Here is a 72,089-nt window from a genome sequence, read left to right as displayed (position 1 = left end):
AATGGAAATATTGGGAATTTTGAAATATACTTGTCACATCGCTCATCTAGCGATGTACTGTCAGTGTCAAAACCAAATATTTTACATGCATGTGGCCTAAAGTTGTTACAAAATAATCCAACGCAACCAAACCCGTCTGAGAAGTTCGACCTTAGGAATTTCTCACTCAACAGTGCTATGTACGCATCTTGCATTCCTTATCCAAGTTTGGCATGTCTGAATATAGTTTGGATTTTAAGTAATACAGTTGGGAGTTGAAAGTAGTTGATTAAAAATATAATGATAGTGGAAATATCATTGCACATCGTACATTGGAAGTGCAAAGGAAATGTTTCGGGTGTCATACTAGCACATTAGTTGGCGAATCGGATTTGTGTGCGATAGAACAAGGGTTCATTTCCTAATGCCTAAAACTTGACTTAAATATCTCTTAAAGATAAGGTTTATCTCCTAATTAACTTAGGTTAACAATTTTGTACCAAATAAAAAATGGACGATTTTTACTCGAGTTATCATGGTTATGGCCACATAGTATGATAAAAGTACATGGACATCGAAACAAAAAAGTAAATCGACCCCGGGTCCAGGTCTTATCATGAGACCTACGGTAATAGCTTATCCCGCATTTATAAGAAATTTACCAAAAAGGAACGTAATTCTTCTACATAATATTCTTAATTCCACAATGCATAATTTTATAGCAATTAGGTTATAATAGTAAGTTAAGGAAAAGTATAGATTAGAACAAACCAAGTGATTCAAATGTTAGATATTTGATAGTCAAATGGTCCCCCCCCCCCCACCATAATTTAGTCATTAGCTCATTTAGTCATTTAGTTAGCTCATTATTTAGTTTTGCTACCATAAGCTACATAGGTATATATATACCATAAGGTAAGGTATATAAGGTATATGAATGTTTCCATGAAATACTGCTTACCACGACGAAGTTTATTATTTGAAAAATAATAGTCCTGAGATATAACATCAAGAAATTGATAATAAGTTGGTTAAAAATAATTAGGAAAACAAATGAAAAATTAATATCAATAAGGCTAAACTCCAAAGGGCATATCAAAAGTTCAAGAGTGGCGGCTAAAAATTACTGAAGCGTTGAAACTGTTAGACAGTTTGAGTGTGAGTAAAACACATTTGTTTTTGAAAGTCAGCGTTTTAAAAGCTGAAGCATCGCTGAACACCGTTGTCCCACCCTACGACACTCGCTTCTTTTTACAATACAGTTTTGCGTTTATTTTAATAGATAAGTTTATAATAGCTTTGAGTAGCTTTTACAAATATTTGGATGAAAAGTTAGATGTTTTCAATTGTATTTATTTGTGGTATACTCCTGGCTCTTTACTCATACTCGGTATACTCATATTGGTTGTTTTCTTATAACTATTATTTTTGGACTGTAAAAGGTAAGCGATATGTAGTTTCGTTATATATTTCGAACTGTTTTATCATCACCATATACTTGAATATTTACATTTTAATAGAGATATAGGTGTTGATATCAGTTGGGATTCACAATATTTCTAAAGCAATAAATCAGACTTTTAAATTCCTATTATCAAGATAATATGGCTGATTTTACATTTCACATACATGTTCGTTTCCAATTTAAACTACTATCTTGAATAAACCTCCTGAATTCTGGAATAGGTGGAATTTTTTCTACCTACTAAAATGTAGTTATGACTATCAAATCTCTCATTTGATGCTGAACCTGCTTAGTTTTGTATTATATAGAACAAAATCTATAGGGATGACCTATGTGGTTTTATATTTAGTTTATATTTATAAAAAAACTATTTTAGTTTAATAATTTATAGTGATTTTATTGTAACATTTTCTGGCCTTTATATCTTCCAAAATAAAGAAATGTTTAATTGATTTGACATGATTGAATTGATTTGATAAACACTTTTAACATTATGCTACAATATAACCAAGGTTAATTTGTCCTATTGGTCCCTTGGTTGAATACAAGTTTGTCACAAACTATGGAAAAAACGTGTATCATATGTTGTGAACAGCTAATTTCTTAATGAATGTGATCTATGCAGTGTCCACGGTTGGAAAAATCGTTCCTCAAAATCATTCATAAAAAGGAATAATTAAAATAAAATATATTACAATTCTATATTATGTCTTTGATTCTGCGTTTGAATCAATATATATATTGGATTGAAACTGAAAAGCTTTTAGTATTTTTAAAACTAAGAACCAAAAAGAGCAACATTATTAATGCTATAGAGTTTTTTTTATTGAACCGTTCATTTGCCTTTTCAAATTCAATTACTGAATCAAAACAAATTCATGAGAACCTGAATAGTTGAATGATTTGGAGGGCTCATTAAGACCTTACCCTCTCAGAACACGTATGAATTAAAACCAATCAGTTCCAAGAACGATTCTGACTAAATGATCAAGACACTCTTTTCCGTATTTAATTAAGACATAAAGAGAGAGAAAATTTGCACTTCGGGAGATAGAACGTGGTATAAGACCTTATGAAGAGGTTTATTTAAACTTTTTACTCACAAATCAATAATCATACCACAGATCTGCTAAATATGCAGACCAAACAAATACACATCGTTTTGTTGAATAGTTCTTAAACAATGTTTATGAAATGGTATTTTGCTTTTGTTATTTTTGTCTTAAACGTTATCAATGTATATAAATTAACTAGGCTCAATCATTATTTAGTTTTGCTACCATAAGGTACATAGGTATATATATACCATAAGGTAAGGTATATAAGGTATATGAATGTTTCCATGAAATACTGCTTACAACGAAGAAGTTTATAATTTGAAAAGTAATAGTCTTTTACAGGCTTTTAAAAGAATAAAATATACTTCAATAGAGCATTATAAATAATGACCATCTTAATAACAATGTGGGGAGCGAGTTGATCTAGTGATAGAGCGCAGGTGTCTGGTCCCCGATATCCAGGGTTCAAATCCCGCCAATCACGAATCGACTTTAATCTATTCGATAATTCCGTGAGCCCCTAGGATAGGCTGAAGTAATGTGTAAAACAATTCCAAACTATGACCTAAAGTCCTACTACGTGAAAGTGAGACAAAAATCTAAATTTAGAACCAAAATGTAATTCTTATAATTGGATACCAAGAAAGATAGTGAAACACAAACAACTTATTGAAGGTTAGATTCATGATTTTTATTTATTAAAGTGAAACTGAGAAACGTTTGCCCATGAATACAAGCTTAAAAATCACCTTCAGCCTTTAGAGTTTTTAACGTATTTTAGAGCGATTACTAGACCATTAACATTCATTTTTCGTGCTGCTCTCACAAAAGCTTTTTAAAGCTTATATTCTTTACGTTTATATACATTAATCTACAGTTATGTTCAGCAATACTTTTATTCTGAGTGATATTCATAACAACAATGCTATTTAATGAAAAACCTGTTCAAAAAGATTTGCTTATTTAAACAAATATGGTAGTTCTACGAGGTACCTTTGCACCTGAGATTTTCAGGTTAAAATTAACACTTTACTCGTCTCAGCCTTTCACTTCTTGAAGAGTTAAAGTATTTACTTAGCTCTTATCTTATTCCATCACCATCCTTTAAACGAATGTAAAATCGATTCAAGTGGTTCCTCAAGGTTTACGGGGAACTCTTAGTGTTTTAAGTTGGAATATTATAAACTGTCACATAAAGTGATGAACAATGTAGAATTAAACTAAATTTATGATGAATTGTTCGTTAGTTTACAGAAGCATATTTAACTAACAAATGTATTTTAGCGTAGATACGCTCTATTTGAACATTTAACGTAACTTTAAAAAATGAAACCAGCTATATTCACCAAAGTCATTTACCGTCTGTTGTTACTAATTAACAAGGCCATAATTTCAAAATAAACCATAAGTCCATCCTGCTCATTTTTAAATAGTTTTTATGATTGTGAGCTAGTGCAGAATATAGCTATATTTCTGCATTTTTCTGTATATTTCTTCTTCAAGAAATGAAACGGAAGAAGAAATGCCCCCCACCAACACGACACCTTCCGACCACGATACCGACGACAAGTGTAAATATTTGGTAAATAATATACATTAGTGTTAGTGATATAATGAAGATAGCATAAGAAGACCCGATGAAAATGCCACACAAATTGGCGAAATTGCACAGGGTGATATACAAACTTCTAGCTTAAGAACGCTGGTAACATAAGAAGACAATAAAAGTTCTTGAAACTGGGAGTAAAAATTAGTACGACAACGTCCTTGATTTTCACTTAGATTTGAAAAAAAACTACATAAGGTATCCTGATATAAAAGTTACTCTAACTGCTTATTTGGGTGTTAAATATAAATGGAAGGGTATCCTTCATAAAGTTTCACCTATTGTAAGTGTTATCTGAATCCACACCTTCATTAACCCCTTCTCAACCTAGCACCTTTGCCTCGGCCGTTGCAAGCAAACATGGCAACTATAGTATATCATTTTAATTCATAAAGATTTATTAATAAAGAAATATTTAGTTAAATACCTACCATCAAGCAATGATTGCTCTTAGAGTATACCTATAGATTCATTAGAGCTAAGCTCGGTCCCCAATTACAGTTGATTAAAGGTTGTACAAACTTACACTCAAATATAGGTTATACACAGTCTTCACACAACCATAATTAAGTTGGTTGTACTAATCCTCGTAGTTAACCTATGTAGTGTTGTATAGCTTGAATCCACAATTAATTAGCTAGTGGTAACAACTTAACCCTTAATCTAATAAAGTGTTGCACTAATTCCAATTGTTGAAAATATATGACGTTACATTACCTTACAATCAAATGCCTTTGTCAGTAATAACATAACTATGTTGCTTCAACCTAATAAGGTATGTTGCATTTGTTGAAGCTATTATATTGTCGACATAGGCTGTAGTCATTTAGTGTAAAAGCTTTGAAGTCCAATTATTTCAAATTTCAAGATGATTATAGTATACAAATTAAATTTAATAAAGTTATTCTGAAATATAGACATTAAATACAACAAAAAACTCCACAATAAGATCCCTGCAAATCCAAGGTTTTTTTTCGGGGACCGTGTCACACATTAAATTAATATTTGATTTATATTCTAATTTTATCTTCAGAAAAAAGTCCAATAAACTGACATCTACATGAATCCTCAGACTTGACTTACACCATTGATTATATTCACTATATTATTTATAGTAAATGCTTTCACAACTGTAGTTTAACATCAACTGGTAATCGTCCATTGTCAGTATATCAGGCCATCCCTCGAATTTGGAAATTTTCTTAAATATTTACGTTTGTTTTTCAACAAAAGTTTGATTTAGCAAACGTAACAAAAATGTTCATTTATAGATGAATAAAGTAATTTAAAAATATATGACAAAGGATTGTAGGACTATAAAGCAAAACTGGAAAATTATAAACCATGACTGAAACTATAATAATTGAATATTATTATAGTTTAAACTAACAATCACCAAATATTGAAAGATTTTATATGAAAAACTATATCTTGCTATTGCATTATTAATTAAGACAATGAAAGAAATTGAAATATAACCTCTTACAATCTATGAGAAACCAAAAAGTCTTAAATCAAATTAGGCAATTCTTAAAATTTTATTAACATGTAATATAGATAAAACCTGTGAGTCTTAGTCATGAGTTCAGTAAATTATGAACACAATTCTGAAGTAGATCTGTTTCATAAGAATTAAAAACATAGTAAAGTATAACATGTAACGTATAGTATAAAATGAATAATTGTCACATGTAAATTTTAAATGATCTAAAACCATAAGTACCCTGTTCAGCTAACTGAAAGTAGTAATTTTATATACCTATGTAAGTATTTCAAAAGTGAAAACTTTACCGTAAAGATATTCGTTTAAACCGTCAAAATTCCGTTTGTTGAATCGTTTAATTAATTATTCATCTACGGTCATACACACATATCATGAGTTAATTTTACTGAGATAAAAACCTAAATCAAATAAAAACTAGATTATAAACTATTTTAAGTTAATTTAGCTTGAACTGGTTAGTTAACAAATTTAGAAAATATAGTATTTGAGGTGTTAGCAAGTTCACAACTTGAGCTTGGATTGTTCTCAATAGGTGCCATTGTTTGTAAGTTTACAAAATTCTTTTAATTACTTTCATTTATATAATCAGGGTACTAATGATCTTAGATAATTGAAAATACTAACATGGGCTTCAAACAATAAATGTTTCACGGCTTTTAACTATGTAAGATTGGTTGTGTTCGCATGGTATGGGTTTCAGAATTTTTAACAAAAACTTGTTCTTTAAGTATTTTAACATGTTTTACCTTGTGAATTTGTTAGTTTAAGCTTTGCATAAACACTTCAATTGGACGAATCCTGGCATAGAGTAGTTTTGCATTGTGGTACTTTTAGGATAAACACCTTATTGTCTTGTTTCATAATAGTGTTCTGGGCATGTATGTTGTAAATCATCTTGCAAATATCCTAAACAAAGGGAACAAATATTAAAAATGTGAATAAACAAATTGCCAAAGAAGAAAACTAAGTGAAACTTTGAGAAGAGAACACCATAATAAATAGATACATTCACCACAAACTTGTTTTATTTATTTGAAATTAATTTTATTTATTTGAAATTGATATATTCATTTTCTTTCCATTGTTGTTAGTTTTTCTAATTCAATAATGACCTCTAAATAAATTAAGCTCGTATAAATATTCATTGGAACCAAAATTTCTTCTTATAAAACGAAACATTGACATTTATTGTAGCGATTCGCACACAGCTAAATGGTTCTCTATTAATACATTGTGGTAGGAAACTCTGTAAACCGCTTTTCAAATGTTCGAAATGTGTTGTGGTTTACATGTAAAACCACATAATTTCATAATTACTCCTTGGGTTATTATATAAATTAACACAGCATGATTAATGCCAATGTTTACTACTGAAGTTTGGTATATATGTTGTTGTATTTGTTCTAACCTATGAATTCACATGGGAGCTCATTTATACAAAGTGAAAAATATGAATATATTGTTCAGTACAGTATATTAATTTTGCAACAATTTATACGGAATTATTGACCCAGCGTTTATTCATATAGCAATATTGCATTTTAAAACATGGACATGGACAATTACGTATATACGTCCGTAAATATAATGTTATTTAAATAGGGAAACCCCTACTATAAATCCAATCAGTCAAATGGTAACTTGCTTGCTGGTTTGCTGTGGCAAGGGCATTTTTATTTTGGAACTGAATTTCAAAGAATTCAGAATAATTCCAATGTGAAAGGGCGATTTCTTATCAATAATTTTTTGTAAGAAACCAATGTTTGGTCATTACTGTTAGTAAACACAAACATATATTGCGTATACCTAAGGTGTGTATTGTGTACAAAGGCGTATGGCCTGTTATATGCTCTGCGACGCGCCGCACGCGGCTGCGGCTCGCTACATGCACGAAGGTGCACCTATTCTGCGACGCGCCGCATGCGGCTGCGGCTGGCTAGATGCACGACGGTGCACCTATTCTCCGACGCGCCGCACGCGGTACCGTCAAGTGTTGCCAACATGATCAAAACAAAACGCTCTTCAAAACACACCAGCATTATTTGTTTATTAAGTTTATGATAATGATGTAAGCCTACTTAATTGATTAAATAATCTTAAAAGATTCTTTATACACTCCGAATTATTATTTTACTGTCCATAATACTATTTATAATACGAACTATTATTATAATCGAGCTAGTTAATTTAGTCTATTAAGCAACAGTATGAGTTTCAGCACGGTGGCTTATTAAGCGCGCCAGGGAATTAGATGAATTAATCTAATTCATAGTACGGCGCACCGAAAAGTATAAAAGTGGCCTAAACTAAGCGTAGGTAGTTATACTAAGGTGTTTAATGTGTAAATAGGCGTATACAAATGAACACCAATCCAACAGTTTCCATCTGGTGGGGTTCCCTCTAGCTCAGTTTCTCTTATCATGTTCATCAAGTTGGCGTAATCAGTTTAACTTCAACACTTAAAATGATGTTCAGGATTCGCAATACACACTTCACCTCTAGCAACGATTGTTTAACCCTCTTAGGTTTTGAATTCACTAAAATACTAGAACGCAGCTTGAATGCCAAGGAGATTTTATGTAAGTATTTTATAAACATTTTAATTAGGAGATATTTCCTAAAAACTATAGAGGCTAGTTTTTATTTTTACTGAGGTATTTTATTCTGGGTGTGAGTAATTTTCGTCTTGATGAACAGTATCGTCATAACTTTTATCTAAAGTAATTTTCCAGCACCTGCTCCAATAAATTATTAAATCTCTTCTTGATCAGCATTGTACGTGTTATTAAATTTACGGAATGTAAATCAAATAAACGTCTTATAACACTTCAAATTTAATAAATTATTCCCATCCTCGGCTTTGCCTCATATGTGAAACTTGAACGCACACCGGAAAATGCCACTTTCGGTACTGTAATAGTAGGTCTAATGAAATATACTATTTTTCATTGTAAGTTTGTGCTTTTGATTTACAGAGTATAGACTATAGAGTCCCATAAAGTGTATTCTTATTTGATTTACGGGTTCGGTCAAAATGCCAGTATTCAATTACATGTTTCTCTTATACTTACATTGGACATGGATACTAAGAGAATGATAGTGGTTGGATGTATAAAACAGCTTCTTTGAACTACGTTCTTTAAAATAATCAGTAACTGTAACTAAGAACAATTTGAGTTAGTAACAATTGAGGAAAACATTAACTGGTAAAACATAATGAAATCAAATCATAATTCTTGAGTTTCCTCTCAGCTAGGTTATTGCTTTCAAAAGTTGTTCAACCGCTCTACTTGTGAAATACCTTGAGTAGTTAGGGACTTGTTCACGTTCAAAACCTTGACAATGTTAGATTAGTTAGAACACGGGGTTTGTTAGCAACACTCTACATTAGTTCAACTGTTCAACTATGGAAGTCGTTCCAAGAACACACTTGTACAATGACAGGATAAGTTTGTTTACTAAAGTGTTGTTGTTTTTCAAGAGACTGTCTATATAACAGCTAGGAATTGATGAGAAGTTTTGAGCCAATTATTGAGAAGTATTATAGAGCAAATTTGAGTTAATTCATGAGGTTTCACTTTTAACCGTATTCACTCAACTGTTCCGTGAACAAAGTTGAGCAAGACACTACACGATATGGCCTCTTAGGTGTTTGTTCACCAAAGTGCTGTTATTGTTACAGTCCTTAAGAGAGCTTTGAAACGATCGCCACTTTGTTTGGCTACTAAAAATTATTTTGTACCAAAACCATAAATGTGCAGTTATAGTACTGCACAATTAGCCAAGAGATTACCTAACCTCAACATCCAGACCTAACCTAACCTAACCTAACCTAACCTAACCTCAACATCTAGAGTGAAAGCCAACTTTGGACTCCGCTAAAATATGTCTAGCTGAACTTAATTGCAGGCATGGTAATGAAAATGCGTTTGGTAATTCAAGCAAATGCATTAAAAAGAGAATGAACTATTCAAACAGGGTTTTTACCGAGCGAGCTAAGTTTGTGATGAGAATTGCTTTGTTTGTGAATCCGGACAGACTAAAACACAATTATTAAAAAAATAATCACAAGCTGAGACAATAATATTTTTTTCATACTTTAGTAAAAACAACGGTTTTCAATACATCCGTTGTGGGTATAGCTCTTTTCGTCCCTAGGGAGTCAAATTTCTTTCGATCCCTAGGGAGTAAAAATTAGCTGGAGTGATAACGTCAAAAGTACATTTTGGTCACTAATAGCTTCGATTGTAAGCAATCGGTTACATCGATAAGATCTAATCAATTTTATGTTAATTGTGACTTTTTGATCGTTTTCGACGGGATTCAAATTGGTTTATATCTAAGAAGATGGTGACACGGTAAAACATATTTTTGCACTGAAAGCCGAATAAATTCAACACACACGAGCACAATCGTGATAGACAAAATGATTCAATTGCTTACTAAGCAGCTGTTTTGCATAGTAGTAAAATTTAAAACAAGATGGAAGTTATTTTAGGATTTTGTCTTGTTATGTTAAGTATTTTGGTTCTGTATCTTAGTTTGCGTTATTGCATAAGTGGGTGAAACGGCTATTTAAATCCTGTTAAAAATTAAAATAATACTAAAATAAAACAAAATTAAAACTACTTAAATTTAAAACATTAATTACTAAATTAAAAATAATACTAATATTTATAATACAATTTGATATACATAAATTTACCATGTTGTTAAAGAGAGAATGTGAACAAAAACTATTAAATATTCTAGTGTGATGTGTGTTTCATGATAACATAATTCCTGATACTTATAAGACTTGTGGACCAGTTTATGTTTGTATGAAATCAACCATAGCTTTTAAAGACATACAGAAGAGCCCTTTTCTTGTCAACATTGATATAACTACGCAGCGATTGAATTTGTTTTAAATATTTTCGTCATCAAGAAAAAAAGTCGTTCCAAACTGAAACAATCTGGTGGTGTGCCAAGCTCAAGACAGTTCCACAGCGCGTTTGTCTGCGGTTGGAGCGGTTACCCAAGTTGATGTTACATGGAAGCTCCAAAGCTGCAAATGTAACTTTAAGTAATTTGTGTTTTTTTTTTAACCAAACAAAGTTCACTATTATAATGGTCTAGGCAGATTTTAGTGGTTCCACATGACACTTACAGTACTAACCCTACTGTAGGGTTCTATCCCTTTCAATTTTAAAATAATCAGAATTTATAATCGATCACATAAGCAAATTTCCATAAGGTATGATGTTTACCGTACTTTTATACACAACATTTATACATACTTTGTGTGAAATTTATCTCTTTGTTTCCTGTATACCGCTCATAATTTAGCAAAACACATCCATTTTAGTGTCAGGATTAACATTTGTGTTTAATTTATAATAAGTTGACAAATAATTTTTTTTTTTATTTCTTTGACTTCTGGATAGTTTGATGACGTTACTTATTTTTATTTATTTAGTTCTCGTATATATTTATTTCATCGCAACACTACAAGACAGGTTGAAAACCCCTTATCAAGTAGCATGAATATGTTACAACTATTTTACATGCATAATACATAATAAATATACACCATCTTGCTGACGAAATAACCTCAAGCATTATATCAATGCAACTACAATAAACAATTAAATATCAATTCACAAAGTACAAACAAATCTCTTTATAATATGTGAGGGTTGGCAAAATAAATCGTCTTTGCAAGTAGAGGACTTTAATATATTGAGTTAATATTAAAGGGAAAGCATAAGTGAGTGGTATATTATGTTAAATCCTACAAAATCTGCTGCTCTCGCACTCCCAGCGGCTTCAGATTTTGAATATATCTGTAATCCAAAAGAAAAATATTGAAGGCATTCCAATTAAATAAAAACATAAATCCTGTCTTAAAACGCTATAATTTTTACATTATTATATATAAGGTAATATATTTTCCCAATTTATATTGGCCATCTCCAACCCGTCTGAAAAATAGGTACAATGTAATATGGATACTGTAAATATTTAAGTGATGTGAGGGAAAATTTAGTTTGAATTTACTACATACTAATTTTGTAAATATATTTTACGTTGTGTAAAACATTAAAATTAGAAAAAATAAAATCCCCAGACTACTATTTATAACACTGAAGACAGACAAAGGTTCGTAACCTATCATATATTTTTGTCTCTCATCTAGGTAACACGTGTGGTAATATATTACGGAAAGTAAATAAAAGAAACGTCTTATAACACTTAAAACATATATTTACGCTTATAATGTTACTCACAAGACGGTAAATATACAAAAAAAGGGTGATCGATTTCGATTGGACACTCCAATCATCATCAGACCCAATAGGCGAATCCATTGGGTCTGATGATGATTGGAGTGTCCAATCGAAATCGAATACCACTTACCATCTTTTTTGTATATTTACCGTCTTGTGAGTTATAAGCGTAAATATATGTCCTAAGTGTTATAAGACATTTCTTTTATTTACTTTCAGTAAATTTAATAACACGTACAATGCTTATCAAGAAGTAATATATTAAACATGATTTTAACAGAAAATTCATAGTAAATTATGTAAGCTGTAATGATATATCGGTACTTTCCTGTTAAAGGGAACATTCATTACTATCGATGATTTTTTTCTCGATATATCGATGTTTTTGTTTTCCGATCCATTACAAATTGTCTGTTATATGGATTAAGAAATGAAACTGTTCTAAGCTAACCTACCATAACCAACCAAACTTGCTGTACCATTTAAAAACTTTCGTTCGGGTTTGAATATAAAAGGCAAGATATAAACACGGAATTTTTAAATGTTACAGCAAGTTTGGTTAGTTATGTTAGGTTATTTTTTTAGAACAGTTTCATTTCATTAATGTTTGTTGATACTGAACAATATTTTTCATAGTTATCAGCTGATATGTTTCAATTGGTTAATATCGATATATCGAAAAAAATCATCGATAATAATGAATGTTCCCTTTAACAGGAAAGTACCGATATATCTAACAAATCAAGTATAAGTCAATGATTTTTTGAGGCTTTAATCTGTTATCTTGTTTAGATAACTATGATCACTTTTGTATGATGGCACGTTTTAGTGTTTAATAATTCCTTGTGCATGCTCATGCTTTTTACCATTGCATTTTGTAAGTTTCATTTAGCAGTTTAAAATACCGAGAAAGTAAATCTGTTTTAAAATGACAAATTCCATTTACTATTAAAAAACACTTTATTAAAGTTATATCTAGGGTATGCATTTTACAAAATATGTCATTAAACACCAATACAACATGTACTTTTTTGTATATTGGTGGACAACAAAGTGCCATTTACACATTTAGAAAACCAAGCATTATTTAAAATTACGTGGTACTTTGGTTTGTGTTGTAAAAGGGTATGTTAGGTTGTTTATGAAATACATAATTTATTTTGTAGCGTTAAACATTTAATATGGGTAAAATCCGTAACATAATGATTGAGGAATTTAAATCCTTATACTCTGTAATAACCAGGCTAAACATAACGACACCTCGGCCTAGATATATGTAAAAGGGGTTTTAGCGTATATTGTAACATAATAATATGTTCATAAGCAATTAAGTATCACTATGTTTGTAATGAAGATCAATTTAACATTCTTAATGATCAAGAAACTTACAAAATTTGTATTTTGTATGTGGTTAAAAAGTGAATTAATTGAATGGAAAAATTCACCGTATAAAGAGAGCAAATTCTTTTCGCTGTGGCCATTTATTCAGCGACTTGGAGCAATAAAGAGTGCTTGGATAAAGATACTACACACAAGGACTTAGTTTATTTATTCTTTGTATATTTTGTTCTCTCAGTGTTCATATTATTTTTTTCAACATAATAACAGACAAAGGTAATTTAAAAAAGTTCAAACCAATACTCCAATTGGTAAAATATTAATATGCTGATAATATACTGATCAATAAACTTAAAAACAACCATTAAAATGCAGATTTTAATTAGATTTATTTAAATTTTATTTCCCTATTTGTAATCGGACTAATGATTTTACTACGATAAGCTTAAAATAATTATTTAAGCTCACTCAATTTTAATGAAAAATGTAAACATCGTGTTAACAAAACGACCCCTCTTCGCATCTTTTATACATGCTTTCACCTACTTTTGACCAGGTATTTAATAAAGACTTTCTGAATATTTGTAGATGCTGCGTAGTTTACATGAAGGGCTGGAAGCGAGTCGGTAAAGAATATATAACGTAGACGTAGTGGAACAACCAAACGGAAGTTATACATGACTTATATTCCTAAATAAATAAATGAACTTTACAAGCGAATGGGCTATTCCTAGTTGTATCAACTTAAACCACGGCCGCCTTTAACTACAGGCCGCGGAGTGGTAGAATTGGCAACGTTGCAAGTGGTGTTGTTCAATGACAGACGTCCCATAAGATAACATGACAGACAGGTGACATCAGCTCATTAATTCACACTTTTTTTATTTAAATTTAAATTTATGAACATAAATTTATTAAAATATTGAAAATAAAACATACAGAATTGAAAACCGAAAAAATATGAATTAAAATCTATATCTGTACATTTTTAAGCGGAGTCAATATTGTCATAGTCCAGTAAGCAATCTTTCGTAAATACACAAATACCATTAGCTGCTTCCAAACAAAAACAGCTGTTACAACACCACTTGCAACGTTGCCAGTTCGAAGGCCGCGGCCTGTACAGTAGTTAAAGGCGGCCGTGACTTAAACACAGTTTTTAGACACACACAGAAACCTACGGCTCTTACCAAAGCTCATAGCTATTGTTTTTGACAGGTTATATGTTTTTAAATGTTTAACATTCTGTTCTCCAGCGTACAACAAAATAGAGGGTACAATTATGATAACCAAGCCAATTTAAAATACTTTTCTAAATTTGTCAGTGTTAAATATTAATTAACAATTTTTAAAAATATACAAGCAATAGCATTTTTGTTTTATTGTATAGTGTTTATTTAATTATTGTAAAATAAATACGTCTTCCAGCGAACTGAACAGAAATAAAAATGTATATGTAATTTTATGATACAGGGATTTCATAAAATAATGGTGGGGTTTTAACTTTCTGTAAGACTATTATAAGACGAATTAAATATTTCATATTGTTACCCCTGCATCCGGTAGATCAAACAGTTTTGTTTACATTCATTAAAAACAGCTGTGTCGGTTTTTGTGCTAATCGACAAACTACTTATTCTTTTACATAAACGTCAAGTTGTATTTTCTTTACAAAACTGTTTTCCGTAAAGAAAAGGCTAAATGTTTAGTGCTATTTAGTGAAATAAAGTCAGTGACTCTAGTACAAAGGGCATATAGAATAATTCAAAACATAATTAAAAAAATTGAAATTCAGCCCAACGAATAGAAAGAATCAGAGATGCAGTTTCCATTGTAACAAGAGAAATGTAGCACGTGTATGCTGAAATAGATCATCGTCTGGACTTCTGTAAAACAATATGGTTATCATGTGGCTTATTAGCTATGTATAAAATATTTTTGATGTCAGGAACAAAATAATTTGTTTTTTGTGTGTCTTTTCTCGTTTTCTTTTTATTTCATAACTAAACAAACATTTCTTTTATGAAAACCCTGTACATTAGTTTATTTTAAAAGCCACTCTAGAAAAGTATTAAGTTTAGTTGTTTATCTTAAATTAAAAATGCTTCCTAATATTTGATTTACTCTGCTTATAAGCAATCAGTTATTCCCTTTCTGAACAGTACACTTAAGTTTTTGTACTATCACTTCCATACCACAGGTAAATGTCTAGTTCTCGCAACAGGACATAACATGATACTACACTCTTGAGTGTACTTAGCTCTTGAAGAGATAGAGTAGAGCTATAAATACTTAATATTACTTGTTTCCCTCCAGAGTCTGTTTTAGTTTTTTACATAATGTTGAATGGAACAAAACTATTAACAAAAATGGCATATTTTTGGAAGGTATGACACATCTGGCATTCTCCAATACATATTCTTAAATTGTATTTAACAACTCTCAGTCATGTACTTTTAATAGAGTAATTTATTTATAAACCACGTGCGTTTAATTACAATTTTCTATTTGTAAATGTAATTCGATCTCTTTATATAGAAAATTTTGTAAGTAAAACTTAAAATACATCATTCAAACTCGATCATTAATTATGTGTATTCTCAAATATTCTTCCCATTCTGAATTCTCTTAAGTACGTCTATAATTCTATATTGTGGGTCCTAATAAAAATAACTTTTTCAGATATTAAAAACCCAACTCATTTCAATACATGCGAATTGATCCTACCTGTTACCCCTGTTACTTGGATAAAAATAACAACAATAAAGTTAAAAATAATACCTTCATGTTTTTTCATAACTATTGATTAAGTACTGAAATAATATGTACATATATATATACAACTCTAACTTTGATATATATATCATGTAAAGATTTATTCAGGATATTAATAAATATTTAAGTATACTTTATTATTTCTCGTATGATATTGAATTTTCATTGATGATTATAACATAGGATGTAAAAAATACTCGTTGATTGCAAATTAATGATACATTTTCATTTGCAAGCCACTAAATATGCGAACGTTATATTTTGATAGAATACATATAATAAGTATTGATTACCTTAGTTTGGAAAACAAAAGATAGTAAAAACTGTCTCTGTTCTCGTCAAGCCTAGAAGTAAAAAGGGAGCATTAGATGTATAAAATAGTAATAACTATTGTTCAGCTCGTCAACAGGTTACATTAGCCATACGTTAGTGTTAGATGTGCGATTGATGAAGTGATAAAGACAACCTTTGTACGAATCAGTGAACAGAATCAGAGTTTCATTCCAGACGAGATGTTAAAAGGATCGCTCTCTGAGCGTTGTTATATGCTTGGTAATGTTTAACATATTGTTACCTAGTGGTTTCTTCCCGGTTGATTTCTTGGATTAGAATAGGACCGCAGCTTCTCCGGCTTGTCGTAAGAGGCGACTAACTGGGGTGGGAGATCCTTCTCTTCCTGATTCCAAGTTTTTCTGAGACCAAGTTTTCTTATCTTATGCTTGGTTCTCGAAATCATCTATCGTCTCTGTTATTCTTTCTTGTTAACCCCCTTCCAGGTATTTTCCTCCTTCTTTTTCGGCCGGTGCAGACTAGGGGGTCCTGGTAGTTCCCCTAGTATGCAGAGGTGCCGATGTGTGCCTCGCCCTTTGGTGCGTCAGAGGCCGAATTATTCAGGCCCTAGTAAGAAAGTGCGGCATGGGTGTAGAGGTCGGGCTATGCACATCCACGGACGATGATAATTTCAATTGATGTCCGGTAAGTCTGTTCTTCCAGTACTTAGAGGCCTTGTCCCCGAGGGTATACCCGTTCCTGGCTATTCTAGGTCACCATTTGCCACAAAGTATGCTGGAAATTGTCACGAGGCACTCAATTTAGAAAAGTACGGAGTGTTTGATGCCAATATTGTCGACAAGAAGTGGTAGCGTTTCAGCGGGGAAGGCTACCCCTCCAGGTCACCCTTTCTGACCCTCCAAAGACGGTAACGCGTTTGTTAGAGAAGGGTACGACAGCCACCAGCCTTCAAGTTTGGTGAAGAGATGTTGGAAGAACACCATAGGCATGTTGCTGTCAAAGTGCTCGGGAATGGTTCTCCTATTACTACGACAGGAATATTTTGGCACAGAGAATAATGCTGGCTCTGTAACATGGAACGAAACAATTCAGGCAATGGACATGCTTTGAAACTATTAAGATGCAAACCAAGTGGATAGGAATGGCGTAGGCAAACTCAAAGACCTTGGTTTCGTCTTCGCTTGTCGGGTAGTGAGTTAGGTGGAAAGGGTGGTGTCCCTGCCCGGCGACATGGCGCCGTCTTCAGCAACTCGGAACCTGATCTCCATTTTCGTCATGGAGAGGCCAATATGGAAAGAATTGTCAATTCGTTTTTCTCACCTCACCGTTTCCTGTTTTGCCCGCTCACTGAGTGAGCTCATGTGGGTGGACGACTATTCAGTCTTTAACTCCAACTATTCAGTCTCAATGAGACGGCCATCCTGTCCCTGAAAAACAACAATGATCCATTATTAGGATATGATACAGTTCATTCTTTCATTTAATATTATTCAGATTTACATTACACTTACGACTTTACTTTCTTTATGAAAATCTAGGTTTCAATGTGTATTGGTGTTCTTTTGATAAGAGTTAGCTAGAATTGTACTACATTACAAATTGTCTCACGTTAAAATCGGTTGTTTAAACTTTCATCACACATTAAATTTAAACAACTTTTTTTCAGGAGGCTGATTCGAAAGGCAGCAACTTTGATACGCTCCATGTTCTTCTTTTTATTTTGTGTGTTACCTTCCGGATTACTTTATTACTCATTTCTGGATTACTTTTCTTTGTTTTAATAATTGAGATGTTATTATAAATAAAATATATTTCATCAGTTTATACATTGGGTTGTCTTCAAAGATCCGAATGAAAATACAGTATCCACAAAATTGCTAAGCCAATGTCACAGAGTTACTGTTCCGACATCCAGCCCTTGATGTTCATAGCCAAAGTACAGTATTAGGGAGTGTTGGTTCTTTTGATATCTGTTCACAAGAATGCTTCTTTTGTTGTGAACATTGTGCCGTACGAGCTGGTCTTATAACTAGCATCATACCCCAAGATATTACACCACTAAGTAAAGCATCAAGTTTCTCTTTTTGTAGAAAAAACAGAATGTGGTTTTTACGTGAAATACTACCTACTACTATCATTTTACTATTGCATGTAATACATATTGAAATGCAACTTACGTGTTTTCAGAGACAATGTTTTATAATGTTTTTATGAAGTGTATTCTATTGAGTCATCCCGTGGGAATTATTGTGGAAATTATGGTACATACTACCATAAAAGATTATGTACTTTAAGGGAAGGATTAGCCTTCTCCAGCTGTTACTATTATTAAGAGACGAGATAAAAACGTTGAGAACACCTCATTCATAACAGACAATTAACGATTTATTTAAAAAATATAACTGATTGTTAACCAACTAAACTAATCATTTAATAGAGAAGTCTTGGCTTATACAGTACAAATAGACTTAGTTATCAGCGTTCTCTTGGCGAGTAAGAAGTTGCTTTTCGTACAATTACTTTCCCACAGCAGTTTACCTAGAACAATTCGATAAGTAGACTTGAAACGCACCTTATCGCTTTTGTACTTTAGTTAAATTGACTTAGAAAACCTAAGTTTGTATTCTAAACTCTGGTTCGACTTGATTTGTTGTGCAGTGCTATTTCGTAAATTATCATTGTAGTTATTTAAGTTGCCATATTGTGTTTACTGTTGTATTTAGATGTGTTTAAATAGCTTCTTCTTTGTCGTATTAAAGTAATAGATAATGTATGTTTGACATATCAAATACAAATAATTTTGAGGACAAACTTATCAGAATATTACCATTACTCAAAAAATTTAATTCACTTTAGTTCATAATGTTATATTTAAGTGATGTTTATTTTTTATGGTATATACTAAGGACAACTTGATGAAAATATTATCATTGATCAAGCAATTTTACTTACTTTAATTCAAACTGTTTAAGCGTTCTTGTTTACCTACTCTTTAGCTTATAAAACGATAAGGATAGATTTAGAAAACCACCCTTGACCACCACATGTATTCAATTCTTGTTAATAAAATTCAATAACTAAATTTATGTTAATGTTCTTTAATTAATAAACACACGATCTATATTATCGATTGTATACTTTTTAGCATTTTATATGCAATACAAAATTGAATAAAAGTATTAAACATAAATTGTACTCTGTGTAAATGGAGCATATTTCTTTCACGATCGTTTATTCGGCGGCGCAGTGTAATAAAGAGTTCTTGGATAAGATACCAACGCACAAGAGGACTTTATTCTGTGTATTTACTATTCGTATATGTTTTGTTTATAAATATTGTTATGTTTTCAAATTTTGTTTTATAAATTTGTAGGTGTAAAGTATTCATAATAATTGTAAAAAGGACTTAAAGCACAAAGTTTGAATTGGATTGGTTATTTGATAGTGTTTTCTAACTACCATTAAAAGCCATACTTGCATTGAAAGGCTGTTTTTTTTTCTGATATTGTGACCCGTTCTTTGACAATGTTCAGCAGATTTGAGAGCCTTATGGTTTTTTGTTATTCATATATAACTGTCCAGTGATATGAGGCAATAGGAGGCGCTATAAGATACTAGGAGGCACTAGGAGGCCCTAGGGGGCGCTTAGGGGGCACTAGGAGGTCCGCTTCTTCAGCTTTTCTCCGGTTGAGCCTGTTGCAGAGTCGCTGCATGTGGTCTGTGTAAGATTTAAGTAGTGTATTGTACAATTATTTCTGTGATATACAAATTGTATTTATCCTGCTTGTTGATGCATGGATTTATTATGAATTTATTTTCAAATAAGTGTAATCTGTTTATGTCTTTATCGTGTTTTCACTTTTGTCTTTACAATGTCATGCCCTGTTTAAACCTTTATACAATTATTTAGTCAGTTTATATTTATATTTTGATACACTTTTGTGGAAAAATCTCAAGTTTAGTAAAAATTAAGTTTACTGTCTGTAAATTGGTTGTTTGCCCTTAAAATATATAAATAAATAAATAGAGTAAAACCAGACCAATGGTCAATCTCATTTTACTTGGAACACATATTTTCCTCAGTACTTACTACTTATTTTTATAGCTGAATTTATTAATCTATTTATACACAAATTTTAAACCAGTTGTTCCCTTTTAGAAAGCAAATTTTCTAGCTTATCATCGATACTATACACGTAAAAGTCTAGTTGTTGCTACAGGATAGAACATTTAAGACCCCCTTGAGGGTACTTTGATTATCGAAGCTGGAGCGCCATGAAAGACGCAGTCGAGCAATTGACAGATTTAAATACTGTAGACTGGTTTTATTTTTCCTACTTTTTAATACTTCTATAGAAAATACTGTAATAAATACAGTGTTTTTTATATGCATAACGTTTACTTTTATACTTCTTAATTTGTAATTGACAATTCTCAATTACTTAAAATAATCTTTAAAAGGTAATGGATCTTGTTAGAAACACTTGTCATTAAAACTTATTTATATTAAATTTGTTTTGTTGTATTTTCATAATATTCCACAAATTTAATTTCATCATTCTTTGTCTGTAAAATATTTGTAAAATAATTGAAACATATAATATATAAAAATGGATTGTCATATTCGCTGTATTACAGTTATTTCATGGGCTTCGCCGTAAAATAATACAGTAGATAATAATAACTTTATAGGCTTTTTCCAAACCAGTAATCCTGTGATTTATTATAAACAAAAAGCTTTAAAAAACGTGGAGTTCATTTATCTTGTGAATTGTTTTGTTTCGGAATCATATGTTTCTTGTAATTGGATTTGTTTTCAATATATTTCCAATTAATAACATGAGATGGTATCCCTGAGTAATTACATTAATTAATTAAATTGTCTCATAGTATTTAATATTGGTGAAAACAAATTTCATTGAAAGTTGGTAATTGAATGTATCGTCTGAAAACCACCTATTGGCAAACTTAACATTGATAAACATTTTTTGTTTTATAAAAACTAATTCCATATCTAAAATCGGCGTTTAAGAATATGATATTTCTAATTAACGACACAAAGTCTAACAATAAAAAAAAAACTTAAGTTAAACTACAGAAGGCTCTCATTGCCTCTTAGCACCTCCTATCACCTCACAGCGCCTCGTATTGCCTCCTAGTGCCTATTAGCGCCTCATAGAACCTCGAATTGCCTCCCAGGACCTTCTAGCGCCTCGTATTGCCTCCTAGCGCCTCCTAGGACCTTCTAGTGCCTCCTAGCACCTCATAGCACCTCGTATTGCCTCCTAGCACTGGTCAGTTATAGATGTATAACAAAAAACCATAACTATCGGTGAGTTTGTCAAGAGTTTATACCATACGTTAATCTTAGAGGTGCGGTTGATATAAAGACAGCCTTTGTACGAATCAGTGAACAGTTTCTTCCAGATGAGATGTTAAAGGATCGTTCTCTGGTCGTTATTATATGCTAGGACATTTAAAACACAATTTAAATATTAGAAACAATATAGAGAATTTATTTGTTTAAATATTAGTTCAAGGTAAAATTGCAACACGAAACTTTCTTTATGGATATATAGGTTTTACAGTATATTTTGGTTCTTCTAGTATGAGTTATCTAGATGTAAGCAATTACATTAAAAGTTGTCTGTTGTTGATCTTCGTCATGAAGATTTACATTTTTTAAATTATCTGGGTATCTGAGGGGATATAGTGCTCACCTTCGAATCTGAAGGTCACCGGTTTGACTTCAAGCAAAGATAGTTTCCAGACCCATATGAAATGAAATAGGGTATACTTACATAGGGATATGAATTACTGATTCTATCCAACGAAAATGTCAGCGTTATGTAGTAACAAGCATTACCTATTGACCGCTACCTTTCAAAAACGTAAAAAAATTCACTGACGGGGAGAGCAAAAAAATAATCACGGTTATTTAAGGAGGCTAGTACCAAATGTATAAAATGAGATACATTTAATTTTCCTCGTTTTAATACTTTTGTACATAATATATTCTTTCATTGGTTAACTTTAGTTTACTTTTACGATTTCGAATGAAAATATCCACAAAATTGCTAAGCCAATGTCACAGAGTTACTGTTCCGACATCTACCCCTTGATGTTCATAGCCAAAGTACAGTATTAGGGAGTGTTGGTTCTTTTGATATCTGTTCACAAGAATGCTTCTTTTGTTGTGAACATTGTGTCGTACGAGCTTGTCTTATAACTAGCATCATACCCCAAGATATTACACAGCTAAGTAAAGCAACAAGTTTCTCTTTCTCTTTTCCAGCAAATCATTATGTTTTCTTCTTTCACTAATCAGTACATAATACTCTTCTCTCACAACTGCTTGATATCATTTCATCCGTATATTTAGTTTGAAGTAAAAAAAAACTTTTCTGCATTTTCTCGTGTATATTTCATATTGACTCGTATTTCTAATTTGACTTATATTTTATATTGACTCGTGTATATTTTATATTGCACTTTTAAAACTATAAAATATAGTCAAAACAGAAACATTTAAGCTAATGTTAATTGATAAAAAATAATTGAATAATAATAATAATTGAACAGCCATCCACGTATATTCACTCTTGATCATAGTTGATTTATTACTGTTAAGCATGCACAACAATGTACTTTAACTGTATTGGTTATAACCTTTAAATGAATAAATGAAATGAAAATGAAAAATAAAAATGTTTAGTAGATAATAATCTACGTCTTGTAGTCTTGTATGTGAGTTGTTGAACCGTACGAGACTTGATATTCGAGAAGGGCTGTCTTGTCTTCTTGTCTAATCAGCTGTTTTCACCCCTCAAACACACCCTTCCCTATCATTTTCCACTAACATAACACTAACCACCAATAAATAGTGGCATAGGTTTTAAAAACAATGTTTACACATTAACTCTAAATGGTTTTCTTACTTAGCTAAAGTGTTTCTGATTAACATGCTGAATTCAAAATAACATATAGTAGCTATGGATTTTTGTGAAGCTACGATGTCTTACAAAATTGTTTTGTTAATTTATGAATTACTATGAGCAGTTTTTTATTATTGCTAAATTAAGGCACTTCAACTTATTCCATCATTCTAGGACACTTTGTTTCTTATAGTTTTTTTTTCTTTTATTAGTTTAGAGATGACTTTTTCGGATGAATATACATCCATAGTATACTAGCCGGTACATCCTACTAATATTATAAATGTGAAAGTATGGATATTTGTGTGTAACTCTGAAGTTCCATAAGCATTTTATAGTTATACGCCAACCCCGTACGAAGGACGGGTACTCTGCTGGTAAGAAATAATTACAAGAGTGTGTACAGCATGGGTTTTCTTACAAACAAAGTGATCTGCACTATGATGTATTCTGTCTACGATGTCTTTAAAAAATTCTGAAAACGGTGAGGACTTAAATTCGAACCCTGTGGTACACTAGATGAAACTACAAATTCAGTAAAATAACACCCTTGAAATACTATATATTCTGTAAAATAAATAAGGGGATAGGAATTACAATGCTGAGAATTATAAAGTCATAATAATTCAGTTTGGACTTTGGACAAAAGTATCAAACTACTGACTGTAGAAAATTCGTTTTCCAAATCTTTGTTCTCAGCTTGAAACATTTGCAAGGTTGGTGTTCATAAAATGCTACGGGAGGAAAACCATGCTGATAGTTTAGTTGTATGGAGATTTTACAGTTACGATTCATGTTTGCAAGCGTTGACTAAATAAGTCTTTGAATTCTTTATGCGATTGCATTGCTGAGTTTTAGACTCTTAGTAGAGAGCTATACTTTACTAACACTACTAGGGGTCTTACATTTCGCAGTCCAAGTGAAGTAGCGTTGACCTAGATCTGGTGTTGTGCTGATTTAATATGTTTATCAACAAACGATGTTTCAGTTTTTGTTTTAAAATATTTAAACTTGACATTTTTCCAAAAATATTTATGATTGCTTAAAGTGGTTGGTATACCATAAAGCGCAACTTAGTTTAAACAGATAGTTTAAAAAACAGTCACATTCAAAAGTAGATGAACTACTGTTTGAACACAAGTTAAACACGAAATTAATGTATTCGCAAGAGTACATATTTATGATTTGTTGCGGTCAGTGTCGACTGTTCAAATCATTCTACCAACTGTTTAAAATACACTCTAAAACTATCACTCATAACTAATTATGAATAATAACTGGTCAGGAATTCCTTAACGGAGCGTCAATCAATATTTTGCAAAGCAGTTTTGTAATTAAATGTGAAAACGGTCGTGGACTCCACGTGACTCTGAAACACGTGTTTCAGTAAGTTGTAATCAGCTGATTATAAAAATATCCGCACCAGAACCAGTAATGATTTCTTGGGTGGACTTTTATGTCACATACAAAACATCCCACGGTTGCAGTTATTTGTGAAAGGTTACCGAGCGTTTTGTTCAAATTGCTGAAAGTAACTTTACTGTGTTTACTTGGGTGTTTTCTGTTTATTGAAATTGTTTTATTATAATAGATTTTTTTATTCGGTTACATTGTTAATTTACTAGCTTAGAATGCGAGATGTGTTTTGTAAATTACTTATATTTAATTTACCTTTAACCTAATGTGGAAATTTCAAAATATACTTTACTTGTAACTCTGTAAAGAAGTTTGCATAGGTTGGCAAAAACGTAAAATTTAATAAAGATTAATGTACTAAAGGTATAAAAGTTAGCCTATCCGTCCCAATAACTAATATAAATTAGGGTTGTTATTTATAAGGCTAATCAAGATATTATTAATAAGTTACCCCCGCCGCAGGAAAACTGAAGACCAGACAAATTTCCATCCTCATTGGATTTTCACGTTAATATTTCCTCTGATATGTCATAAGTATTCCCTATTTAGAGGTTTAATGAGTACTTAGGTTTAATGAAACAGTAAAAGAAAGGTAATCAAATGTTTGTTTAGTGAATTGTTGTATAGCTTAGTAATAAATTAATAAATTCGCTAAGTTTGATCAAAATATATCTAAAATCTAAATATATATAAAATCTAAATATATATATTGTTGTAACAAGCAAACAAAAGGAGTTTACTTCTTTTAAATAAGAATGAAATAAAAATTTCCAAATTATATTGGTATCATTTTACAGGTCTTGACGAAACATACAAATTGACATAAAGAAAACCAAAATCGGCCCACTAATAACAAAATGGCGCCCCAAAACGTTTCAAATCCAAATAACCATGAGGGTGACTGAAAATTAACTTGCACCTCCTTTAACTTTTTAACTATTAGAGATATTTGAAATCGGTTTGCGGCAACTTGTTTGGATATGAAGGGCTTCAATAATTATGGTCAGTTTTGAACATATTGCCCTTAGGGGTAGCAGGGATAGGGGGTAGCTCAAAAATTTTCAAATAGCAAGTATAGTCGAGTTTGGTATCATTTTACAGGTCTTGACGGAACATAACACTTATCATAAAGTAAATAGAAATTGGACCAATAATAACAAAATAACAGCTCAAAATGATTAAGAAAATGGTTTTTGAAAGTAATTTTGAACTGCCAATTTGTTTTTAATGGTCCGATTTCTATTTTCTTTACGTTAAATGTTATGTTTCGTCAAGGCCTGTAAAATGATACCAAACTCGACTATAGTTGCTATTTGAAAATTTTTAGCTAAATTTTTACCCCTGCTATCCCTATGAGCAAAATGTTCAAACCTGACCATAATTATTGTAGCCTTTCATATCCAAACAAGTTGCCGCAAACCGAATTCAAATATCTCAAATAGTTAAAAAGTTAAGGGGGGTGCAAGTTACTTTTCAGCCACCCTGTATACTAAAACACGTCAGTGTACAAAACTATTTTCTAGAGGGTGAAACAAGGGTTACCCTTTTTCACCTAAACATTAGGTCGTAATTACTCAAGCTATCGTGCTATCAAGCTATTGGACACAAACACATAAAAAAGAGCGGATTGTGTTTTTGGTCTTTGGGGTTATCAAAAGACAAAAGTAGTTCGGTCCCGAGTTTAGGTCTTACCATGAGACCTATGGTAAAACGTATTTCCTTTATGGGAAATTTTATATTCCGTCTTTGGGAAATTTTCTATTAAGCATCATAGTACATCAACTGAGGGATAGTCAATTTTACAGAAGATTATTATACGTTGGCATAACTTACTAGCAAAAACAGTTTGGTTTATATCGTTGTTGTAAATGCATAAAACTACAAAAAAAATGATGCCTCAAACCAGATGGATAAAGATATCTTGCTTGTCATAGGATACCCAATACAAAGCATCCCATCGACCATTCTTGCAATTAAATTAAGTCAGTTTGTTGCTCAAACGTCTAATTAGACAAACCTAAACATTTCCAACAAGATCGGTGACAGTCTCAGTCCTGTTTAAGGTTTAAAGACAGAAAGAAATATTATTTAACTAGTTCAAGTGCAATCGTATTAATACCGTATTCAAATTAAGTTCAAAGCAATAAAAAATCTGAGCACACATGAAAAAGTGTGTAAACTATGGTAATTTATTCTATAAAATTATATTATTAATACTGTATACCTGTCAAAGAGCAGTATTGATTTAGATTTGATTTTAGCGTGCATTTTATACCCTTAATTACCTACTCATAATTCTTAAATTGCGTTTAAACACCCATAAATCGCATTAGACTGCTCTTGTATGTGGCTAACGTATTTTTACAGTACAAATATTTCGCAAAAATTGTTACGTTTTCAAATTACCATTATAGAATGAGTACTATTATTAAGTACTGATGGTACCCGTACCGAGAAACGATAAATTATTAGGAACCGGTATCGGTACCAACAGCGAAAATTTGGTACTGGCACATCACTACTCATCGACAACATATCATATGTTTAGAAAGAGTAAAACCAAATACAAAGCAATTCAAAGAATTCCTGAAAGCCAAAGAAAACAGCTGTTTATTATTGGGTAGTCAAATGAGACTAAAATTAAGAAAGTAAAGAAATTATGTATTTTCCAAAGCAATCTTTGTTGGTGTGGTAATAAACTTTAAGGTACCATAAATTAAGGATTAACCTTTAACTGGTGTATGATGCAAAATACATTTGTAGGTTTGTATAATATTTCTACTAGAAGGACTATTTCTCATAGATAAGCTAGGATTGAAGTGTGGATAAACTTTTTAAGCGCCTGTTTTGGATAAAAATTAATAAAACATCTAAATATTTACTTGGTAATGCTGTTAAGGTTTGATGTAAGGGAATATGACTGTGTCTTTTTTTACAAATTGCATTATGCAGTGTTACTTCTATATAAAACAACAGTTAGAAATCGTGGGATACAATGAATTATGAGATTCGAAATTATGTCCTAGAATGTGTGCTGCATAAACGTATCATTTTCAACAATATGAAATTCATATAGATTATTATTAACATTCGGTGTAGCATCAAAGTCTATACTGAAAAATGTATATTCCTGAAACACTACAGCTGCTTCGGAGGACATGAATCTAGTGTTTGAAGAAACTGTTTTCACTGTTCAAGCATTCATTAAGGACAAGATGTAAAATAGATTTAGTTTGTTTGATAACTACACTAAAAATTGTGGATTCGGTATATGAAGAACCCTTTTCATATTAAAAACATATTTATTTTATGAACGACAATACTTATCCTATTTTAACAAATAATCCTACTATTGCTTCAGTTTATACTTTAACAATCTGCACTCTATGTGATTTCTATGTGTAAACGTACTATTTAAAAAAAGTGAATATAAAGGTCATTAGTAGTTGCTACAGTTGTAATACAAAAGTGAAACCTTTCTCAAACAGTGCCAAGAGTGAAAAAGCAAAACTGAGTAAAATTTTATTTCAACAATTACTTCATTCAACCTACTTCAAATACTAGCACTATTTTCTCCTGCTAGATGTGCCCTATATTACATACTTGACGACTTTTATGAATACACTCAACATTATTAAGTTGGTTGATAATGTGTTGGATGGTAAAAAACACTCCGGAATAACGTACTGTATGGATTTTTTTGGACATTTTTAAATACACGCTTATGGATCGAAGTCTATTTAAAGTTGTCAAAATATAATTTTTGATTACGTATGTTTGGATATAATTCAAATAGAGAGTAAAATAGCTTTGAATTGGAATAAATTTTTTTTTTAAAGCAACTGTAAATTCCTATGATCTGCAGGTGTGAATGCGACGGGGGATTTAATTTTGTCCGATTTGTTTTCTACTTTATGAGCATACGACCAATAAAACACTTAGGTAATTCTAAAGAGTCATGTGTCTAGAATTTTACTGCATATGTCAATATTTTTATGAAAAATACTTCCTCTACCTATGAAACATTAATGACAATTATTTTTATTTTTTTTTAGTTAAAACCAATACATTCTTACACAGGTTGTTTCATTCGTTGGTTGTCTTGTCTTTTTTCATGTACAACGAAATGGATTGGAGTTTTAATCATTTTGTGAAGACTTTTAACAATTGAATGTTTATGCAGCGATTCTGGTGATTTTCCAGTCTTCCTTCCCTGCCTTCTCGTAGAGCAGTCGGTCGCCAATGGTCAGACCCAGGGCTTCGTAGAACTCCACTCCTTCTGGGACAAGCTTGTACGCCACCCTGCAATTGTGAAACATGTTTTAGATATCAGAAGTTATACCGTAATAGTTAACTTGGGAAACGACGAGAATTTACATAACTACTTTACATGTTGTAGATACATACAGGGGAAAGTGATTAGATGAACGTTTTACATACATACATATTTAGCTACTTAGTTTATATATTTGTAGAGCAAAAGATTTTAAAATAATGTGTTAAATAACTTCTTGATCAGCATTGTACGCGTTATTAAATTTACGGAAAGTAAATAAAGATACGTCTTATAACACTTAAAACATATTTTAACGCTTATACTGTTATTCACAAGACGGTAAATATACAAAGGATGGTAAGTGGTGACATTCGCCTATTGGGTCTGATGATGATTGGAGTGTCCAATCGAAACCGATCACCACTTACCGTATATTTACCGTCTTGTGAGTAACAGTATAAGCGTAAATATATGTTTAAAGTGTTATAAGACGTATCTTTATTTACTTTCCGTAATGATGTGTTGTCCTAATAACATGTAAAATGTCAATCTGAAATAAACGTTGAAACCAATTTCACGTGTTTAATCAAATCAAATCAAATTATCCTTTATTCATTTAAGTACAATTGTACAGGAATAGAGTCAGATCTTACAAAATAAAATGTTTTTCATTGAACTAAACATAAGACAGAATATTTATTTTATTTGTTCTCCCAAAACTCTTCAAGAGAATAAGGGGCAATTTTAAACAAATACTGTTTCAGACAATTTTTAAACTTGGCTACATGGCTTTTATACTGATTGCGTGTTTGTGTCAATCAGTATAAATTTCACTAAACACATAAAAATTCATTTAAAGCCAAAGCACTGTATTTTACGTCAGTAATACATATAACTTACATATCTACCATAAATCCTAAAGGTAAATTATTGGCTACCATGGTTTCAAAACATTCTTGTCAGCGAGACAGATATATCAAAATATACAGGATTAAAAGCAAAAGTATGGGGTACCACCGCTTAACTTTTCAATGGGTTGCACAAAAAAACGTATTGAAAGGTTAAAAGGAGGTATCCATAATGAACCTTGTGTCTTCAGTTCCATCTTTGATCGACTTGTCTCAAATTTCAGTGAGAACTAGCGTATTTTGTTTTTTAAATTAAACTCAGTGTTACAACACATATGTACCCTCTAGTCGTATGACCGACAGCCAATTAGCTATCTTAAGAATTTTGGTCGTTAAAGTACTATTTATTGTAACTCATTATCCGAGTAAATCGTTTCAAATTATGAACGATGGTTTATTAATGTCAATGTTAGTGTTTATCGTTTATTTGTATAGCCTGTATCCAGTAAAGGTTACACGTAGTATCATAGAGGTAAGGTAAAATAGAGGTTTAATCGATAAAATACAGCTTCATCAATCATCCTTTCACGGTCCTCCGATTGTCGTCTCTTTTTATGATGTCACCAACTCAGATAACGAAGAGTTGGCGGTTACAGCTACAAGTTATGGCTTCTTGTAATTCAATCCGTGAAAATAGCAGAAATTATTTTGTTTAAAAGTAGAGGTCTATTGCGGGAATGTTTGGTCACCGATTATAAAAAAAAGTTTCACTACAAAAAGTTTAGTAAGCGGCAGGCAAGTTTGCATTTGCCTTCAATATTTGTTATCACCATTTGAGATTCCCGGCGCTATCCCATTTGTGTATACTTCTTGCCATGCTTATGGGTCAATCCAGCTGTGGTTAAGAGTCCTTTCGATGCTCGAATGCAGGATATCTATTAAACGTCCGAGAGATTTGGTATATTATTGGTCACGTAACACGAAAGAAAAGGTTTTATTTAGAGCATATACTAAAATTGGTTTCAACCTACATATCCACCATTTTCTTCGTTCAACCGTATGGTTCCTATTCAGCCTATTGTTACAGAGTTTGCAGAAAATTAAATGCGTGATAGTCAACCAAATTTACAAACGAATAAAATAATCGTCAAACAATTAGTACATAATTGTTTGACGATTATTTTATTCGTTTGTAAATTTGGTCAAACAATTATGTACTATAAATAAGCGATCATAAACATATTTATGATTGCGATGACCAACTTTACCAATGTTACTTGGTAAAGCAAAATTGAGGAAGAACTATTATTCCGATATTGTAAGATCATTTTATTCTTATATTATCGCTTAAGAGTCAATCTAAACCAAAACACTGTTGGCCCCAATTGTGTTTCTTATATATTTTTGTTGTTGTTTCATATGCCTTTCAATTGAATAAATTGTAGTTTGTACACGTAAAAAACAGCATACACTCGTTAGCTATAAACAATTCTCCGATTTTTATTACATTTGGACCAAATAATATTTCTTATGAACCATATGAAACTAACCAGCCAGATCCAACGATAGAAAGGGGTTATAACACTACAAATCCCGAGGGGATGTTTTAATATCCCATTTTTTTCTCGCAAAGAATATACAGGGTGACAATTAAGTTTTAGGACGATTTTATAACTTTAAAACGAAAAGAGATATCAAAACCAAATTTGGCACATCATTATTGGTATAAGCTACTTTTATGTGTACATGGTAATCGAATGTCACGTATATTTGATATGTGCATCAAATTAAAAGTCTTCTTGAAATAAAAACAATGCCGCAAACCAGACCTCAAATAGACAAAAAATAGAGTCAAAAAATGGCAGCCGTTCAAAGATTTCTTGGCTCTGCCATTTTGAACCTTTAAACGGCTGTCATTTTTTACTCAGTTGTTCTTTTGAGCACAAATTTGCGGCATTGTATTCTACACCAAAGACTAGCCACACTAGGCTATTTTGACGGACTTCCCACGCAAGGATTTAGTCCAGAAAACAGCTGTTTGCCGCCAGCTTAATCAAATGGGGTTTCATTGCGTACTACTGTACTGTAATGAGTTTTACCGGACACCAGAAACAGTTGATTATACTATATTTGGCAATGAGTGGTTATAAACAAAAATATAATCTCTCTTGGAGGCTATGACTAGTAATTGTTAGTCCTTTAGTCGGTGGTAATATATAAGGATTTGTACGGATTTAGTAGTATGACGTAAACTATCGTACGTAGCTCGTCCAAAATGTGTGTACCGGACTCGTATGGTAATCACGAAAGGTCCCGGCCACGTAAAGAGAGAAAATGTCCAGGTAGACCCGGTCAGGCCTAATCCGCTGTTGTCAAAACATAGCTATTGTTGTGAAACCGAGGGGGCACGCTACCCCATCCCAGCGGTCATTGCTACTGCCTCCCTTTAATTCTTAGAAATAACTCGGGCCAGTACAAATTCTATAAATCGAACGGGTAATCGCCTATAATTAAGTGACAGGTCATTTTATTCACAAAGTGAAGACGAATATCACAAAATTTGAATCGCAATTCTACGTCGCTTCGTTAATTGGCTAGTCGATTTATAGAATTTGTACTGGCCCGAGTTATTTCTAAGAATTAAAGGGAGGCAGTAGCAATGACCGCTGGGATGGGGTAGCGTGCCCCCTCGGTTTCACAACAATACAATAGCTATGTTTTGACAACAGTGGATTAGGCCTGACCGGGTCTAACTGGACATTTTCTCTCTTTACGTGGCCGGGACTTGTACTCGACTTCGTCTCGCACGGGAACACCACACTCGTCCGGTAAACACTTATTTTCAGGACTAGTAACGTAATATACTATTAATTTAATATGCATATTGACCTGTGCTTACGTTTATGATTTTCTTCCGTTTTCTTGCGGGCGCCCCCTGAGGAGGTAGCGTATAATTACATTGCAAATTCAATGAATCTTTGATAGCTGCCATTTTTGGCTCGATTGTCCATTTGAGGTCCGGTTTGCGGCATGGTTTTTAGTTTAACAGGCCTTTAATTTTATGTACATATCAACCCAAGCTTACCTTTAATGTTTTCAACTTACTCCCAGAAATCTCCCATAGGTGACATCCGATCACAATGTACACAAAAAAGTAGCTTCCTACTACCAGTAATGATATGCCAAATTTGTTTGACATATCTCTTTTTGTTTTAAAGTAATCGTCCTAAGACTTAATTGTTCCCCTGTATATTGTCTACAATAGATATCATGTATATGTCTGATCAATCTTACCTGTAATCAAACGACAAATCAACTGGAAATTCGTTTCGTTTCAGGTTTTCCGTGAGAGTATTTACAACAAAAGGGCATTGATTGGGTAACCTATTCACTAAATACTATAATGAAACAAAATTGGTTTAGTGGGCCAAAATCCAATAGACGCAGAAGATCAAATATTTTGTTAAAAAAAAAACTAAATGTCTATTTCAAAACTAATGTTAATTTAGTATACACCGCAACGATTACTTTTTTTTCTTTTGCGCATAATAGATCCCAAGTCCTGAAGTCCTAAACATTTGTTGAGCACGCTTTTTATCCTTATTAGATGGGTATTATAACCAGACATTTTTACTACATAAACATACACATGGTCAGGTCTGGCTAGGTCGTGAACTCCTCTTTCCCACTCGGCGAGTACTTTGTCGTGGTTGTCCTTGTGCTTATGCCAGTCCACGGGTTGCCCCTGGTGACAGATGTGAGCCCTGATCTTGCAGAATAAGGGTTCCACCTGGTACAACTCCTCCATGTCCTCGGGCACCAGTTGATGGACCGGCCCCTCGGCGCGAACCTGCCGTAGGAGAAGGTAAGATGTAACATGTGCGATAAAGATTCTCTATCAGTTGTGAATTGGGATTAAGAGTACAAGAAAATGAATAAAGAGGAGGTAGTATATGGCTACGAAGGACATGGTGATGAGGAGATGGTTGGGGAGGAAAAGCGCGTTATATTACAAAAACACATAAAACTATGTTACCAAAGTCAAGGCTGGGAAGAAGAGTTTCTCCGGTAAGAGCATGAAGCTGTTCACGATAACTATCATGCCCTCAACACCTTCCTGGAGTCGCGTACAATAGTTTTTGCCACACTACCAGCAAAGAATACAGTGTGTAAATTAAGTATTGAAACAAATCTGTATTTTTAAAACCAAAATAGATAGAAATATTCTGTTTGTGTAAATAATTGTTAACAAAGGTTCCGAAATTTTTCACATAAAAATATTTTTTCACCCCCCTAACAGGGTAGGTGGTAGGGGGTGACTTATTTTTTTCAAATAGCAACCCCTATTGAGTGACCCCTCATTTTGAAGGGTTTGTCAAAAGAAACACAATGACGCAAATCCGAGGTGAATATCTCACTCCAAGCTAAAATGGCGGATATTCCAAAATGGGTGCTTTTTTACAAAAATTAAATTTTTAACCACCCGCCATTTAGGCTTGGGGTGAAATATCTACCTCGGGTTTGCGTCATTCTTTTTCTTTTAACAAACCCTTCAAAATGAGGGGTCACTCATTAGGGGTTGTTGTTGAAAAAAATAAGTCACCCCCACCCCCTACCCTGTTAAAGGGGTTGAAAAAATATTGTTAATTAAAAAAATTAAGGAACCTATGTCAACAATCAATTCCACAAACAGAATATTTCTATCTATTTCTGTTTTAAAAATACAGATTTCTTTCCATTATTTGTGAAATTGGTGCTTTTCACGTAGAGTAAATCAAATTTTGGAATATCCGCCATTTGGGCTAGGAGAGAGATATTCACCTCGGATTTGCATCATTGTGTTTCTTTTGACAAACCCTTCAAAATGAGGGGTCACTCAATAGGGGTTGCTATTTGAAAAAAATAAGTCACCCCCTACCACCTACCCTGTTAGGGGGGTGAAAAAATATTTTTGATGTGAAAAATTTCGGAACCTTTGTTAACAATTATTTACACAAACAGAATATTTCTATCTATTTTGGTTTTAAAAATACAGATTTGTTTCAATACTTAATTTACACACTGTATACAGAGTAAGTAAGTCACAACCCCACTACATTGATCCATCATTCATCATCATTGATCATTGACTATACACAGAATAGACTTCCAAAGTAATGTACACATTTGAAGAGAAAAAAGTGGTGCAATCTGTTGATATGGTCTACCAACTATTGATAATATTCTGTGTTAAGTGATAAAATAAATCAGCTGTTTGCTATGATACTGCGTTAATTTAAATAAATATTAAACCGAATAAGCTAATACCCTATGGTGAGATGGTCCTGAACTTCATCTATTTTCTTGGCTTCAAATTTTTACATTACATATGAAGTCTATTCTGTGTATAGTTAATGTTACTATACACTATTCTAACACAACATTTAACAGAGTGTTCACCTTATTTTAAATGTAACGTTTCTAAACCTGTTTAATATTTACTGTGAAAATGCAAATTGCCAAACGTTATTATCGTCTTACGTCAAGAGGACCCAAGAGGATCGCTATTTGTTATTGTTTTGACCTAGCCTAATACTTAAATGTTGAATGTCCTAATAACATTTTGATTTAATTTTGATTTTGATTTTTATCTAGCTGATTTTGCCGATGCATTTTTGAAAACAACGACCTTCTGGTCAGCAAAAGAGGCCGGAAACCAGCTTTTGGCTATGTTGTGTGGCTAAAAATTATAGTCTTTCAAATGCTACGTGTAGCAAAATATTTCAACGTTTATATTAATGATAGAGGGTTTGTAGGCTCAAAATATTATCGAAGGATGCAATAGTTGCATTGTCGCTTAAATTTTCATATCAAGTCCTACTATTTATTTTACCAATTACAATCGTGGAAAAATATGGCTTGTCAAGCACAGGCCACCAATAAACAGACCATCAATTGAGATTTTTCCCCTGAGGAGCGATAACAATAGAGATCAAAAGTTAACTAATCTGTGATTGGAACGAATCAAGTTAATAGGAAATCCTCAGGATCAAAAGAAGGGATTTCCGCACTTAAGTTGAAAACCTAATTTAATTAATCAAACGGCATTTGCCATTGTGTTAGCTTCTTTTAAACGAAATATAAGTTAAACCAGGATGGATTTTCTAATTAATTTTTAATCGATAAATTTAAAAATTGAACTTTACCTTACATGTACTTTTTCAATAACCAGTCATAAGCTAAGATCCCTCATTTTTATAAGGTTTTGATTTTTCCATAATCAAATACATTTTCCTAACAAGAAATGGCTGAGTTTCAAAATGTATCTAAATGCAATAATTCCATATCAAAATGAGAAAATGAGTTACAATAATAACTCAACAAAAAATTCATACACATTAAAATAATGAACCATGTGTTGTGCTCATGGTATTCGGGAACGTTCACGTTTAAGAGTGGAACACCACTTAGATTAATATAAAACTTATACTTCGTATGTAAACAAATTAGTCTTCATTGGGTAGGATGTGGCGTGATGGTAACGTTTTAGAAGGCTACAAATCCTCTAGAAACTGGGAATCGTTGAATTTTACTTTAATTAAATCGTGTTAACAGTGTAAAGGGCCTTCCATACTTCCATAACGAGCTGTTTTTTTTTTAGGCATGAGCTGATAGTTTATGTTGACACAGTCTCGATCATCAGTGTGGAATACCCATAAGACACTAGTAGATTTAGTTAGTACTGAAGATACTATACTAGGTCATGTTCTGTTGTGTAGCTTATAAAGAGAATACGGTTGTTATTAAAATGATTGTCTGGAGCCGGTAACGAAAGCGGTAAATTTGATATGAGTTTGTTTTAAATCAACAACAAACAAGTTTGAGTTTGTTTGTTGTGCAAGAACAATATACTTTAAGGTACTCGATTTACAAGTTAAGTCTGAATCAACCTTTTTCGTTCATAAAATTTCATCAATGAGTTATACTCATTGAGTATAATATCAATGAGTATTTAATATTGTTACACGTTCATCTCAAGAAGAACCTTCAGATGAACTAGGATGGTGAAAAACACTGTCGTAAATGTTAAATTACATACATACTGATGTTTGTACTACGTATATCATACACACCAAACTACTGACATATTAAGTGTAAAATGTTCTGTTTACCTGGCGAGAGAGTAAGGAGCTATCATGCATGCTGAGCCATAGGAATACCATCGACGCGTACGGGTTTTCTTCCTGTAAGAGAAAACAAAATTGTAATCAAATATGAGTTCATACCTTATTTATATTTTCACAATCCACCTAATAATGCCTAAAATATAGACGGTTAAAGGTTTTATTATCTAAAATATACTGGAAGGCTTGCAAAGTGTTTTCAAAGTTATGACTTTGACATCGTTAAACACGTCTCTTAAACTTAAAAACAAAAGGAAAAAACAAAACACAATTATTTCGACATCAATTGGATGGACCCACGACCAGATTTAGTTATGTCATTCTTATTTGTGGCTGGCTATATGCCACAATAATCCATGCTTTCTAAAGTTCAAGTTTTGTTAAAATGCAGATGGAAAGGAGATAAAAAATTTCATAAAGGGAAAATGAAATTAATTATCAGATTTAAGGTTCTTAAAATTGGAAAATGGAATATAAGTATTACATTTTATTTAATAACCATGGTATAGATTACTAAAGGGTGGACCAAAAAAACAGGGACAATTTTAAAACGTTATTACTCAGCTGTTATAAGGGCTGGAGAGTTCATTGATGCGACAAAATAAAGTTTATTTAATGCCATTTAGTGTATAGTTACTATGGATCATCAATGGTTACCGCAACATCGTGCCTTTGTCATAGAGACTTTTTTGAAGAATAATTTGACTTTCATTTCTACTCAACGTCAATTTCGTTTTCACTTCAACATTGGCCGTAATGGTGCAACCCCAAAGCGAAAAACTATTTAAAGTTGGGTAAGTAGTTTCCAGAACACGTCTTCTGCACTCAAAGTCAAACCTAGTGGGATACCTCGGACTGTTCGAACGCCGGAAAACATTAAAATGGTTCGCGCGAGTGTCCTTGCGTCGAGCGTCTAAAGCCAACCGTTTGCAAAACATTGCATTGAAATTTAAATTTGCATAGGTTTAATTTTAAGTACAAAAGCCGTGTTTAGGACGTTGTTTACCCCCTTTGAGTAGTTTATTCGGTTGGGGGTTGCACCATTACGGCCAAAGTTGAAGTGAAGACGAAATTGACGTTGAGTAGAAATGAAAGTCAAATTATTCTTCAAAAAAGTCTCTATGACAAAGGCACGATGTTGCGGTAACCATTGATGATCCATAGTAAGTAACTATACACTAAATGGCATCAAATAAATTTTCTTTTGTCGCATCAATGAATTCTCCAGCCTTTATAACAGCTGAGTAATAACATTTTAAAATTGTCCCTGTTTTTTTGGTCCACCCTATATAATAAATCATTGATTTTTGTTTAAAACTTTTTGTTGCTTTTGACTGTAATTGTAATAACTAGATATTTTGCAGTCAAGAAAATCTCTCACTCACCAAACAAATAACATTCAAAATGTCAGAAATATAGATCAATCAAACAGTCGTGTTCATTGAAAATTATACCAAGGATATTTTTATGGCCAATAACTTTTTTCCAAGTTTTGTACCTCAATCTTTATTTAATTTTTTTATTTAACCTTCCTGGGATTTTTTGTCACCCTTTATAAGCTTGATAAGATGTATATAGAATACCAAACTGCAACAGCCAATGAGGGATTAGTATAAATATCAAAACCTATAATCGTGTTTCCAAAATGAATCAGTGCGGGTCCATTCTGAAGTACTTTTAATTACATTCGTTTACATAGCATTAAGCTACAGCAAAGCGGGGCCGGGTTTTCTAGTAGTTTAAGCTACTGTGTCGTTATCATATTATAGGGCAACTGAACTGCTATACTGAATCTGATAATACACAGCCATGACCTGGGCACACCTCTCAAATAAGTGGGCATATGAAACTTGTGTAGTTATTACATTAAACATATTATAAAAAAACTAATTACTTCGTTATTTAACAAATGCATAAAAAGGGGTGCTCTGTATATATTTATACCCCATTTACTTATCGAATGTATAAATAATCAAATTTACAGAGTAGTCATTATACTTTACTTTACTGTTGTGGCAACTGGTTGTAACTATGCAATTAAAAAATATTGGCAAAATCATCCTACAATTTAAAGTGTTATTAATGTTTGGAAAAACCGATTAAAGTATTTGATCAGGGCCAAACAAAATTTACAATTAGTGTATTATTTTTATTCTGTAATTTCATATGATGTTCCTAAGAAGAACAGTTTAGAGAGCACAGAGAAGAGTTGCAAATAGAGTCAATTAGAGGAGGGTTATTATAAGAGCCAATGGAAAGGAGGCAAGGGCATACGGGATTTGCCTAACATAGTATTTTAAAATGTACAGTATTTTGAAATGATTGGCAAGACTTTGTTTGGAATTCCGTTGAAATGAACCACTTATAGTGATCATAATTTTACTGTGATGAACTAGTCCTCTATATAGCATGGACTATGAGTATCCACTATATTATACGCGTCAAAATTGCGCTTTACATTCCACCAATGAGTCATGTTATTTACATACGTAATTTTCAAAAAGTTGCAGTGAGGGAAAATTGATCTGACCAAACTGAAGATTAACACTGTACTCTTTGAGAACGTAGCCACTATAGATTTACTAATAGAACTATATACGTTGAGAAAAATTTTAATCTGGAATTAGTTAATTTTAAGATGATGAGTCCCTGATCTGCAATCTGCAAATCAGATATACACTCTGAGTCCCTTAAAAATCTAGTCCATAATCTGCCTAGTTACATATGCGCAAAAACTTTTGAAATTATTTATACTTTATGTGAACGAACAACATTTTTATTGAAGTCCACGTTTTACTGGGGTATTTTAGAAGATGGCTGTGAAATTAAATTTAAAGTTTGGTCTAACCTATATTGAGATGCCAAATCTTAGAACTATAAGGAAACAAAATTCAACTAACGTTATTTTGACTAAATTCTACTTTATATCTTACGAAGGAAACTGTTTTACCAGATCTTTGCACTTTTTGCTGCGTTTGTCAGTCATTATAACGAACCCGTCATCGTCCAATCGTCGAAGGATGAGAGTGCGGGAGCTCAACTTCCCAGCTCTGAAAACAAAATGTGTCAATTACAATTATTTAGAACGATCAAAAATTATTGACAAGTCAATTGGCAAACATGGTGAATCGTGCCCACAAAAACGCTTCCGGGCTTCAACTCTTATATTTAAGTAAAAGTTTGTACAATACACAATACTACACAGTTTTTCTTATTGCTGTGGATGTAATATTTAAAGTAATTTGTTTCTATAATTGTAACTTAATAAGAAACAACAAAAAATAGATCATAGTATTAATCGTACTTGCATGAATATGATACATAATTTTATTTTAGATTCGAATATACAGTTTTGTGAGGAAAGTCATTAATCAAGGCTTTCTTTTATTTATAAATTTATTGAATAGCAATTTCAAGCATACTAAGCAAACGAGGGTTCATGACACCAGCCGCGAACATTTCAAAATTCCAAATGAATGAATATGAATGTTCCTTGGATAGTAAATAAATAGTAGACAGCTTACTTGTTGGATGTGGAAAAAGTGAGAGCATTTGAAACAACTTTGTTAGGATGCTGGTGTTCTCTGTACCATTCCTTAAACAGGCCAAAAGGAGTAGCATAATCCGACTTGAGATGATGAAGTCCTGTAGGCTCCTTGGTTTCTGGTACTGTCGTCTGAAAAAAGATACTATTTCGAATTTTCTTTATAAAATACCAACACCCAGGAACAATTTTAGACATACATACTTATTGTTAACATTTATTCAGGATTGGTTTGGTAACATTTTTTATTTTTCAATAGAGCTATAGACTGACTAACGAAAGAAAAGGATTTGGCAAGGCCTTTGTCAATGAAAAACGTCATAGCCAGTCTAGTTTACATATATTTGTTTATTAACATTGTTTGTAACAGCCCTTGGATTGTTATATTCACCAATAAGGACATGTATAGCTGGAGCTTATTTTAGTTTTATTTTTTATGTACTACCATGTTTGTATTTATTTAAGAGTATCAACTTGTTTGAGCATCTCCCAAATTTTTACCACTTTCATAACCATTTTAAACTAAATTCCTTTCAACCCGATGTTTTAAATATTTTTCCAAGAGCTACAAACCTGTTAGTTACACTTTACATATATTTTGTCATATTTACACACTATAATTGTATCGTAAATATTAAACTGATCCATTAAAAATACACGAGGTCCTGGCTATGTAGGTTTTTCTCGGATATATTTTACAAAATTACATACTGTTGTCATAACATTTCACATTTCGATATTTAAAGAAAAAGTAAAAATTATATTAGGAGCTAAAGAAATCTTTCTAAAAAGTATGAGATAGCAGGCAATTTATATGTAGATGCAAAAGGGAACAAAGGCCGGCTCTGAGGTGAAATGCTCCAGCAGGGGGGGCGTCCAGCGCCCGCACTCTCTGATAGGCTATGTGGTGGTAGTCACCTAGAACCATCGGTCCCCCGGCTAGACCACTGCAGCCCGGCTGTATATATACCGCTGCTGGAAGACACAACTTACCTGCGAGAACCAAACTGTTTACGCATCCATAACTACTAGGTACTTACAATTTTTTTGTTAGAAATCGTTCTGTAGGATTCAGTTATAGTTTATCTACCTGAGATAAACTCGATTTAATTAAAATATGTATTTAAATTACATTTCTATAAAAAAAGCTTAATAAATTAACTATAAATAGGTTAAACTATCGATATAGGCTCCCAAAGTGTAAAGGAAATACAACTCGTTCAAAATATATTTTTCAAATACAGTACTATTATTTATAATCACTTTTAACAGAATATTTAAGACAATACTTGGATTATAAGGAAAAATTTCTGAAATACATTATCTTGTTTATGTAAATTTACCATTAGGTTCTAAACAATAATGATTTAAAGTTGATAATTTAGTAATAATTGCATTTTAAACGACTTTTTGGTAAAGCTACCGTTCCCAGCGCCCCTGTTGGCGATCCGAACAACTACCAACACCCCCATACGTCGGGAGAACCATTGTATCTTCCCCTGTAGGTGGAATGATTATTTTGCTTATGTGGCCTTGAATTTTTAATTGTCTGTCAAACATAATTAAACAATACTATTGCCCAATATAAACCACTAGTCAACAAGAAAACCTTTAACATCCAATGATTTTAGGTTAACTACAGTTCTATTTTTATTACTTATGTCAGTATAGAAGAAGTGTTTAACCCTCCGTAAACACTAGTTTTGCATTTTCAAATCACTTTCCAAAAATAAATTGTTTTTTTTTTTTTTTTTAGTTTACAGTGAAAGTACTACAATTATTGAATTTAGGATCAACATTAAACCTATAGACAAACATATTCATATTTCAAACTAAAAATATCGTTAATGTGGATGGTAAAACACACCATGATAACATTTTTTTGTATTCAATACAAATATGATTTCTGGCACAAAATGATACAGAGATTTTAAATAATCATACTTATAAATTTACACATCAATTTAAAAATTTTTTAGAGAGTAAAACATATATGTTATAAGACTAAACGAAATCACGTACGTTACCTGTGGAATTGCGCTGGTGGACTGGAGTCGTGTGGATAAGAATACCACAGCCCGGTAAACCCTTGATTCCAACTGAAATATAAAAACACTTTATTTGAAAAGAGCTTAAACAAACTGAGTTTAATTGCAAAATAAATATTCAGCCAATCCAATAATGCTTTAAGATTAAGAGCATTTTCACAGGAATAACATAATTGTCTTATGTATCAGTATTGTTAACAACTTACTGTAATATAGTTTTGTTCGTAGGCCTAGTCAAGACGGCTTTTAGAGGGAGTTAAAACGCATGGGGACAGCCGGGGGTAGCGACATGTGGATAGTTTATTATACAAAATAATATTATACAGTTTCTCTAATCTTGTATTCCTCGGGTATTTTACGATTACAATATTCTAAAACACCTACGGCTTAGCTGTGTTTATTTTTTTTTACTCGTTGGGTAAAATAATATTTTAAGAAAGGGGTAAAAAAACTCTGTACAAAGTGACATAATACTTGAATTCACTTAATAATTATTTTAATAATTAATATTTCGCTAGAAACAAAAGTGGTTTTTAATGCGAGTGCGAGTTTAGTGGCGGACTATAAGTCAGAAAATGAGTGATAATCGAAAAACCGTATTTGGGGGATGAAATGAGGCTTACTACATTGATAGCTTAGCTTAACGCCTGACCTATTCCACGATTTGTGACAGTTTTTACTTTAAAATATTGATTTTCTACAGGTAATTAATCAAACAATGTAACATGTGTAACCGATTCCAACAGCGTTTCTGAAAAGCTTACCACAATGGGAGCTGATCATGATAACGATCTTTTTCTAAGATTACGTGGATAATATATCTTATCTATCTAAGAACCCAGGTTATGCCTATCTACCTAGGTTAATCTACATAGGTTATTTGCGCGGGTTCTTGCTTAGATGGATTAGATAGATTTGATCGATTGATTCTCCTCAGTAAGCTGTATAAGAGGGACTCTTCCTATTCCTGCAACAAACTGTTGTCCTGATCTTTAAAGTAGGTGACAAATATAACACTATCTTTTGATCTGGATGTAAACTTATCTTTCAAAGTAAATAAAAGAAACGTCTTATAACACTTAAAACATATATTAACTGCTTATTATAAGACGTTTCTTTTATTTACTTTCCGTAAATTTAATAACACGTACAATTGAGATCAAGAAGTTATATACTTTTACCATCTTAACCATCTTACTTTTACCACAGGTAGACAATATTAAACTTGGCTACACTAAAACATTTGACAGGATGAACCTACAGTTCTAGACTATAACCAGTTTTAATGGATACGAGATTTCTTTTTCGTTTCCATCAACGCTACGTCAGCGTTTTATTGTCAACTTTGGTATAACTACTTACATTCTCTCTGCAATTTCCTAGTTGTATCAAGCCCACTTGACCCAATGCTGTTCAACCTGATCGCGGAATATACTAAGTTGTTTGCTGATGTAAATATACTCGTTTAGATCAAGTCACTTGAAGACTGTAGAGTCCTTGAATGGCGTTCCGGCTCGGTGAAAAACTAACTCAATTGATGTAAATGCTTCTAAGTGCAGTGTCATTGCATCTAAGAGGCATTTGCTTGATTGACTTGTCTATTTTATTAAGATATTGTGGTGATTACCTTTAGAAGAGTCATCAACGTTAAGTGTCTTGGAGCCATAATGCAAGTTCTCCTTGACCCTCTAGCACACATAATAAACCTCATAAAAACCTCAAGACCGGCTCACTATTTGTAGAATTGGCAGAGAAAAGTTGTTGCTGTAAACTCTTGGTTAATAGGCGTACTCTTTCAAAATCTACTTATGTAGACATTTACTAAAAACTGATCTGGATGCCACAAACTTGGATGTTTTAATCATTTTGAATTGGTACAAGTCCATTCTGTGAAGAGAGCTGAACAATCTAACTTTGGAACTCTTATAACACAAGTATATGGTTTTGGACTCAGAAGAAGGCGAAACTTAAGAAAGGTGAAAGATTCCTGTTAATTATTTGTCAACGGTTATCTTTACTAACATTAAGTATCCATTAATGTTTTCTTGATATGCAAGTGCTCGTTTATGGAAGATACATGTTTAGACTGACCAAAGACTATAATCGCTACAAACTCTTGGCAATTCATTCACAGCTTTGTATGTGAATTGTTATCAGGTATTAATCTGCTGTACGTTATACTTACTTATATGACCGGTTTGACAGGTTCAAAGTCCAAAATAAGGCTGAACACTGATAACATAAGTTACAGTTTTTTTTTCTCTTATCTCTCTAAAAAAAGGACCAATTCCTGTTTTGGGGTTTGAGATTAACAGACATCTTGACTGATCAACCTTTCATATTTAAAAATTTTCATTGAAACAAAAACTCCACTCCGTCTTCCAAAGATGCTTCAGACCGACAAGCTTATGCTTTCAACATCGGAATCTCAGATCCTATCAAGGTTGGCATCGAGGTGGCTTTCATGATCAGGGGTTTTTACGCCTCCCCAAATTCTTTCAAGCGTATTTTATTACAGGGTAAATAAAATCTAGCCGTGTTTTAAAAGGACCACGTCTAGTAGCCTACATTACTTATGGAAACATGTTTATTAGTCAAGTCGTTTAAATGTTTTTGTTATTATTCTTGCATGAATGCGTCACCTTTAGGTAGATGACCTGTCAAGAGATTATTCACAAGATGTGGATCGACGCCAGTAGACCCCTAGTAATGTAATATCCGAAACCCTTCAGCTATGTTTCAGCACTATCTCTTGCCACATCCAGAGCATATCATCATTGCATCGGTATTGGAGCAGTTTGCTTATTTATGAACATGTTTAGATAAAATCTGCCAAATTGGTATTTTTTTCGTAAGCTATTATATATAAATATATTAATGAATTATATAATAGTGCATATTTGACTTAGTGATACTTATATTATAGTCTGTGTTTGTTCCTATGGATGTGTACAGAGCTACAGACTAAACCTGTGGTCCGAATTTTATTACAATTAATATGTGGCTACTAATCCATGGTATCTCTAGGTGATTTTTTCATTTTTTTTTAAATTTGATTTATGATGGTTATTTCCCCTTAATACCCCATAGATAATGGTAAAATTGGACGATTAAAAGGAAGGCTGGATCAATTTTTGTTAACATTTAATACTATATACTCCTTTTAACTTTAAACAAAGTAAGCACCCCGTTGCTGTAAAAATATGGTTAAAATAGTATTGCAACTTTTGTGATTTCCCCCAAAAATATCATACTACCATATGTTACTATGTAAAATATGTTACTACCAGCGCATATGATAAGGGTTGTTGAGAAACTATGGGAGAAAATATGTGTCAGATTACTCATACCGAATTTATCTAATATTTGATCAAATGCATATATTTTTATCAGGAAAATGTTTTTCAGCTAGCACTTGCGATTGAGTCTTAAATATTTAATAAGTGACAGAAACAAAAATTGGCGCCAACTTAAGATTGAGCTGCTATTTGTCATCGGGTCATTAATTAATTATGTCATCTAACGAAAGGTTGACGTTTGATAGCAACAAAATAAAGGGGTTGGAGCGTTCCCAAGGAATCGTAAAAAATCTCTGGCGTTGAAACGAAAAAACTGGATAATTCAGCAATCATAAAGGGGATAGTCCAACTCCACGTGGTGGTCATATTTTGGATGAGGAACAGTTTAATGATATCCGAAGGGTCCAGTCCAACTCCGCGCGGTGGTCACTTTTAGTGGATAGTCAAACTACCAAAAGTAATGTTACACTTTTATTTGTTCATAGCTACTTTATTCATATGACAGGTTAGGTTAGGTTAAGCATTGTGTATTAACTTAGACTTTGGAACATATAAACCGCGCGGTGTTGGACAAGTGCCGCGAGGGGCTCGAAGTGACCACCGCGCGGAGTTGGGATAAGTCCATCGCAATCATACTCTCTTAGCCTAATGTTACCGGTTCATTCCTGAGAAGTGTCTAGTCTGGGTTCCATTGTCATTTTCTAAGACAATCAATTACGACTTGGGCTTAGACCGACCCTTACAAAAAACTTCAACATTCCGCAAAAGGTTATATAAAACATTCAAAACGTCGGGGGACCTACCTCACGCCCACCAAACCAGTCCACAACTGGTGGTGTTTGTTTATGTCAAAAAGAGATTCACTCCGGTTTTGTTGGAGCTAGGCTACTCCGGTTCATTAGGCTTAGCATGCCTTTGTTACATAACACCTCGTGCCACAGGGGGGAATGACGCGGTTAAATTTAATTAATAACTGTTTATACAGAATAATATGGTGGAACGTGTCTTTTGTGGTTCTTGATCTGTGGGAAATATTTAGGTTTAATACTACGAGGGTCTTTAAAAATTGTTATGTTACATGATTTCAAATTTGCACAATGAAGTACAGGATGTGGTTTAATATGAATGTGCAGTGTTTACCACCGATGATTATATGTAACATAAAACTGTATGATGGAAGTATGACCTCCTGATTGATCATTTACGGATGGCAAATAGTCATGTTCTATTGGTGGACATATATTGTTTATTTGTATCTTCTACTGAAGATCGTCTACTAAAACACGCTTATACAAAATCTGCTCATCATTAGAGGAGTGAGCTGGGTTAGTGGTAGAGCACAGGACTTTTGTCCTCGATATCCCGGGTTAAAATCCCTTCAATCAACAATGAATTTTATCCAAGTGATAATGCCACGACTCTCTCTATGCCTAGCCTGAACACATGGAAAACAGTTTCAGGCAACCTAGAGGAATAAATACAAAATTTAACAAAGTCTAAACAAAAAGTTATAACCAATATTGCTGTAAACATTACGCTTCACAAGGTTATTTCAGCTCTTGTGATTTCCCCATAAAATATCATAGTTACTCCCACCGATTACCTATGATAAGGGTAGTTAATATGCTAAAGGGAGAAGGTATGTTTCAAATTGCTGTAACCATCTATTTTCGTTTTTTTTTTCAAATTATAATTTTTTTTAAAAGTATTGTTTTCTGTAGATGACTATAATCATTTTTAGATAACATTCTGAAGATCATTGAAGATGAAACTGGTTTTTAAGGCCAATACCTGTATTTACACCCTTTTCTAAGAAAACGTCTATTGTACATCCGGTATTATAGGCTTCAGTATTCACTATGAGTGTCCATTATTTGTACGAGTGGAAGAGGACGTGATGGTGAGGAATGAATGGAGTTACATAAGTGAGATGTGCCTTACTACCTGAAGATAGGTGCGATTGCGTAAGAAATGTAAGTGCCAACTGCCAACTCAGGCGTTATGAAGGTCAAGGTAAAACACGTTTTATACAATTATGTTATACAATATTGAATAATCTTTTATCGCAATTATCTGCAGAAGTAATATATCTTGTATTCAATGGAACACGTAGTTCATCGACCGGACAGTATATGCGATGAATCACAGCGTTTCACCGCACACATGGTAGAGCGAACGTAACGTACATAAAAAATACTTCAGTAATGGTAATTTATTGTATTTAGTCAGAATCTGTTAACCACCATCAAATCCTTGCGCAACTTGGGTCAGGTAGGTTGGGGTGATTTTGTAAGTCCCACCTTCACAATATCATTACTCCAGGCTAGACCTAGAGGGTCGTGGCATTATCAAATGAAATCCATTGGTAATTGGTAGGATTTGAACCCGATGCCCCGTGCTCTACCACTAGACCAGATCACGTCCGGTTAGGATAGTTATAAAGTTTTATACTTTAAATAAATATCATGTAAAATATTCAAAATGCGTAGACCTATAACAAATGAAATAACTAACCTAAGCCGATTTAGTTTCGATTAATATAAAAATATATTTTCATTAGGTTTGCAAAATGTCTTGGATAGGAATTCCTTCATACCCGTCCTAAACAAGAGAGGGTCCGATTTTGTTTTGGGGAAAGGTATACGTTTCATTTGATACTGTTTCAATTCTCTGACAAAAATGGTGACTCAATTATTGCGGTGCATCTTTCTTTTCGTTTACGATTCACAGTTTACATCGTAAAATGTTCTAGGAAGACAATGCATTATAAATTGGGTAAATGCACCCCAAACAACAAACAATGTGTCGAAAAAGAAGTTCAAGAAAGATTTTTACCAAACTAGAAATTTCTAAAAGTTAGAACTGCAATATGCACCATATGAAGGTGCACATTTTTTTATGAAGGATATCTTGATATTCGAAGAGCAAGTGCTTCTTCCTTATTGAAGGTGTTGGATATTTCTTTATCGCGGATTCTTGTTCCATATTTTGTAAAGTAACACTTGTCCCTGACCCTCTTTCAACATATAACATATATGTTGATCGGAATGCTTTTACTCAATAAATAAATGGTTTATTGCCATAGTACATATTATATATATCCACATGATGAACCGCAAATCGCAAAAGGAAAGCAGCTTGCACAATAATCATCGAATGATATATAGAAATACACATTATTACAAAATGACCATTGCTCCCGTGTCCACTGCATTATGTACTGACCATCGAAGTACTACATTTTCCCTTTGTTACCCAAAAACGCGGAAAAGATGTACCAATACCAAAAAGTCTATGGGTGGTCACAGCTAAAATGGTGGAAACAAATTGTATTTATATACAATATGTTCTCAAATATGTGACTACTCACTTTCTACACTTGTTATAAAATATACTAATATATACAATTAAATGAATGGATTACTATTTCAAACACAACTGGGTTATCTGCCTTTTAAGGAATTTCCTAATAGGGAAGTAGCTATTACCGTAGGTGGCATGTTAAAACTAAACCTAGACCTACTTACTCTTGCTCCCCAGAGGCCATAAATATCATTCGTAGATTTTTTTATTTACGTATATGTGTCCATCAACACGATAACTCGATTAACTTTGGACTGATTTCAAAGAAATTGTGCATGAATGTGTCAGGCAAGACAACCTTGAATGAGTTCACGATCCATCAAGAACGAGTCATAAAAGGTTATAGAGTGTTGAAATATTTCACATTTTTTATCTTTCCTAAAAAAATGAACATATTCAATCTTTATAACAGCCATCGTGTAGAGCTTAAAAACAAATATTTTTATAATCAAGTGTTGGACAATTTAGGGTTACGGAGGAACTGCAAAAATCTACATTTAAAATTCCCTCTTATTCATTTAAACTTATTCTTATGGACTGTAGTAATTTACTTATTTATGAATATATATTTTTCAAACTTGGGATTCTTTTTATTATATACCGATCTATTAACATAAACACTTTATCCCTTCCCTGTAGCAGAAAACCTAAGTACTCATTAAATCTGATGTTATATAAATACGGAATAAAACTGAGAAGGAAATGTCTCAGTAAAAATCCTATCAGACATCTGGATATTCGCTTAGTCTGCAGGTTTGCTGTGGTAGGGGGATTATAATGACCGCACATTGACACACGTGTCTGCACTCTGCAGTTAAGTAACTGAATTCACTTTGGCTTCAATTTACGACCTTGACACAAGTTTCCTTTTTTGTTCAACGTAACGGAATAATCAATCAGCTTCTCAATTTTACACGTGTTTAAAAAAACGCTCGTTTGTTGAGTGGTATGACTAATACATGATTTTCCTTCGTAATTTCCTTGTTCGATTCGATTTATGCTTTATTTCGTCCTGATTGTTACTAATGTAAACGCTTTCTTGTTTTTAACGATTTTCCATGGATCTGCAAGAATGCTTTAAAACTATTTTGGAAACTGATCAATATTGGTCATTTTCTCTGCAATTGATTTAAAAGAAGTTTTTGCCCTTTCTTCATATTCTAGGACTTAGGCTCTAGCCCTTTACACATTACTTCAACCTAGACCTAGGCCTTAGATGATCATGGCACTTTCATATAGCTAAAGCCTTTGGTCACGAGAAAAGTATCACTTTTCTTGTTTGTGCTTTGTTGATTGGCGGGATTTGAACCCGGGACCTTGGTGACCGAGTCTCTACGCTATCCTCCTAGACCAGCTCGCTCCTCCATAGTATATGTGAATTACCTATTGACTATTTCATGTCACTATTTATTTTCCTGAATGTAATAAAAATTGACTGATGGATTCTAGTGAAGGGATTACTCCAATACAGAGAGGTCTCCTCCCCTTTGAGACCGTTTTGCTCGATGTGGACTCCGAACCACAGGGTCAAGACATTATTGCATAGTAAAAAGCCATTGGTGATTGGCGGGATTTGAACCCGTGGCTTCATGACATAGATCCCACGCACTAAGATCAGCTGAACCCCGGTGATGTACAGAGTAAACTGTTTGATTATATTTTTACATTTTAGTTCAAAAACACTTCTAAATTATAACATAAACAAATATTTTACAAGCAACGTGTAACAAACAACATATTATTCCAAATGTATTACACAGCTGCATAAAAAGTATAATTATTCCTAGGACGCTAGGTACGAGCTCAGGATTGTTTATCACATTACTTTAGGCTAGACCTAGAGATTAAACATTATCTCTTAGATAACATCCATTGGTGATTTGGCGGGATTTGAACCCGGGACCTCAAGGACCGAAGTCCCGTGCTCTACCACTAAATTAGTTCGCTCCCCATAAAAGTACAATAATGATATATAAAATGTTAATATAAATCAAAAGTATGTTAAGGCTACATTTAAAAAAATACTTAGTACACTTATTTTACTATAACTGTATACCCCAACTTAACAAATTAAGAATAGTATATTTCATTACTAGTAACGAAAGTAACATTTTCCGGTACGCACTCAAGATTGCCAAATTTTACGTCCGAGGCGGAGCTATGCATGTGATAGTTATTTTCACGTACGAGGCAAAGCCGGGAATAATTGGAACAAGTGCCGAAAAATCACTTTCGGTAAAAGCTATGGACGATACTTTTCATCACGACGCAAAAATACTCACATTCAGAATAACAAACCCCAGTAAAATAAAGACTAGTATATTTCCTAATTATATTATGTTAATATAAAAATAAAGGCAATACGTTTATCGAAAACCTACATAACACCGTAAAATATAGTAGTTCAAATTCAAGGTTATGTTTATTGTGCAGTAAACCCACGATACAAACTATAACAGCAAAACTAGTTCATCACGTTTTCTTATTTATATTATTGAACATTAAAAACAGCTGATTTCAACAACATAAATACATTTCAAACAAACAATAGCAGAGAACAATTAGAGCTTGTAAAACAATTAATTACTTTCTTTGATATCACTTTGTATGAAATTACCGCTCACCTTCAGCTGCCCTTGGAGGATAAAAAATACGGCTTTTAGTGAATTATTGTCAGAAATTAAAAATCACTCACAACACAGACTTCCGGAATATTAAAACCGAAACGTACAATGAAATACCGAACCACGTAGAGACAGAAAACTGATTAGCATCAGCCTCCCGCCAGCCTGTCTGCGTTACAATGAGTTTTGAACTGGGAACATTAGTAAGCTAAATTATAGACTGTCGAGCTTCCAGATGAATTGACTAACATTTTTAGCTGAAAAACATTTTTAGGATACTTTATATAGTTTAATATTTAAGCATTTTTGAACCTGAAAAATTAAGGTTTTGATAATTAACCGTTATACTATTGTAAATATTGTGAACCATTCTCAAACTTAGTGTTGATTATATTGACTTGAGTGTTTTTTCTTCTTTGTTTTCTTTTATAAATCGTTCGTAATTGGATTTTTTTTAATAGACTCGTAATTTTAAAACCAAAATGTACTTTGAATATGTATTAAATCTGATAATTAATATCAATAACAAAAGTAGGATTTATTTAATAGTCCCCGTTTAAAATTTCGACACAAAATAAAACATCTGTTTAAAACATTTTATGATCTAGAATTATTCTACCATTCAACTGGCTAAAAGCTGAAAAGGTTTCAAATATAAGTTTTATGGTGGGTGCCGAACCAAATATGCCCCTTTTCACATTATGGTAAAAATATTTAAAAAATAATTGTTTATTTATATGTACAGTACAACTATTTTATCACTCTTCTGACTAAACAGGGGAAGGTAAGATAAGATTTAGGGTGGGTGACTATAATGCAGGAGGAGGGAAGACTTACCATGCTTTCCTAGGGACGACTGCTACCACAATGAGTGTCCTGCCACTGTACCTACCTGACGGCGCATTCTATCGCTAGATTATGTAACACTTTATGTAACTGTACAATATGTAAAAGTACACTTTTCAATAATGAACATACATTGTGCCACAAAAAGTATATTTATTAAAAAAAACAATAATCATTTTACAGTTTTTTTTTCGAGTTCTTTTTTTCATTTTTTCTAAAATACTTTTAAAATGTCAGGATGATTTTAAAAGGAATTTTTTCTTAGGATACATTGAATTTGTCTATTGACATAAGATCATCAATTTATATATTTAGTCGTCTAATGTCATCAAAGATGGACATCATTTCTTGGATTACATCCATCATTTCTTGAATAATCCTTAAAATGGTGCAACTTGGCTTGTGTTAGTTACTTCAAAACACCCCTGTGAAAAAAAATCACTGCTAGGTGGGAACGTAGGATACTGAGCTGCATTTGGAACGCTGCCCAAGCGTTGTACAACCGATGCAGGACATATACATGCTACACTGTCATTCAAACTACATCGTACTAGTATACGTCTTCCTGCTTTGACTAGACTGCTAATCTATGCTTACTTTACAGGTTCTGGACTTATGTACCTAGATAATATACATATTCAAGTAACTCTGTATCACTAAGCACTTCCTGTTTGCGAATTTCCCATATAGAGAATAAGATATTACTGTAGGTCTCATGGTAAAACCTGGACCCGGGACCGATTTACTGTTTCGTTTTGATGTCTTCAGGGGTCAAAAACACCAACTGTTGTGATTCGCTTGTTTATGGATAGGTTAGATCAAATTTGGAATATTAATTTATTTATCATAAGCTATTAATATTTTACTAAAAACACATTTATGACTCTCCTTGTAGCTGCAAACCTAGGTACTTGTTACACCTAATGTCATTCAAATAGATTTAAGTTCAAATCAAATCAGGAAAATGTAAATTCGCATAGTCTGCAGGTTTGCTGTGGCGGGGGTTATTTGTAGAATATAGTTTCCATCAGTTTGCTGAACATGTTAGAATTTCAGTTTCCTGATTTAATGCGTTGAAGTATATGGATGTACAAGACAATATTGTTTAAGTAAATAACATTGAACTGATTTTAAGGAAAGAATTAAGAAGCGTCAAACTTAATGTATCAAACAAGTTTAATAAATAATGATTATTTTTATCCACATGACCCTAAAGTAGACATAATATGTGAATATTGTGTTGAAATGGTTATTGATTATTTCTGTAGAGATTAAAATGGAATAGTTTCATGTATAACTAAAATGTATACCTACATTGTATACCTACATAACTACTTCCACCATTAACTGTGGTGGAAATTGAGAAGAAATAAGTATCATGAATGTTAAATACCTCCGCCGCAGCAAAGCTACAGACTAAACGAACATCCTACTGTCTGATTTGATTTTTACTAAAATATTTCCTTAAACATGTCAGATGTATGTACTATTTAAATAAAATCAGGTTTCACGAGTACCTAGGTTTGCTACAGGGAAGGTAAAAAGTGCTTTAATGTTATAGTATAAAATAAATCAATTTTCCGAATTTGATCGTAATGCATCCATTAATACTCATCACTACACATTAATCGTAAATCTATGTCACGTTGAGCCCGCAAAATTAAGTGTAAATTTTACGTAACTTCTCAAAAACAAAATATTTATTTTTAATTTATACGAAACTCTGCTTCCTGACGCGACCAAGCTTGATTGAAGACGACATAAAACAGTTTATTAGTGATCTCAACTATTAACTAATTACGTTTCTTTAATTGATAAAAAAATTAATGCAAGTCCACAAAATAAATAAGAACCAACAGGATTCTTTTCCTCGTGGAAAATAACCAACTCAAAGAAATTATTTGTACATTTATACGCTGAATCATAAAGAATCATTGTTTGTGCAATTTAAAACACATTTGAGTTTATATTTGCGTCATCAATTGAAAGAAGTAAACAGTTTCTTATAGGAGTAAGAGGATTATATTACGTGCGTACACTCTTAAAGCAAGATATTACGTATACTGTATTTTCCATCAAGTGCAATTTCTTTCTACTAGAGTTATTAGTATAAGATGCGAATTTTGCCTAACACTCTTTTATTGGTTACTAGCCCGTCAAATGTTGTAGAAAATCAATGGTAAAATTGGTTCGTAATGGTAATATTGGCTACCATTTTGGATAGAGAAGAGATAGCGACCTCTAGTTTTTACCATTCTTTAAGTGTTTGTAAACACTTCAAAATGAGGTGTCACTTGAAGGGGGTTTACATTTAAAATATTTGAGTTACCCCTCAAATCCCCCAAAAAACCCCCTTTTGGGAGGACACTCAAAAATTTTAAAATCATAAAATGAAACTTCATGCTAAGATTGTACGACTACCAAAAGGATATGTCTGTATATTTAATGGGACAAATATTAAAGGGGGGGGGGTCTTGACTTTTTATTCACCCTGTATACAACGGCTAGGGACTGAGTGTTAAACGATTACTGCTTGGTTGGTTTAAATAGTTAAATATTCAATAGTTTTTGAGTGCTGAATGGAAGTTGAAAGAATGGAGTATGAATTAACAATGAATGATCATGTTGAATCTGTAGAGAGCAATGCATTTCAAGGTTTCTAGCTACACCTCACACTACGCATAGTTAATCTCTGTGCGTGCACGCCTAGAGACGCAACGGAAGTTTCCTCTGCGTCTGTTTACCAACTGTTTTTCAGACCGTATTTTGATTAGCTGTTTGATATTATTAACACATTACCAATTAAGATGAGGTTGCAACTGCTGTCAATACAGCGTAAATATGAGTGTGGAATGGGGCTAGATGCCTCGTGTAGCTTAGTTGCTGTTTTATTAGCCAGGGTTCAATGACCAAGGCAAGCTGGGTCCAGTCTCGAAAATTTATGACGGTACTTTGACTTTTCTAAGAATCGAACAGGTGAACTTCTGACTTTTCCTTATTCGAAGTAATAAAACCTAGAGTTTTTATAGTGGCATAGCTCACTTGTCTGGTATATTTTAATATAAATTATTTCATTCTGAAATAATCTTACAACAATATTCAATATCCACTGTGTAAATTAAGTCTTGAAACAAATCTGTATTTATAAAACCGAAATAGAATTATCCTGTTTGTAGCATTAATTCTTAACAAAGGTTCAGCAATTTTTCACATACAGTAAATCAAATTTTGGAATACCTGCCATTTTGGCTAGGGGTGAGATATCCACCTCGGGTTTAGGTCATTGTGTTTCTTTTGAAAAATCCTTCAAAATGGGGAGTCACTCAGTAGGGGTTGCTATTTGGAAAAAAATCACCCCCTATCCCCTACCCTGTTAGGGGGGGGGTTCAAAAATAGTTTTATGTAAAAAATTACGGAAGCTTTGTAAACAATCAACGCTGCAAACAGAATATTTCTATATATTTCGGTAAAAACAATACAGATTTGTTCCAAAACTTAATTTACACACTGTATTTACCCTTATCCTGAGACTATATTTTGATGTCATTGAAGTATTTTAACATTTTGTTAGATAAATGCTCCAAACCGTGGTCTTGTTACGAGCTATTACCACAGAACGTCAAGGAATAACTATTGTTATAAAGTATAGAGACGAAAATTGAACAGGCAACTCTTGGCCTTAAAGGTAGTCACTTTTACAAACCAGTTGCTAAGACAGTCAATCATCTAGGCCTATTACGAGATACATTTGTTGTACATTTGTTGATTGTTTGTTGATTGTTTGTTGTACATTTGTTGATTGATTGTTGTACATTTGAGATACGTGGTCTTGTTACGAGCTATTACCACAGAACGTCAAGGAATAACTATTGTTATAAAGTATAGAGACGAAAATTGAACAGGCAACTCTTGGCCTTAAAGGTAGTCACTTTTACAAACCAGTTGCTAAGACAGTCAATCATCTAGGCCTATTATCAATTATACTTGTGAGAGGCACACGTTTGAGTTTATACATATTTTTACTAAACCCAGGGTACGATATTAGGTTAAATTGGTGTAAAATGTCTACTGAGCCTTTAAACGTAACGATGTGCCAACATATTTTTAAACTAAATAAACACCATTAGTTTCTTGATTATATTGCCTACGTTGGGGGAGGCCTAGCAATGTCTACGTGTACAATAGTTCCGAAGAGTAACCCGAAATGTGGAACCATTTGTGACAGTGTTCATGATCCGGTTATTATATTCTAGTTATCTTGACTAATGCCAAACCTACGACGCTGAGCTAGACCACTCTAATCAGCTGTTTACTGTAACTGGACTTGTCTTAGACTTTCACTGCACGCAATGATTTGTGGAGTTAACTTCATTTAATAATGATTTGTGGAGTTATTTCATTTGAATAATTATTCAATAATTAAACTCGATATCTTGTTCGGTTTGTATTCAAATGCTGAACGTACATGTTCTATGTCTCTCTGTGATTATGCGCACAGGAAAACCAATTATGTGACTTCTACGTATCATCTGCCTATCTGTTTACAATGGGTACCGTCTACAAGAATTTTTCTTCTACCCAACAAGAATTGGCTATGGAAAGTGATTTTCATAGTTATCAAAAGTGAACCAAATGGTTTATATGTATGGATCAAGAATCTACACGCTCCCATGTTAACACTATTTATTTGTTTTGTAACAGTATTATATTTCCGACCTTGCCCCACCACAAGAATGTAACTGATAACGCACCAGGCGGCGTACGTATAGCCTCATGTTATGCAACGTTCCTGGTCTACCGCCCTAACCACTTAGTTCACACTATATGCAGATGATTCAAACTGGATTTGTCTGGGAAACAAATCTAAAATGGAAGAATTGGATTGTATCTCGTAAAAAATAATACATCAATGTTTATTAATGAATCTGACTAGCCAACAACGTGTCCTAAATATATCAATGAATCTCACCTAACCATCAACATGTCCAATGTATATCAATGAATCTCACTAACCAACAAAATGTCCAAAATATATCAATAAATCACACCTAACTAACAAGATGCTCTAAGTATATGAATGAATCTCACTAACCAATAAATAACATGTCCTAAATATATCAATGAATCTTACCTAACCAACATCATGTCCAATGTATATCAATGAATCTCATCTAACCAACAACATGTCCAATGTATTTCAATGAATCTCACCTAAACAACAACATGTCCTAAATGTATCAATGAATCTCACTTAACCAACAACATGTCCAATGTATATCAATGAATCTCACTAACCAACAAAATGTCCTAAATATATCAATAAATCACACCTAACCAACAGCATGTTCTAAGTATATGAATGAATCTCACTAACCAATAACATGTCCTAAATATATCAATGAATCTCACCTAACCAACAACATTTTAATGTTTATCAATGAATCTTCATAACAAACAACATGTCCTTAAAATATCAATGAATCTCACCTATCCAACATCATTTCCAAGGTATATCGATGAATCTGACCTAACCAACAGTTGGTATCCACCAGATGGTATCACGAGATACGGTCCACACTGTTTAGATGAGCCGGTTGCTCAGTTGGTAGCATCACGGACTTCGAGCCCAAGGCAGCCATGTCGTGGGTTCAGATCCTGGTCACTGCCGCAGACATTCTATCAGTACAGTTCACCTTCGTACTGTATCGGCTCACTCCTTGCTTTTTCGCAAAAAAAATTTAAAAATCAACATGTCCCAAGTATATTAATGAATCTCAACTAACCATCAACTTATCAAAAGTATAAACAATCTCACAAACTAGAACGTACGAGTATTATCTACCGGTCACAATGAATCACTTAGTGTAGTGTATGGCTATATGACTTTCAAGTTTAAGTTTGAACACATTTAAAACATTAATCACCTGTGTAAGAAGGAATAATAAGTAGAAGTGCTATAATAATTCATCTGTTTGATCTAAATCGACTTTTTTACTTGCCATCTAAAAGAAGGGACTTATCTAACTAAGGTGGGTTTCGACTGACAAAATAATGGTAAATTCGACGAATCGTCCCAAAGAATAAACCATGGGGTGTTCGGTATAATTACGTTTAAACTTAAGCGAGTAGCAAAATTGTACAAAGGGTAAAAACTACTAATTAAGGACGTCATTAATAAACAACGAAAACTAATGTTTTATAAATAACACTTGGCAAAATGTCCACGCAACTCTAATACCTTTTCACAAATTTTAGTAAAAGACAAAGCTGTGAACAACTTGGAAAAAATCCACCAAAGTGGAGGAATCTTTCTGATAAAAAGCTTGAATAAAACCACAAATTGAAAAGATCGGTAACACATATACAAACGTGTTTTTATGCTTTCATCGATAACGTTTTACATTGTAAACGAAGTACAGCAATGGGTTAGGTTAGGATATAAAATATCTTACATAGGCTACTTTTTTATTCCTAGGACTCTTAAGCTCTAGCCTGGGATTGTTTTCACACTACTTCAGGCTAGAACTAGGGATTGCGGCGTTATCACTTGGATAAATTCCACTTGGGGTTTGGTGGGATTTGAACCCGTGACTTCAGGGACAGAAGTCCATCGTTCTACCACTACACCAGCTCTCCCCCCTATCTAATATACTGAGAGTAGACCACTGATTCACCTGTCATGGTGGATAAAACTATTAGAGCACTGTCAGTCAATCAAACTGTCAACATTGTCTGTAAATTTACAGACATTTTTGACAGTTTTCAACGGATTATGCAGGGTATAAACTATTTTAGCTGATATGAACCATGAGTGTTTTCTGTCCCCTTTGGTACCATTAATGAGTAAATGTGCCCCACCGCAATGGTCAGTTATAGAGAAGTAAATCGACGACTCCAACTTGGTATATATATTCTTTCGTGATTTTGAAAGCAAAACTGTCACACAAATATTACAATAAAAGAAATGGTTGGTCAAGTGCAGCTTATTTTGAACCCTCCCTTTACACTATTGTGGGTTACAAGAGGAATAAAGAGTGCTTTTACGTCCAAAATCGATGCTATGAAACGCCTGCTGCCAAAACAATAGGACGTGATGTGATCGTGACGTTGCAGTAGGTGATTCACTCGGGCTGGTCGAGTGCTGGTCCCTCTTGAGGGAAAACTAAATTTAGCCTCTTGAGGTTTTAGACATATAATTACGTCCAAGATGAATTTGTATAGTTTATGTTTAATCACAATTTTTAAGTTTACAACTTAATATACATAAAAAAGTTAAACCTGACTAATCAGAAGCCTCAAAAAACAAGAGGCTCTGTTAGGTTTGCCCGTTTGTAAGTTGTCGAACGACAACTTTAGCAATCCATAATATTGTCAGAACATAAAAACAAAGTCGAGCTACAATAAAAGAACGGTACTTTCCTGTTAAAGGGAACATTCATTATTATCGAGGATTTTTTTCGATATATCGATATTTTTGTTTTCCGATCAGATCTATTACAAATTGACAACAACAACTAACTGATCTTGTTTAGGCTAAAATAGTCTGTATGGATTAAGAAATGAAACTGTTCTAAGCTAACCTAACATAACCAACCAAACTTGCTGTACCATTTAAAACTTCCATTTGGGTTTGATAATAGAAAAGGCAAGTTAAACACGGAATTTTTAAAATTTACAGCAAGTTTGGTTAGTTATGTTAGGTTATTTTTTTTAACAGTTTCATATACTGAACAATATTTATCGTAGTTGTCAGCTGATATGTTTCAATTTGTTAACATCGATATATCGAAAAAAATCATCGATAATAATGAATGTTCCCTTTAACAGGAAAGTACCAAAAGAACTTATAGGGGGATGATTGCATTTTCCATGAATAAGTGATAATATCAAGTGTTTACTAAAATCCCAACCCTTTTCTTATTAAAAGAAAATTATTTTCAACATACCTCAATTTTTTGTTGTATTACAATATTTTATTTTATGTCCTATTTAACATTTCTGCGTTGTTTTGAATACAATATCTTCACAAATATTGTAAGAAAAAATAAGTATAGTCGTTTAAAAAGGAGAATAGCTTTTGGGAAGTGTCCTTTTTATATTGTACCCTACGTTTTAAGTTGTACAATTATAAGATGAACCCGCACTCACCGTACACTCGCTCATCAACTTCCTTTTCTTCCTCATCTTCACATAATAATCATAAGCATAAGGCAAAACTTTAGGATTTTTTTATGTATTTATCATATATTATTCGTATTACAACTTAATACCAACACAAAACCAGGCATTTAAAACATATCAAAACATAACTCTGATAGGTACAGTTTTTGAATACTCAACATTTACCACAAACTGATTATTCTTCATTTTTCATCGAGCAGATTAGTACGCACAGACATTGCCTAAGTAGGCTTTTCCGTTTACTTTGGAATTTTTGTGTTTATTTTCATCTTTTTAAATTTAATTACATTAGTTATACTTTATTAGGAGTAAGTAAGAGTTATAAGTTTATTTTTATTGTAGACGAGAAAAGATTAAAATACCATGTGAATGAATGGAAAGTCGCTTTATTTTCAAAATTCGGAATACAAATTCGTTCCAGGTCAGTTAGGGATCGTGCCTACAACAACGACCTCTCTGTCGTCTGCCGGGTTGGCACGGCTAAAATGAAAACAGCATTTTATGAATAAATTAATACACGAAATAATATTGAACATCTTTCCTTGGCCCAAGCATGCTTTACAAGTTGAAAAATAAAAAATAACCACAAACAAAACAAAACCAGTTTATCTAAATGTATACAGTTCAATTAATTAATTTTTGTGTGTTAAATAGTAAAAATTAGTTCAAAACTTTTGTAAGTGAAGTAAAAGTAAATTTATTTTTTTAATTGTTAAGTTTAGTTCTTGTATTAAGAAGCAAGCGTATTTTATACTGCCAAAAGCTTTTAATAAAATTTACTGTACTAACGCTCTCCAATTGCATCTATTTAGGTAGTTAACATAATCATGTGTCAGAATGGACATTATTATGCAAAAATTATAATCTAAGAGTAAGATTACGTGAATTTGGACACACGGTGATAAAATCAAATTTTGTTTCAATTTTTCCTACAAAGTGAACCACAATTTAGTTCCCCTTGACCAAGGTTTACCATAGAGCAACTCTGCATATGCCTTAATTATCTATGTAAGAAATCAAGCTGACATCGGCGTTATCAGTAAGTCGACAATCGACGTTTTCAAAAATACTTTACATTGTGATATATTATTGGGTGGGAAATACAAACTTATTCCATTTCATTTCACGTGGGGGGAGGTCTATCTCTTTTTGTGAAACAACATACCGGTTTGTCACTCTCCTGCTCCCGAAAAAAACCCCAACGGACCTTGAACCTGGATCCTTCAGTATTTAAACTAAACCAAAATAAAGAAACAAACGGCTCGTTAGTCCCATCATAGTAGGGGGTGTTAAAAAAGAACCATCTGTTGGTATAGGTGTAATTTCAAAATAACGATCATATGAACGCGAGGTTAGTTTTATATTAAAGGATAACTAATAAAGTTAGTTTACATACCAATAACACGCGCTCAATATGACCCCCTTTAGAACGAATGGAATAAATGTATAAATAATAAAGGAAATGAGGTGTATTCCCCTTTTCTTTGCTGAGAAAACTGTTGCGGGAGTTAGAAAACTATATCTTGCCTCGGATGGAAACAGATTCTAATAACTTCATATACCAGCAGGACGGTTCCCCATTACATTGTAATTTTCATGTGAGAGAGTTTTAAAATTGCCATTAAAAAGGTAGTGACCGTTAAAAAGATGAAACGGCCGTACTGGACCTAACGATTTCGCATCGTCACTTGCCTCCAAATTCGCCAGACCTTACTGTTTGTGGTATCTTTTTGTAGGGGTTTGTAAAAGAGACTGTTTAAATCCCCCCTTCCAACAACATTGGTTGAACTGAAGAACCGCATAGAACAGCCATCATATCCATCGCTCTTGACTTACTGACTGATATTATGTGCGCCGAATTTGAGTATTTGAGTTGTGCATCTAAAGAGGGTCATATTGAGAAGCTGTAAATGGTATGTATAACACTTTATTGGTTATCATCTATTAATATAAAACTAACATAATGTTTATATGATCATTAGTTTTGTAATTATAGACCTATAAAATCGGATGCTTCTTTTTGAAGCACCCTGTATTGTGTGAAAAAACATGAATTATTAAAAATGTTGTGACGTGATGAAAGCTCATGACAACTTTGAGGTTTGTTCCGGTTTATTTGAAAGATGTTCTGTTTTTACCATTTATTTGCCATACTTGCATGTTAATCAACAAACTATTTGTAGTTCTAAAGCCAGGGAGGTAACACAGTGTTTTCACAGATTATGTTATTTTCTGTTTGAAAACTATAACTTGTGCTTTGTCATTAAAGCTAAGGAGTAAAGCACATGCTTTGAACGCTACTCTATAAGAGTAAAGTTGCGACGTTGAATCAGTGCACCAAATGTTACAAAAATTGAACACATACAAAGAAGGGTTCGGATTTAACCCGAAAAAAAAATGTATATTTTGTGAGGAAGTTTTTCAAGAGCATAATATAACGGTTATCCTTTTTATAGGGAGGTCAAGATGGCTTCAGTAGCAGCATCTCGTTTCATCTCCTAAATTGGAGCTACTCTGGACACCAAAGGACTTAAACCTGACCAATTTATGTGCCTGGCTGCAGCTTGGAATTTCCAACTGGTTAATGCAATTATTAGCAAATTTCCCTATAGGGAAGTAGCTATTACCGTATGTGACATAGTACGAGACCACCCCCATCCCCGGAACAGATTTCATTTTTCATTTTTATGTCCCCTGAGGCCAAAAACACTATACGTTCAAATTATTCGTATATGTATGTATGATCCCGATAAATGGAGTAATTTTAGTCTGATTTTTATGCAATTTGGATTGAACGTGTAGGGGGGCATAAACTTGAACGAGTTCGCGAACCTGCAAGACCGGGACATGAGAACGGGGTGTTATGAGACATTGACCACTTTTCATAGTTTGTTTTATTTTTTTTTATTTTTACCCTTAAAACATAAAAATCTAGTTTTTATTACATCCATCGTGTAGAGCTTAAACAACTAATAATTTTGTATATTGAAGCATTGTTGTACAATTAAAGGTCACTGAGAAATTTAAAAACTTTACATTTAATATTACAATGTTATTTTATAGAAAAGTTGTATTTTTCTTGTTATAGAAATATTTTGATGAATTATGGCAAATTTATTCATTATCCTATACTTACTGATCTTCATTCAAAGTATTGGCCGGTTACTCTAACTTAAATCTGCTGGACTAATTTTTGTGGAGCTACCTCAAAGAACGGATCTAAATGACCTTAGACACAGGATATTTCAGGGAACTCAAGCTATTCCACGAGAATGCATAGAAATTGATGTACGCAGCTTTTATAGCCATTTAGGATTTTGCAAGGAGGCCAAAATGGGACATTTTGAACAACTACTTGGAATGAATATCAGTAACTATTGCCTTCAAACTGTATTAAATATTAGTCATTCATAAGTACAATGTCGTATTAAAACATTTTTCAAGTTTGAGCAGCAATAACTTCCGAATGATTTAAACTTTTGAAGTCCAGTTTCTGGCATTGTTTTTAGTTCAATCAAACCTTTAATTTGATGCACATATCAACCTATGCTTACCTTTAAGATATTTAACTTACTACCCATAGGCCGTCCCCCATAGGTGACATTTAATCATCATCTACACAAAAATGTAGCTTACTATTACCTGGAATGGGTCACCGGAAGACTACCCCCGGACAACTACCCCCAAGCAGGTTCCTACGTCATGTTGACGTCAAAGATCGGGGGAGCAGTTTTCCAGTCACGGACACTCAAGTTCCGTTTTCAAACTATTCTAAACTAACCTAACCTAACCAACCAAACTTGCTGTAATAATTAAAAATTCTTTTAGATATTCCCCTACATGCCTTTTCTGTTATCAAATGGAATTACTGGAATTACAAATTACAATTACAAAGCTTCACTTTTTGGACGGGGGGGGGTAGTATTCCAGTCGCGGACACGGCTCTCGTATTGGTTAGTTGGGAGATGTCGTGACGTCACGTTTCACCTGGGGGGTGATTTTCTGGTGGGGGGGGGGGTATTATTCCGCATCCCCCTGGAATGATATGCCAAAGTTTGTTGTTATATCTCTATTTGTTCTAAAGTTATAAGTCGTCTTGAGTCTTGATTGTCACCCTGTATGATTTTTTTATAATTATGATAACTATCACAATTAAAAATGCTCAATAATAATAATAGTGCAAACAATTAAGAAGTGTTCTTCCTATTACTTTAAAAGAAGTTTAACAATTTTTTTCGTGTTAGAATGGTTGGTAGTGTTTGTCACAACGAAAACCATACGTAACAAAATTCCTACTTTACGTTTTGGACGTAGGGATTTCTACGCATACTAGTATAACCTGTTTCCTATGAGGCTAGACAACACATAAACACTCCAGGATAACCTTCTACCTTATTTACTTCGTAATAAATATAATTTATGATCTTAAGATGTTGGTTTATAACTCATGAACCAGTATTTTCCACCGTGTCAGTTTCGGTTACGTAACAGGTCGCTAGGACGCTAGGTGCATTACTCTATACCAAGGACGAAGACCTTCTTCCTACTTCCTCTACCGTACAAGACATGCGCAGAAAATCAGCTGCAGGGAACATTACATTATGATTAGGAGTTTTCTGTTTGTCTGTGTGTGCAGTTTTCTGGTGGACGCTAAGTCTGGACTGAGGCTGCAATTGTACACTTTTTAAAGTCTGGATGGTAATTTGCGTACCCCCACTGTATAAGATCAGAGTTTCAGAGACCATATTATATTTTGAAAAGTGACGCATGGTCCGGGTTAACTGTACAGCGGTTGACTACGGCCAAGGTGGAACTGCACTGCCTGCAGGTCTACTACAGCATAAATTCCCAAATTAGGCGCTTTCAAAAGTATAATAAACTGAAAGTCTTGTAAACATTACACATTTAAAATACACTGTGACACGGAGAAAATATATACAATGAAACGCTGAGAGTATCATGAACCTTGCAAACTCATTGGTATTTTTATCTTCGAAACTCTTATCTTAATTTCCTTTTACACGATTGGTCAAATTCTTTCATTACACGCAAAAATTGTATATTAAAAAGCAAACATAAAAAATTGCAGTTGAACGCCTGTGACATTCAGTAAGATCTTGTTGGTTTACTTAGTAAGATTCAAAACAGGTTTTTGTACTTTTCAAAAACAAGATCAACACGCCTAATTCATAAAACCACATATATATTATAGTTGTTTTTTTTTACTAACAATGAATAAATTTGACTGTGACTAATGCGGGGGCATTTTTATGACATGGCTGTTCTGGATTTTACCCAACCTATCATAAGGGACATGAAGATATTTCCTGTTTCTGGTAGATATATGTATTATGAGTGGCACTACGTACTATTCATTTTTTTATATAAATTAAACCCTTTAACATTAACAAGTTGATAGCTATGAGAATCATAAGAAGTTGTTTTACTGATTAGTATCCATGAAATTGAAGATAGATACGCGTTGTTGAAATCTGTATTTAACGTTCATAAAAAACACGAAATTTGAGAAAACTGTAATAACGATACCTATTAACCACATACTTGAATGAAACATTTGTTTTTGTTTGTTGTTAATAGTTTTCCAAATTTTTCATTGTATATACAGGGTTACCAAAAGGTGGGGACATAACTTACGTAGTGATTCCTTGGGTCAGTATAAACAGAAAATCAAGAATAACATTTTTTTACAAAATCGCTTCGTTAACCAGATATCCGCCATTTTGAATTTTTTGACATAACATTTTTATCTTTTAATTTTTTAAACCGATCTTTTATGAAACTTTGTATGTATGTTAAAGTAGAAGAGATCCATTTTAGAAAAAAAATCATCTTGATTCAGCTTAAAATTCCAAAATGGCCGCCATTTTGAAATGTTTAGCTGAATCAAGATGAATTTTTTTCTATCATAGGTCTCTTATACATATCATTAAACATCTTAAACATACATTATAAGTTGCATAAAGATCGGTTGAAAAAAATCAAAGATAAAAATGTTTATGTAAAAAATACAAAACGGCGGATTTCTCGTTAACGAAGCTATTTTGTAAAAAATATTATTCTTGATTTTATCTTTATTTTGAGCCAGGAATCACTACGTAAATTATGTTCCCGCCTTTCTTGAACACCCTGTATGTATAGGGGGGTCCTGACCTAGTGCTAATTTTTTGGGGGTAGCCTAGTACATTACCCAAAATGTGACTCAAATACACAATTTAAAAAATTCTAAATCACACACTAACAAAAAATACCCCCGCCGCAGCAAACCTGCCGTCTAAGCGAATTTCCATTTGGCTGAATTGATTTTCAATAGATCTATTTAAATAACATTAGGTTTAACGAGTACCTAGGTTTGCTGCTACAAGGAAACTAATAAAGTGTGTTTTTAGTAAAATATTGATAGCTTACTATAAAATAAATAAATTTGCCAAGTTTGATCAAAATATATCCATAAACAAGCAAACAACAACATTTTACAATATTCTCCATAAGAATAACATGGGAATTTTAAATTTACCATTTTTTTAGTTTTCTCCGTAACCAATAACCGTACAAAAACACGTTGATATACTGAATTGTTTGTTTTTTTAAGCTCTTTAAGAAGGTTTAGAGAAAAATTGGGAAATTTTGAGTTTTGAGGGTCAAAAGTGAGAAAAACCAATTTTTACCCCATAAAACCCCCCATAAAACCCTGTTCCCATGGTCCGATCATGCTGGATCGCGAACTCATTCAAGTTTATCCCGCCTTACACCTTCAAACCAAATTTCATCAAAATCGGATAAAAATTACTCAAGTTATCGTGTTCACGGACACATATATATATATATATATATATATATAAAAATTTGAACGAATGGTGTTTTTGGCCTCTGGGGACATCAAAATGAAAAAGTAAATCGGTCCCGGGCCTAAGTCTTACCATGAGACCTACGGTAATAGCTACTTCCCTATAGGGAAATTCGCTAAAATGTGTTGATTATTTAAATCACCCCATTTATGTAGCAAAAACTCCAAATTTGGGTTTTAAAAATTATGTTTTGACTACAACACTACAATTGCATTCTACGTTAAATTAGTAAGAACAGATAAGTTTAGATGAACCTGAAGTATCAGAATCTTTATTTTAATGGATTAGAAATGAAAAATTATATTTAAAAAAAGGATAAACAAGGTTATATACACTTTTGTAAAGAAAATGATAGAACGTAGCATTGGGCCAAGGCCGCACTAGATATACACGGGGAGAAACTTGCACTTTTGGCGGGGAGAAACTTTTGGCGAGGGAGATTTCTCTCAGTCCTATTGTCGCACCTCTGAAATTGTCCGCGTGGCTGCCCATGCGGACCCAGGCCGGACCAGGTCCAATTCAGGGTGTCCTCCTGATTGCGAACAGTCCAGACTGCGAACAGTCCAGATTGCGAACAGTCCAGACTGCAAACATGTTTGGTTCTACGAGGTGGAGGGGGTCGTCCGTGGGGTGGGGAGGATTCCTGATTGCGAACACATTTTGAGTGGTCGGGGTTTTCAACCCTTTCGTAAAAACCCTTGACAGAATGATTTAGCCAAAATCACAACTTAAGACTGGTAATATACATAATGGAGAGGATGAATGTTCTTGAAGACACATATATTTATGAGACATAGTATAATTTTACGTAAAGCCGCTTTTATAACAGACAGGTTCTTTCAGTCTGACAAATTCGTTTTGATAATATTTAAAGTGGCTGTTTATTTAAAATTAATTATAATATGTTTCACTTGAACAAGCAACTACAATAACTAAACAATCTCAGAGTAAAAGAAATAAAACAATCATTTAATATGAATAACACTAGAGTTTAACATAATTAGCCGAAATAACATGCATTTGCCAATATCACATTCCAAACTCAATCATTACCTAAAAAAACTTCGTCAACGAGTCATTTAAATAGTAACTAAAACAAATAAAATACTTACATACCGGTACATCTTACATCCGAAATAACATAAATATGCATTACACATTACAACATCAATCATTCAAACACATTCCCAACTCAATCATTAGCTAAAAACATAAAAAACAAGCAATTAAAACTCACGTTCAACAACAGCGACTAAACCATCTTTACAGATACCAAAATATTTGTTCGCACGACTCATTTTCAGGTAGCCCACAGCATTTTTGAGGTGTTCGCAGTCTGGACAATTTTACCCTTGTTCGCAATCTGGACTGTTCGCAATTAGGACACAACCAAAATTCAGTCCTGTTGTCACACCACCTGCAAGGGTGTGCAATTTCTCCTGATCTGAACCCCATGGATTTCATTGTGTGGGGGTTTATGATGGCTGAAGTCTTTACAACTCCAATAAATAGTGAAGAGGAACTTTTTAACCAAATCCAAATCTCAGCACCCACAGTTAGGGAAAAGCTAAGCCATAAAGTTGGGACAATGAGGAAAAGAGCAAGAGCCTGCATACGACAGAATGGAGGACATTTTGAAAATAAACTTTAATAAACCAGGTGTGAATTGTGAGTGATGAGTGATATCCATGATGATTCCCAACACTTATGATCTTTTTCTTTTTACTTCTTTCTGCGTGCAAAATAATTATTTGCAGCTTCATGTTGCACCTGTAATTAAAATGAGGATTGTAATTTTTTCGTTTATAATTGTTTTAACCATGCTTTACATTATTTTAATCCAAATAACTGTACTTAAAAAACAACAAATAAAAAAATAATAAATATCTTTCGAAAGCCCCCTTTTTTAAGAGGTTGGCGGCTTCTTTTAACCTTGCATTTGCCCGTCTACATAGATTACAGATCTGTTCGTGGAACGTAGTATCCAGCAAAGCAAGGGGTGAGCCGGTACAGTACGAAGGTGAACTGTACCACAGAAAACATACTACTGTATGTTTTCTATGACTGTACTGATGAAATGTTTGTGGCAGTGACCAAGATCCGAGCCCACGACATCGCTGCATTGAGCCCGAAGTCCGTGACGCTTCAGTTCCATATGAGTAGCCATAAACAAATATAATTTCTGCATATTGATAATTTGAAAGCATCTTAAGATCACTGCACCAAAACACACTAAAAATTATAGTTTGTAATTGATAGCTTATCTCTTGATAAGGTAGGATGTAAACAGATATTGGGAAATTCTTTGAAATTATCCTCAAATGATAACTTACAAATATCAACTGATCCTGGTTTATATAAACCTATCCATTCTTACTAAAAATTTAACGTGGAATTCAATGAAACGGGTTTTTTTTAAATAATCAAATAATTTTTTTGAGTAAGTGTGTGATTTTTTCAAATTGTATATTTGAGTCACATTTGGGTTGGTGTACAACCCGAAAAAGTGTGTAACACTAGGTCAAGAAGTATTTCCTAATTGTTTACACATTAGTTCTGTTTCTATATTTAAATAGGTACAGTAAACAGTAATTGTTCGGGGTTGCGTTCAATAGAGAGAGTGAGAAAATTTGATTGAAACACTAAAAAAAATCACCTAAGAGCAATTTTAAGTTTACCAAAGATTGTAATAAATTTACTTGTGGATGCTTATTTGGTTTGACTTCACAGTATAATATGACGTACTTCATCCCAAATTATTATGGTTGATAAGCCTAACATGGCTTATGGCTTTATCATGGTTTTTTAGTACTATGAATCTTTCGTCGAAGAACCTCCTTTAGTTAGTTAGAACTCTCTGCTTTTTATTACAATTTAAGGCCCAATAGTGTTAATAATTGTCTTAACTCTATTAAACTTTCGCATCCTTCCCATGTGGTTGTCATAGGGCTTTGTGACTGTATCTAACTAAATTAGACTGTATGTAACTAGTCTAAATTAACGATTTTGAAAACTTTTGCTTAGACTATTGAGTATGGCAAACTTACGGAGTTTCCACTGTTCGTAAAGAAAATCCATACATTGAAATATGTTCCGCGTTTAAGTAACTCATTTCATAACCAAAGCTCTTCTCGTAACACACTGTTTCACATTGGAGTTTTGAACTTGCACTTTGAGAAACACTCAAGATTACTCATCATATCACACATTAACCGAACTCTATTTTTTACGTCAACAAACGTTCCTAAGTAAGTCCAACTTGAGCTAAACTCACTCCAGTCTATTTCAACTATTTCGAGTTGCTTTTTCCTCATCCAAACCGGTGGGGACCATTGCTCCCTTGTATGGTATCTCGGCCTCTGGTTGGCTACGTTGTTCTGTCCTCATTTGCATACGATGTAGGTTTGATTCGTAAAATAACTAATTCTTGAGATGAACATAGTACGTATTTATATCTGAGCAGTAACATTACTGTGATAAATGTTGGGATGCCAAAAAACAATATATAAGAAATTTACCAATGGGGGAATATTTAGATGATGTTTGTTTAAATAAACTTTGATCTGTACAACAATAATTAATTGTTGGGCAAAAGTGTGGACGCTATTTATTCCAGAAAAACAAAACTCTGCATAACTCTATATGACATAAAAGTACACTATTTCGTCGGTATCCCGATTTCGTCCCGAAACCCAAAATATGGTATCTTTTGGTATAGTTAACACTTTCTGAATATAAACGCCCATCAAGTGGACCTCATTTTGAAGGTCATCGGTTAAAAAGAATATCGGTGAAAACTAGAGGTCTTTATTTCAACCCGTTACAGGATGGTGGCCATTATAATTTTTCATCAGCCTAACTAAATCAGCCCCACTAAAAATATACATCAATATTCACTAACTTTTTATTGGGTTGCACCAGGAAACTCAATATTACCGTTAAAAGAAACTAAACAGTACCCTTTGGTCGGTTATTACACTTTTTCCCGGAACCCAAATGGGGTACGGTATTTCAGGGCAGCTCAAAATGTTTCAATATGAAGCCTCACCAATTGACAACTGATTTTAAAGGCCACCAGTTAAAAAGAATATCGGTGTAAACTAGAGGTCCTTACCTTTAATTATGTAAAATGTAATTATGTAAAATGTTGTTCTTTTACCCAGTAAAACATGGCGGCAGTTTGTGTAAAATGTATAACAAATTTCCTTCTGACATCTTGTGGGCCACCTCAGTGTGATGGAAAATTAATATTTGCATAAAAATTGCATATTTATGTATGTTACTTATGTGCAAAGCTTCGTTGCATTATCTGCAAAGGTTCAACAATTAAAATTCCGCTGCCGGGCCTTTAAAGGACCCAATAGGGTTGCGTGGGTATTTTGTGTAAATGTCTTT

General features: G+C 33.1%; 1 protein-coding gene across 1 annotated transcript; it reads right to left on the bottom strand.

The window, feature by feature from the left end:
* Positions 1–27,918: 27,918 nt before the first annotated feature.
* On the bottom strand, positions 27,919–71,081 carry LOC128999066 (pyridoxine/pyridoxamine 5'-phosphate oxidase-like). The gene is made up of 8 exons (XM_054425423.1): positions 70,998–71,081; positions 70,742–70,801; positions 42,495–42,566; positions 40,448–40,599; positions 39,874–39,973; positions 36,912–36,983; positions 33,408–33,610; positions 27,919–28,938 (listed from the first exon to the last, which is right to left on the bottom strand). Exons 1-8 carry the CDS (start codon positions 71,079–71,081, stop codon positions 28,812–28,814), a joined length of 870 nt encoding a protein of 289 aa, XP_054281398.1. The 3' UTR covers positions 27,919–28,811.
* Between the last annotated feature and the right edge of the window lie 1,008 nt (positions 71,082–72,089).

The sequence above is a fragment of the Macrosteles quadrilineatus genome, unplaced genomic scaffold (assembly GCF_028750875.1).
Source record: "Macrosteles quadrilineatus isolate MER2022 unplaced genomic scaffold, UCM_ALF_1.0 Scaffold_7__1_contigs__length_78375512, whole genome shotgun sequence".
Lineage (NCBI taxonomy): Eukaryota > Metazoa > Arthropoda > Insecta > Hemiptera > Cicadellidae > Macrosteles > Macrosteles quadrilineatus.
This window is presented reverse-complemented; position numbering and strand designations above follow the sequence as displayed.

What these genes read in the sequence shown, in the direction of transcription:
- LOC128999066 (XM_054425423.1), bottom strand. Translation starts at nt 71,081, where the DNA reads ATGAGGACAGAACAACGTAGCCAACCAGAGGCCGAGATACCATACAAG. An exon ending in CCGGTTTGGATGAGGAAAAA is followed by an intron (nt 70,802 to 70,997) that starts GCAACTCGAAAT and finishes TTATGAAATGAG; the next exon opens with TTACTTAAACGCGGAACATA. An exon ending in ACTTTTTCCACATCCAACAA is followed by an intron (nt 39,974 to 40,447) that starts GTAAGCTGTCTA and finishes TTTTGTTTTCAG; the next exon opens with AGCTGGGAAGTTGAGCTCCC.